Consider the following 72,089-nt stretch of genomic DNA (forward strand, 5'->3'; position numbering starts at 1 on the left):
TTAATCAATAATGAATAACTTTGACCAATTAATAACGAATAACTTTTGACCAATCAGTAACGAATAACTTTTGACCAATCAGTAACGAATAACATTGACCAATTATTAACAAATAACATTTGATCACTGAGAAGCACCGATCCTTGAATCAGCGAGACAAGCCATCGTAGCAAGCTCCGTCATGATATCGAGTTCGTCGATAGATTGGATGAGTACCAATGAACGGATGGCTCGATTTGTAAAGCGAAATTTCTTTTCTTGGTGATTCTTGTAGCGGACTGAAGCACGTCTTGCTTTCCCATCTTTTCCAATTTGAACATCGTCAACGATTCCATACTGATAATCTTTGCAAAGGACGGATTCCTGCTTAGTAAATAGGACAACATCTCCTTTCGATAACGGCTTATCGTCGCGAAACCATTTGCTTTGAGACATGAAATTGGGAATATGTAACAACCAGACTTCGAACCAGGCGTTGAAAATTTCTATATTCTCTTCCACAACCTTTAATGGATTGAATGTGGTAAGCATCTCACCGTGAGGGCATCTTTCGTTATTCCTTCCCAAACGAAGGCGGTTTGGCGTTAGAAGATCGATGGCTTCATAATCAGAAACTTCATTCCTGATTGCAATAGGTAGGTTGTTAATGGAATTGGCAATCATTGAACCCAACGTTTCCCATTGTAGCAAAGATAAACGACAGTTTAAAGTAGCTTTCTCGATCGACAAATTGATTTCTTTGATCTTTCTTTCAACCTTCCCATGAAAGTTGTGACCACCGACAGGGCAAGTGTTGTACTCAACACCAACATCTCTGTGAAGTTGATTCATCGTGTCTCTGAAGTTCAGTTTCATCTCGGAACAGCCTTTGATTAGCTGACTTCCTTCATCACACAACAAGGTTTTTGGAAAGCCGGAATCGCTTGCAAATCTGATAAATGCTTGGATGAATCCAGGGGTTGAATAATCATCCATTATTTTGATGGAAATGGAAGAAGTGGTACAACAACAGAAGACTACGAGCCATATCTTCAGGGTTGTTCGCTTGTTGTGCTTTGAATATGCCTTGTAAGGACCAGATAAGTCTACCTGGCTGACGTAGAAAGCAGGAGCGATTGTTAAGTTGAATGAAGGTAAGGGACCCATCGAAACTTCGATCGTCTTTTTCATCAAGTAACGACACCGTTGACATGACTTTTTGACCCTCTTAACAATTGATCGTAGCTCAAAGATGTAAGCTTCTTTCAAAAATATTTCTGATAGTGGTTTCGATTCCACGATGAGAACAGGACTCGTTGTACCAGTGAGCCTCATTGATGATAGCATATGCCACAGGAGAGTGCTTGTCAATGATCGGTACACAAAATGTTGTGGATGTCAAATCCTTCATGACTCTGGTAAACTTTCCTGTGATTGTGAAGTCGTCACAAGATAGGATTCGTCCGGTGTAATACAGGATATCGTCATTCGTCTTGGAGATCTTCTTGTATTTGCTCTCCGGAAGAAAATGTTTGACTTCTGCTGTACACTTCCTGAAATAGTAAGCTTTTGCTGCATCGATGTCTTGTGATCGAGTTGCCTTTTGACTTTCGATTGGTGAATAATCAAACTTCAATCTAATGAATTTGTAGATGTAGCTTAATATTCTGACGACTTTGCTGAATCGATAACGATTTGGATCGATCAGGTAATTTGAAAATTGATGACGTTCCTTGACTTCATCAGGAACAATTGATAACGGTTGATCTGGATTTGATAAAAAGTGTGTTTGATGAGGCAAGGTTTCCTCATTGATCTTTGATAATTCTGTTTGGCTCAAGGTGATATCAGAAATACGAGTGATTGGAAATTCGGATCGATCTTTAGACATCCATGGAAGGCCATTGATCCAATTGGAATTTTGAGAAATTTCTTCAATCTGCACACCTTTCCTTGTGCCAACATCTGCTATCATGTTTTGTGAGCTGACATAAAACCAGTTATCTGGTGACGACAGTCTTCTGATTTCGATCATCACTCGACTCCTCACCCATTTTTTGAGTGGTTTCTCCTCATTATTAATCCAATGAAGGACGACTTGACTATCAGATAGCTTTATTGACGACTTGTGAAGTGCACCGAACGATCTGCTAACAATTTCTGAAGTGTGAACATTCATGATAGCAGCAATCATCTCACCACGTGGCTGAGATATTCCGTCTGGAAGGAGTTTTGATCTCGAAAAGATAAGTTGACAATGGTAGGATCCATCACGTCGCTTGATGCGAGCGTAGATTGCAGAGCAAGCAACGACTTCACTTGCATCAGCTGCATCTATTGTTTCGATCTGTAACGATAATGCATCTTCAGGTATGATACATCGTTTGAAATGAATCGATTTAAGATCCTGCATTAATTGGAAATTGTTGAGCCAAGTATCACGAAGCTCAGATGGAATGGGGTCATCCCAGTCTAGCTTTCTCAAAACTAGATCATGTAAGTCGATTTTAAATGTAGCTGTTATTGGTGTGGTCTTGCCAAGAAGATCATAGATTTCTCCAACCTTTGATGCACAATGGCGTTTTGTCAGTACATTTGGAATAACGTTTGATTTAGCTTCAGGTTTCTTTCCTCTTTGTCGTTTTGCAAAATTGAGGTCGCCGACGTTGAGCGAGAGTAAGTCATGCTTTGGTAGCCACTTCAGTCCAGCGACAATAAGACACTCTCCATCTTCTGATAGGTTTTCCAGTGGGTTTTCTCCTGAGAATGAGACTCCTTTCAACTGAAAGCCTCCTCGATTAACAACAGTTTCAAGCTCATCAGCTCTCTCACGTGCCCTTGTAATGGAAGATTCACCTGATATACAATCATCAACGTACGTATCCTTTCGAACAATACGACTAGCTTCTGGGAATTCATCTGATGACATCTCAGCAACTTTCCTCAGACCATACTCTGCCTGGTTTCCGCTAGGCTTGACACCGTATATCAACGTTCTAATGACCTTTTCCTCAGGTGGTTTGGAAGGATCAAGGCTGTCGTGCCACAAATATCTTTGAAGACACCAATCTCTCTCATCCAGACAGATTGTGTTATACATTTTAGATATGTCAGTATGTAGTCCGACAGAATGGGTGGACCATCGAATAACGATTTCTTGAAGCTTGTTCAATCCGTTTTTTCCCTTCGCGAGAATGTCGTTCAAACTTGAACCGGATGGTGTGGGCATGGATGCGTCAAATACAATACGACAAGGGGTTGAAAGTGAAGACGGTTTCCAAACAGCCCTCCACGGGATATAATTTTGAACTGGATTGCCTTTGAGGTCGGATTGAATGTGCTGGGGTAAATCTTTGATGTAAGCTACGTAACCGAGCTTTTGCAGCTTTGCTTCCGATTCTAAAACATCGGATTTATCTTTGGTGTTTTCGGGTTTGTTCAGCTTTCGGATTTGCTGTTCATAGACTTTTAACGCAACCGGTTTGTTGGGTGCTAGCCGTTTGGCGGGGTTGTATAGCACGGGTAAGCGGGCGGTAGTGATATGGGATTCAATATCGATTGAAACGGAAGATTCGATAAGGGCTTGTTCGGCCTCTTCCTTTAGACTGATTGATTCAATGGAATCATGAGTTTTGCAATCTTTGCATTCACGGCAAGATACACAACGATAACTGATTTGGGAACCTGCATTCTCAGCATTTTCGAACGATTTGAGTGGATTTGCTTTGAATGAGGAATGAACAAAATCAGACTCTGACAGAGCAGAAACCATCATGATATTGGACATACCACTGACGAATGATGGTGAAGAAAAGTGAGATTGGAAGCGAATCTTGGAAAACGATTCGTGTGGACCACCAATGATGCCAGTGGTTCCGTCGGCACCCCGAAAGATGGATTTAAAAATGGTTAAACCCGTTGGTATTTGGAAGATTGGTTTCGGATGGTACTTTAGGTATTTCATACCAATCATAAAATCAACATTTCCACCGATATGACTTGGCACTTTTGGAAATGTTTTGGCTAGAGGTCCGGCAGCAAAGCAGAGATCCTTCTCGGCTTCTTTTAGTGGAAATTGCGGAAACTCCCCGGTTATATCGGTAAGACAGGTTCCTCTTAGAATAGCGGTTTCCCCGGAAACAAGCGGAAGTTGAACGCGGTAAATTCCATGCTCCGCAGAGGTGCTTTTCTTTCCCACTCCGGTAATCGAAACAGGGATGTTTGAGATCAAAGTAACGTGTGACCCAAGACGCTCAACTGCACTTTTTCTGACGATAAAGTCACTACACACCCAGAATCAAAGAATATATTGAATACTTCACCATTGACTTTGATTGACTGGAACATGTAGATTCCTCGGTCTGGGATGTCTCCACCTTGATCCTCAAAATCTGTTTGAACATTGTTGACTTCGATTTCTCCACTTGAGATTTCTGAGTAGAAGGATAATTTGATGTCTCTGGAAAATGAAGGTAAGCTTGAATTTCTGGTAATGAATCTGGACTTGTACTTGTCCAATAGATCCTGATTTTCGTCAAAATGCTTATGCTCTTCACATATAAGGATGTGTTTCTTTTTGGGGTACTTTGAATGTGATCCATGTGGGCAAACAAAATCTTGCTGGCATTTCCCTTCCTCGTGTCTGCCAACGTTCCACTTAGCCCCTGGCGAAAGACATTGAAAGCAAAGACCCTTTTTGCGCAACATTTGAAGTCTTTGGGCAGGTGTCTTCTCGACAAACTTTCGGCACGAAAAGTATTGAATGACTTTGACTCCTCCCGGCCCTGTGGTAGCAACATGGTCATCTTCCCCAGCAGCACTCCCACAAAGAACGCAGATTTCATTATCAAATTTGTCTGAATGATAGCCTGATAAGCCTGGGCCTTTTCGTTTTGGGGGTGCAGATTGTGGATCCTCCCTTCCTGAGAGTCTAAGCTTTTGTTGTTGGATCTTTAACTCCTTCTCTAAGAAGTCAATGACGTTTTCCCACAACACCTTCCCACTCTGGTTGATCCCAATAGACTGTTCAAGCCACTTGGTAACCCGGTAATCACCCATCAATTTGTAGACTGTATCCAAGGCATCCCCGTAGTAAAGGTACTTTTCGATTCTATGCCTGGACGCAAGGATCATCAAATCCCTCATAAGATTGATCAGCTGGCTTAACCCTGCAAGTACTTTTCCTGGGTCCCTGGATCCCTTGAAAGATTGGATGTCACTCAACGAAGAAATTTTCTTTGTAAGTAGAAACTTCGTATCCCCATAAACTTCCTTGAGGCGAACCCAGATTTCGTCAATGTTGTCTAAGTGTTTGACAAGGGACAATGCAGGCTCTGACAAATGATTGTTAATCAGCAAATCAGGCAAGAGACGTTTAGTGGTGGTTCGGAGATGCAATTTTTCGAATTCGGATTGAAAAGTATAAATGTCAAGATCTGAATTGTAGCCAGAGAAATGGGACAATTTGATATTGAGCTTCGTCTCTTTGATCAGATCCCTCTTATTCAATTCTCTTTGATCAATTTCACTTGTCAGATCTTCATTGAATTTGGACTTCAGAGTAACAACTAAGGTATATCTCTTACCAAGCTGCTGTTTTGCCTTGACAAGCATCTGACCTGATGGATTGAACTTCAAAGATTCTTGGTACTTCTGGGTTGCATGTTTGAAGCTCTTCAGGTAATTCTCCTGATTCTCCTTCCACCTTAGCAGTTGTTCATCAGTTGCAAGTTGCACATTCTTCTCCCAAGACATTTGCAACTCTTTCAAACAATGATCGGTTGATTCCACTTGAAATAGCATGGCCTCCTCCTCGAGGTCATTGGTCGTCTTTTGCTGAATCGCTTGTAGTTTGGATGACTCGTCTTTGGCGATCTTCATCTCGTCCTTGGCAGCTTTGATAGCGTCTGTGATTTTGTCCACAAGTGTCTGGTAATCCACGGCATGATTATCGTTGTAAGTCGCACCAAGATAGTGTCGAAGTTTGTAATGTTTGGCACGAAATGTCGTTCGATGCTTTTCCAATTGAGACAGCACGTCACTAGCAGGTTGCAATTCGTACTGTATTTCATCTATGAAGTCGGAAATGTCGTCTTTCAAGATGGCTACTTCAATTGACAATTCCTCAATAATAAGCTCACGAGGCGTGGCATCACCATCGTCTGCCATTGTTGTCGATTTCGGGATTCGTCTTGGAATACGACTGCCTGTCAGAATATTCAACGGCCTGTAGTCGACACGGTCTTGTTCTCGACGACGCATGAAACGATCAGCAGGATAAGTGTTTCTGCTGTTGAAATGTGGCGGGACTTATAATTGGAGCCGTAAATTGAGTTTGGTGTTGATAACGAATGTTTCAACTAAAAATTGAAAGCAAAATTTAGTTTGACAAAGTTTAAAAAATAAAAGTTGAAGGCTAGAATATTTCAAGAAATGTCTAGAAATAAACAAAATGTGCCTGAAAAATGTCTCTAGAAAGGCAAGAATATCGGAAAAAAACTATGTCCAAAACGGCTAGAAAAGTCTAGAAAAATGTCTCTAGAAAACCTAGAAATTACCATAAAAATAGGTGTCAAAATGCCTGGGACAAAATGTGTCCAAAAAGTAGCAGAAAAATAAGATAAAAAATACTATCTTACCAGCATGCGAAACTCTGAATGATGTAATAAATATGCTCCATAAATCCACATAAAAATGTAAGTAATGTGAATGCTAAGTCAATCAAACCAAGCCACATAAATAAAATTTCAATTCATTTTGATTCCATGAGAAAAATTCAAAGTCAAAACTTCAAGTCGAAAATCTCAATACTTGAAAAACGGATGTAAACATGCATCCTTTCTCTACAAAAGCTCTCATAAGAATGAATCTTGTTTCAAAAAATCAAAATTTGAAACGCCTAAAAAATTGCGTCATAAAAGTAACGCGTGAAAGTAATTAACTTGAGGCCAATTATCTCAAGACCAATTATATACGATATTGATTGCGTTTATAAGCACAATCACATCCAGATCACATCACATACATCGCTTGACATTATCTGTGGGGGGTTCAGAGGATAACGTCAATTTGACATTATGCGCTGTCAAATGAATATGGACGGGTCCCCTAACATGAAAACTACAATATTCTCAACTTCAGTTGAGTTAGAATCTGAGAATGTGTGTCTGTGTGTATGTCCCAAGACTTTGGGGCAGCCTGGAGACTTCAAAAATTGTTCGATTTGGCTGAAATTTGGCACACTTGTTCCTTGGGGGAATATCTGGGGTTTTTTTCATTTTTCAAAAATTTTGATTTTTGGGGCCTGGGACGAGTTTTTCGCCAAAACGAGGCTAAAACTTTGGGGCAGCCTGGAGACTTCAAAAATTGTTAGATTTGGCTGAAATTTTTCCACACTTGTTCCTTGGGTGAATATCTGGGGGTGTTTTTTTCATTTTTTGAAAATTTTGATTTTTGGGGCCTGGGGTCGAGTTTTTCGCCAAAACGAGGCTAAAACCTTAGGGCAGCCTGGAGACTTCAAAAATTGTTCGATTTGGCTGAAATTTTGCACAATTGTTCCTTGGGTGAATATCTGGGGTTTTTTTTTTTCATTTTTTGAAAATTTTTATTTTTGGGGCCTGGGGACGAGTTTTTCGCCAAAACGAGGCTAAAACTTTGGGGCAGCCTGGAGACTTCAAAAATTGTTCGATTTGGCTGAAATTTTGCACACTTGTTCCTTGGGTGAATATTTGGGTGTGGTTTTTGCATTTTTCAAAAATTTTGATTTTTGGGTCATGGGGGGGGGACGAGTTTTTTGCCAAAACGAGGCTAAAGCTTTGGAGCAGTCTACAGGCCTCTAAAATGGTCGGATTTGGTTGAAATTTGGCACACTTGTTCATTGGGTGAATATCTGGGGTCTACAATTGGGCCTATGAATAATTTGAAGCCACTGAAGTTGAGCCCAGTGCGTTGCAAAAACTATAAAGTGCACTTACAAACATCAATGTATCAGATCCAACAAAATTAATAACGGCACTGGCATCATTGACAATAAAACAAAAGGTTTTCTGCCAAGAGTCTTGTAAACATTCCAACAACTTACATCGAAATGATCTATCACAGCTCAGTCTACCAATTTTTACACGGTCCGAGGATTGAGCCAAGAACGCTTGCAGAGAAAAATTGAATGAAAATTGGGTGAAAAATTGGGTGAAAAATTTAATCTGTCAATCATTTTCTCAAGCGAAGAGTATGCGAAGCGATTCTAGCTTTACAATGGTGCCGCGGATCATCAGTGGATAGTATTCAAATTATCATTATCCTTTTATTTTCACGGCAATATACCGTCCCATTCTCCCAAACAACTATTGTTCATCGATTGTGTTAGCCAAATGATCTGACTGGATAACACAATTATTAACCTTTTTGTTGAAAAAATGATTGTCTTTTCATATCTGAAGCATTCTTTGTGTGATTGAATTCTCTTAAGTTATATCACATAAAATAATTGCTATATCAAGACTTGAAGAAAATTTGAAGCTGTTGCTGAAGCCATCGCTATCATAAAAATTTAAAAGATCAGGTAATTTTTGCAAGGTTTCTGGGAAACAATTACCTTTCTCTTGTGTGCTTATTGTAAGGGGTAATTGTTTGGAAAAAAATCACCCAAATAGCATTTATAGTGTTAAAACCTTAATTTTTCAAGGGTCATTTGGGAAAATCACCCCAAAATCACTTAATATTTTACCCCCTCTATTTTATGGATTTTACCAACCCTCAAGTACTAACCCCTCCTAATTATTCCAGCCCCCCCCCCTACAATTAAGCACAAAAGAGTATCCATAAACGATCAACCATGGAGGTATAAAGAAACAGGAGATGTATGCTATTGTAACCAAGCTCGCCCTACGATTGAAAAAGTTACGATGTATGCATGCTCATAATCTCATATATCATGCATTTTTTATGAGCTCTTTTATCCATAGGTGAAATCTTATTGGCTCATTTAAGCTTTAGAAATCAGATGAGAAACAATCTTGTTCATTGTTTCTGACATCAGTGTAAGAAAATATTTGGACTAAAAAAAGCCTGTAAACTTGGCAATTTATCAAATGATAAGATTTTTGGACCTACCTGGAGGTCCTATAAATTAACCTCTGTCCGTCCGTTCGTCCGTCCGTCCGTCTGTTACCAGCTTTTCTCAGGATTGGCTCATTAGTTTTTTCTGATTTTTGGCACAATGATGCAAAATGGCAATGCCCAAAATGTGACGGAGCCCGATTTTCGAAAAAAAATCATTTCCGGCCGAAAATGCCGGAAATATGCCGGAAATTGCCGTTTTTGCTGATTTTCATCGGACTTTCTCCTTATATTTCGTTGTTTTTTCATTCAAAAACATTATTAATAGCAATGTCCACGATCAAGCATGATTCAATTGTCAAAAAAACTGATTTTTGAAGCCGGAACTTTCTAAAAATTGCCGGAACAGCCGATTTTCGCCGGAAAAACGGTATTTCTTTTCGTATTAGCAATGCCCAAAACTTGGCCGAGTCAGATTTTTGAGAAAAAATTTTTTCCGGTCGAAAATGCCGGAAATAATGCCGGAAAATCGCCGTTTTTGCTGATTTTCATCGGACTTTCTCCTTATATTTCGTTGTTTTTTCATTCAAAAACATTATTAATCATTCTGAGTCTGGATACCCTAACCTGATAACAGCTGTTCATAATTTTCTGACGCGCACGGTAAACCTCTAAAGGCGCTTGAAAATTATACATCTGAGGAAAATAGTCCTCCCGCGGAAAATTCTGCAACAAGAATCTTGTTGTGCGCTGGAAAGTTAAAAACTGATACGGCGCCCTATTCATGAACACAATCACGCAACTTTGTTGTCGTTCTTAGTCCTTTTAGACGAACGCGGTCCTTACGATTTCAAGATTGCATATTCGTCAGATTGTATGTTTTCACCCATCCCTTTAGAGCTTCAGCGTGGTGGGCAGAAAACAATAAAAATCTGATCTCAGGTTAGGATACCCAGACTGAAAATTACACACCTGTATATCTTTACTTTGACAAACAAGTAGCCAGCAAAATTTGGAGGTATATGGAGGTTCTGCTAAGGAGTATGGAAGGAATCTTTTTGTTAAATTTCATTTTGCCATCAAAAGTGAAAGTGTCTCGGCTTTGCCGTCCGCAAAAGTAAGGTCAGGGCGGAGGGCGTTAAAACGCTAAAACCCTAAAACTTACCGTCGTCGTTTAATAGCAATGTCCACGATCAAGCATGATTCAATTGTCAATAAAACTGATTTTTGAAGCCGGAACTTTCTAAAAATTGCCGGAACAGCCGATTTTCGCCGGAAAAACGGTATTTCTTGAATTTCTTGAGCTGTACTTTATATTTTTTCATGAAATTTTGCACACTGATGCAAAATGTCAATACCTAAATTGTGATTATACCCGATTTTCGAAAAAAATTCATTTCCGGCCGAAAAAGCCGGAACTATTTTAAAAGTCGCCGGAACAACCTATTTTCGCCGGAAAGACAGTATTTCTTGAATTTCTCGAGCTGTACTTTATATTTTTTTATGAAATTTTGCACACTGACGCAATATGACAATACCTAAAATGTGACGGAGCCCGATTTTAAAAAAGATTTTTTTCCGGCGGAAAATGCCGGAAATATGCCGGAACAACCGGTTTTTTGACATTTTCTTGAATTTTTATTTTTAGTTTTTTCTGATTTTTTGCAGAAGGATGCGTATTCGCAATGCTCAAAACATGGCCGAGTTCGATTTTTGAGAAAAAATTTTTTCCGGTTGAAAATTCCGGAAATCGCCGTTTTTGTAGATTTTCATTGGATTTTTTCCTTATATTTCTATGTTTTTCACACAAAAACATTATTGATAATAACAATGCTCACCATCAAGCATGATTCAATTGTCAATAAAACTGATTTTTGCGACCAGAACTTTCTATTTATTTTTTCCCTACTACCCTTCCCTCTCCCCCCACCATCAATCAATGATGACTTTCTTGCGTTATGCATTTTCGCTAAACGTTATGTTTTCTGACTGATTTTTTTCATTTTTCTCCCTGCATGCTATCTAACTTTCATCATCAGGTAGGTCCATTCAGCATCTAGCTTTTTCTATCAATGTTTTCTTTGAGGTGGACTCTATTGCTTGATACTTTCCTCCAAAATTCTCCAGCGACTTTATGTCTACAAGTTTGAGTCTGAAATCGTGTTTGCCTATAAAGAACTTTACATTTTCTGGCCTGAGAAAATATCTTTTCAAAACAAAATTTAACCGATAACGAAATTGAACATAAACTTGTTTCGTGGACGAAGTTTTATTTAATTTTCGTATATTAGAAGGCTAGATCTTCAATACTGATTGTTTTCAATTTTGAGTTCTATTAAAAAGTCGTATTTTGTCGGGCGTGCCTAGTATTTTCTTTTAATATATTTCATAAAAGAAATCAAAAGACTTTAACGACCAATTACCAACAAATTCAACTCCTGATTTCCTTTATACCTCCATTGATCAACATTCGCTTGCCAATCAATCAACAATCGATGAAAAGTACCAATCGATCATTGATGACCAGTCAATACTTCAGATTCAGGGGGTATTATCAAAAAGCATATTCTTGTGTACAGGAGGGAGGGGACACTCATATTTTATCAGACCCCCCCCCCCCCCCCCCCCCCCCCCCCCCCCCCCCCCCCCCCCCCCCCCCCTGATTTGCACTTTAGTTTTCTAGGTTGGGTTTATGGAAAAAGTTATATATTTACCTTATTTTGAGGTTTTCAGCAGCACAATTTTAGGTGCCCCCCCCCCTTTATTAAAATTCGAAAAATTTCCCAACCCCCCCCCACCCCCCCGTTTATTCGGAACCTAAGAGTATAAGTTTTCTTGAGATGACATAGTTTCAAAGATTTCTTTTTTAAAAATGATTGTTACAATAATGATTGTTTTTTTTATTTTACAGAGAAATAAAAGAGATTAAATTATCAAAATGTTATCAAAGTTCATGTTCCAAAGTGTTGTCAATAAACCTTCTTCAATTATCGTTAGAGCGTTACGCGGACGTCATGGTATATTATGTTCATCAGAAAGGCGACACGCACAACAAGCATTTTTATTTTCCTCGTCTATCACAAGAAAACAAGACAAACCACAATACGAATACGATCCTTCCACCGACACCTTCCGTCCAAAGGATCAGAAAGGATTCACAATCAAGACACAGCAACCAAACTATCAAAACCAAAACAATAATAACAAACAACAACCTCAATGGAAACAATTTTTACGTAATTGGGCGCGAACTGTTTTTATGGTGACGGGCGGGATTGTGTGGGGTGGTTTGATTTTTGTGGCGTTATTTGTTGACGTTAAGGAAAGCACTGAGGTGAATTTCCCGCCCAACGATCAGTTAGAGGAGGAAGTTCGCTCCCTTGTATTTTACAATTTAGCGCATGGAAAAGAAGATCTGGCACGACTAGTGTCTATTCAAGATAAAAAGAACAGATCAGAACATATTGAGAATCTGCATGAATCAATGCATAATAAACACGATGTGTTTATGGAGAGTATCGAGAAAATACAGAACCATCGAACAGTGATTGAATTAGTTGGCGAGCCTGTACAATTATGTGGTTTTCGGGTAGCTGATAAAATCGGTGGCTTACTGCAAGACTTTCAGAACTTAGCTGTTGATTTACATACTGGAAAAAGTGAGAATATAGAAGCGTTTATGACAGTAGATACTCAAAATGATGATGTCATTTTAAACACATGGACGGCTGAATGTGTTATTGAGGGACAGAACGGGTTAGCTCTGTTAAAAATGCAATTCAAAAGACATGCAAGTGAAAACTCGAAATGGTATTTGGAAGATTGTTATTTGAAAAAGATGGAAGTTAGTGATGAGAAGAAACTTTATGGAATCTGATAGAATCTGATTTTTAACTTTTTATCTAAATTGTTTTAATTTTAAGTCCATAAGGGGACAACACATAAATCTATTTCCAGGGGGTACTCGGTTTGTGAGTTGATTGGTATGAAAATTGACCCTTAACATTTTTGGGAGACCCTTTTCGAGAAATCTTTCAACAAAATTTTGATAAGATTTTAGTTTCTTAGTATGTTATCCCTTATTCTAAAATAGTGATATTTTGTCCAATTTGTTCTTTTCCACGTGCTACTTTTTGACCTCAAAGATTCTCGAAATAAAATAAAAAACTCTTCTTGCAGGGTGAATTTTTTCTGTTATAGACCTATTACTTTTTTTATCTCGACCAGTCAAAAATTACCACTTCACTTTTAACATACTGTAACATACGTCACTCTTTCGTCTTTTTTATTTGTCACAGGAAATTTAAAAATGCATTTTATAACATATCATAAAGTTTAAACAATATCGTGAAATATTATTCAGTTGAAACTGGACAGACTATACTTTCAGCATAACCACTGGTCCGATTTCGTTGAAATTTTGACTGTAGGCTTCTATCGTCAATACCTAACCCTGGTCGAAATTTCAAGTTAATTGCATTTTTCAATCCTTAAATACCTAGGTCTTGTTTAGACAAAAAGGACGATTTTGGGACGGTTTGTAAAAGGTGGTGAAAAATTGTCATGCTCAAAATCAACTTTCCAATGAGGTATTATATCTTTTATACCTTCAAGAGCAATACTCGTAACATTGTACAGTATATGGCCCCCAAAACGGAGACGGCCCCCAAAACGGAGGTTTTCATTGAAATGAAGATTCTGACTTGTAGATTTATCAGAATTAAACGATTTTTGTTTATTTTGAAAGAATGATGGTTATACTTAAAAATGAGCATGTTTTTGCTGGTTTGAGACAGATTCAAAATAACATATTTGCGTCTAAAGGAAATATTTTAGCACCAAAATTAGATAAAAATTGCATATAACTCACTCTAGCTCCTTGGATATTGAAAATAAGTTATGAAAACGGGGTATAGGAAACTTGCTACACCTAATGCCGTTCAGAAAATGCAAATACATCTGTGACTTTAGAGGCTGGGTAAAAGATATAGCATCTTGAAGGTCAACCAGTATTTTGGAGCCCTAGAATCAGCATTGACAAAACCGAAAATTCTAAATTTATGAGAAAAAGCAAAAAATCTTGGAATTCTACTCCTACCACCTTGAGTTAATAGTTTATAACAAAAAATTAACATTATATATAAAATTTTTCGCTGAATCAGCAAAACAAACGGCAAATTCTGCATTTTTTGCAAAATATAGGAGAAAATATCTTTAAAGCTTAATATTTTCAGTTTCATTAAGCTTTTTTCTAAATTTTCACAGCTTATTCCCATACATAAATGGAACTTTTTTCAAAAGAGATTTGTTTTCAAAAACTTGATTAAGACGTTGTTAAATCAAAATTGTCATTTTGAAAATTTCTAAATTTTCAGTTTGGACTTTGCAATATCGAAAATCTTGAAATATTTCATAAAAATCATAAATTTTACATCCATCGGGTCGTAAATTTAAGGGAAAACACAAATATGTTCATAGTTTTTCCCCCTATTACCACTGGGCTTAATAATTTGATTTTAACTACACCTCCGTTTTGGGGGCCCAAAACCTGCATTTTGACAACCAGGGATATACTGTAAAAATTTTATCAAATAAATTTATGCCCAAAACCCTCTAAATCATATTTCAAAACTATGGTCAAAATTTTGTATTCATATCTTAAAGATATCTCGAGAAATCGCTAAAATTTCAAACCTCCGTTTTGGGGGCCATTAGAAAAAGCTACCTATCTTTAAGCCATCACTTGAGTATGCCTCGAATTAATAACCAATAAAATAATTAGCTTTTGATAATTTTACAAACAAAATCCATATCAAGACAATCAGTGTTTCAGGCCAGGCTGAGTGCAAAATCCCGTGCAAAATACTAGTAGTAGTTATTTTTTTCGTGAAATATTTAGAATTTTCTGAAAAACTTTAAATTACTGAGTTTAGTATGCTGGTATATGTTTACACTTCCAGATATACCTAGTTTTTAGGGGTTAATTTTAAATCTTGCTTGACTTTTGACCGTTTTAGTCCAAAAAAGGGATTTATAAAACTGATTTTTGAAAAATAAGCCAAAACGCTGATTGGACCTACCGAGGGGTAAATCACTCGAAAAATTATCGTACTTCTCTTCAAAAAGTCAAAAAAGTCAACAAAAAAAAAGTCAAAAAGTCTTGAAAAAGTCAAAAAGTTTCTTGAATTGAATGGGCGGATGGGTGGAGCAAAATTTATGGGCGGTTGGCGTTTTTGGACAGATTTGGGCGGAAAATGTTTATGGAGATAATCGAGTTGAGGAGGTTCGAGTTATGGAAAGTCGACTGTAGTTTAAAGCGATAATGGAAAAGATCGTGAAAAAAAACGGATGAGCGAACAGCTTCCTAGTTATCTTCGGATCTTCCGGCCATTTCTCATGAATCCCGGATACTAGAATAATTAGTTCAATTGAAAATCAAAAACGCTAAATATCTTCGGGCATTATCATTGTTAACACAATTATGAACTTGGGCTCAACTTCACAAAATTTTGCACAACGTTCCAGCGCTCCATTATAAAAATATAACATACAGATCGAGAAATTCAAGAGAAACCGTTCTCCCGGCGATTCTCGGCTGTTCCGGGCGAGTTTTAGAAAGTTCCGGCTTCAAAAATCAGTTTTATTGACAATTGAATCATGCTTGATGGTGTATATTGTTATCAATAATGTTTTTGAGTGAAAAACAAAGAAACATTAGGAAAAAGTCCAATGAAAATCTGCAAAAACGGTGATTTCCGGCATTTTCGACCGGAAAAAAATTATTTTCAAAAATTATCGACTCGGCCACATTTTGGGCATTGCTAATACGCTTTATGTAGAAAAACGGGAAAAACTTGTGATGAAATCTCGAGAAAATGCCAAAAACGAGTTTTCCCGCATTATCCTATCGGCCAAAATTCGAAAATCGGGCTCCGTCATATTTTGAGCATTACTATTTTCCATGTTTGTGCCAAAATGAAATTTGTGTATTTTTCTTTTTTCGGACTCAAGAGAAATGTGTTAGGATTGAATCTGAAGCTTTCCCAAGTTTGTACCAATTAGCCACATTCTGTATAAAAGCAAAACCTCAGTTTTGGAGGCCGTCTCCGCTTCGGGGGCCATATACTTTATAGAACTTTTATCTATATTAATACAATAATAACTGGGTTTGGAGGTCAATACGGTAAAATATTGACCGCAGCCGAAGTACAGACCGAGCTTGTGAGGTCTGTGCGCAGGATAAGGTCGATATTTTGCTTATCCTGCGCACAGACCTCGCAAGCTCGGTCTGTACTTCGGCTGCGGTCAATATTTTACCGTATTGACCGAGAAAACAGTTATATTATTATGGATTATTAACCGAAAAGCCGGTCTCTCTGGCAAAATATTGACCGGCTTTTACTTCAACCAATTAATAATGTTTTAAATATGAAATTCAAAAAAACAACAATTATTTATCACTTTTTTCAAAAACTTTATTTTTATGTCATTTTTGTGTTTAAGTATAAAGTCAATATATAAATTGACAAATTTTTAAATATTATTTAATTAAAAAGAAGCTAGTCGCCTAAAAAAAAAACCTAAAAATTTTCGTATTGTATCCAAAATAAATATAAATTGGGCATAATAGAAGAAGATCGAATTGATCCTTTGTTTTAAATGAAACCTTTTAAAGGATTGCTAAAGAAAAAAGTCAATCAAGTAAAGAAAAGTAACCACAAAGGGGAAAAAGTCTGCTTAGACTCTCTGATATAAGTTATACACATATAAAAAATAACGCTTCAATGGGATTGGACTCGAGCTTACCAGGGACAAATGAGGTTTGTATCTGAAAGTGAACGGCATCCTGTTTAACCCTAACAAATACAATCGACTCTCATATAGATTTCGAGGGCTAGGGTTTATAGATGAGGGGTGGATATATTATTGTCCCGGGGGAGGGGGTACTAGGGTTGGCGAATGAGGGGTATGTGCGGACGGGACCTCCCAAAACCGACCCTTAAAGAGACTGATTTTTGTTGATAAGGTGATATGACCCTTAGAGAGACTTTATTACAATTTTTTTCTTGATTTTTGAAAAAAGTCATACCCTTAGAGAGTTTTTATTACAATTTTTTCTCTGGAAATAAAAAAATTTCCTAAAAATCCTGAATTATCCGACCCGTAGAGAGACTAATTTAAAACTTTCTGATTTTTCCGACCCTTAGAGAGACTTTGACAGGTGAAAAAAACCGACCCTTACCGTCCGCACATACCCATCATCCATTTTTGCCTAAGTACCCCCCGCCCCCGGGATTATTGTGAAACTCAAATCTTTGAAATGAAAGAATCGAATTGAAAACGGTGACGTGTGTTACGCATTGTGTTGACGCATTGTGATATACTAACTAATGGTGGTAGATAATGTTTAGTGTTTTGTTTTTGAGCTTTCCAAAAAAATTGACTTTATAGAAATCTGATAATGAAAGAAATAAAAAGACTAAAATCCAAGCCCGGGAATTAAGATTGGAATTGACCGGTCGGGTATTGGTCCGGATATTTTTGAATATGTTCCAAAAGTTCGTCGTATTGTTTTTGCAATCGTTCCGGCTTTTCGTCGTAAACATCTGTAAACATATCAGAAATGGGCGGCTTCTTAGCTTTCTCCGCGCGACCAAACGCGGCCATAATATCTTTCATGATCGATTTCTTGGCTGCTGTTTCAGCTTCTTCGTTCCACAGTCCTTTGTTCTCTAAAAACGCTCTATGAAAAGATAGCAAGTTTAAAACATTGTTGTATCTGTAAAGGTAAAATAAATTAGTACACTTTTAGTGAATGTAAAATAGCTGTCGGTTCCTCTTTGAATAAGAGACTCACGAGTGTATCCTTACAAAAATGTTTCTTCAGAAATTTGTCAAATGCAATATAACATTATATTTCCAACACTTTACGATGTGTTACGAATGTAATGCAAACCAGAAAAAAGCTAGTCAACTTTAGGCCTCAAGGGTAATCAAAGACGTTAAATTTTAAATATATCTATCCTTCTTACCTTAAGCGGTTGATAGGAGAGTCGACTTCCTTCCAATATTTCAACTCATGAGCTGATCTGTAAGCCGATGAATCATCACTTGTACTGTGGTGTCCAACTCTACAGAGACGAGAAAAAAATCTCGTATTAAAACGAGCTCTAAACTCAAAAATACTTCGAAATATCAGGCTTTCACACCAACGTAGAAAATGCTTAAATTTGGAAGAAACAAATTACCTTGAACGAACTGAAATAAATTTTTGTGGTACATCTGTGCAAACTTATTAAAATTTTCTACGCTTTTTAACCGTTGCCAATAATTGTGAAATCGAAAAAACGAAAGTCTTGACTTGTAGACGTGGCTCTCGAAGTAATTAGGTTTAAAATTGTACTGTTTTCGACGAATCAAATGGCTAGAAATAGATCACGTGGTGTCAAAAGGCATCCATTCTATCTAAATACAGTTTACTTTGATGGGATAAATTTCGGGGTTATTAGATTTTGCGATTGAGCTCATCCGCGAAATTTTAAGATTTCGCGGGGACTTAATCTCGCACATGGCACTGTTGGGAGACAATATTGTCATAATTTTAAGCCTTTTACTGTCAAATCATGCATGTTGGTTGTTGAAGTACGCATCATTAGCACCTCATTGATGCCAGTAAACATCAAGAAATAGTTTATTTGACATTTTTTAGTTCTGTTTGAAAATATTTCGCGGATAAGGCCTTTCCAAATTCCCATTGGAATTTAATTTCACGGATGACACCCAAATCCGCGAAATCCACGAAATTTAATCCTATGAAAGTAACCCGTGTTCAACTATTTCAAACCCAAAGCTAAAAAAGGGTCCGAACCGTCTATTGTTAAGGAGGGTGTTGACAAAACCTACGAACTCACCTGTAGGTCATAGCTTCAACGATCACGGGTCGATTTTTAGTGATGGCGATTTCTCTAGCCTTTTTAGTTGCATTGTGAACAGCAAGGATGTCATTTCCGTCCACCCGTAATGCAGCCATACCGTATGATGGTGCGCGTGATACTACAGATTAATAGAGCAATAATATGGCTTATAACAAACACAGAGACTATCCAATTAAAATATACAATTTTAATCAGGAATTTTACCCTTTAAAATCAGGTGAATAAAATCAGATTTTTCATTTCACTGTCTCTTGCTAGTAAATCTACAAGAATCTATTTTCAGCTCTATTGAGTGACAATTGAGTTTTTGATGTTACACATGGACCCGTAGCTCAATGGTAGAACAAATCCCCGCCAATCGCATGATTATTAGTTCGAGTCTCAACGGATCCGTTGGTTTTCCAACGGTTTTGGTGGCGGGTAAAAAGACAACTACAAAGTGACTGAATCAACTTCATTGCAGAGACAATTTCATAAGAACATGACGCTGGAATTTGGCCTAAAGTTAAGAACAATCAGAGGCTCAATATTTACCAAGAGAATACTTATACTTGAAGCCTTTAGGAAGTTTATTTATTTGCGTGCTAAGGATAATCAAGGACTAAATACTGTGTGATAGCACAAAATGTTTCTGCGTAGCCGTGATAAAAACTAGTTGTCGAGATTCAACATCAGAATTATCGGCCCTTTTTACGCCGGCCCTTATTACGCCACAGCCTAATTTTGGGCTTACGCGAATTAGGGCCGTAAATAACGCCAAAATTTGTTAGAATGGCTTATGCTTCAATTTATATTAAAATATCATTTTTCAGTAGTAAACTGTTGAAAATTCTATTTAAAATCACTTATTTTTGCGAAGTTTTAGATATGGAGTAAAACAATGGATAATTTTTTATCTTCGAATTATATACCCAAAATCCTTTAAATAGAGAAAAATGGTCAAAAATTAACGCCATTTTTAAGTAAAATTTGCAAACTTTTGGCCATTTTTACACCAGCCCTTTTAGCGCCGGCCCTTATTACGCCAAGAGCCTAAAATAACGCCAATAAGAGCCGGCGTAAAAAGGGCCGATAAGGTAGTAAATATCTATAGAAAGCATGGACACCCTTGATGTAAAATGACATCATTTAACGTTTCTCCTATCATTTGTTTACACAGCATTTTCGAATAAAATAAAGAAAAACTGCCCCCCCCCCCAGAAATAAAATTTTGAGAAGTTTCATAGATAATTCTGCTTTGTCACCATGAGATGAGCCTTCTTTCTTTATCACAAAAAATATCTTTAACATGTAACTGAACTCACCTAAGCCGTCGCCTCGGTATTGTTCGTTAGCAGGGGTCGAAATGGCGTATCCGTTGTTTCGGCTGAAATGTAAAGACAATATTGTGTGAAAGGAGAAAGATTCAGATCTATTTTGAAGAGAGCTCAGCAAAACATTAGCTGGTTATTCTTACTGGATCTTTATACACGATGAAAGCAAACTACCTTAAGGAACTAATTTTAACGGGAACTAATTTTCCAGCTTTTGGTGTCTACCAAGATTTAGTTCCACGAAAATACAACTTAACTTAAAATTCGTAAAAATTTCAGGAAAACGAGAGAATTTCGACAAAAAGTTAGTGTCAAATGCAAATATAAGTGATGCAAAAAACACCTACTTAATAGATTATGTTTGCACCAGGACATTGCGCAAGATCAAAAAAAAGTTGATACAACAGACACAGAAAAAGTTCAATTACCAGAAGAAAATAACGGGACAGTCAAGAGTGGCGGCGAAATTGAAGGCGGCATGGGCGTCTCCTTCACTTGCAGCGCCCTCACCAAAATAACATATCACGCAGTTGTTGGCTCCCTTCATTTTCATGGCGTAAGCTGCACCCGAAGCTGAAACAAGAAACAGAAACGTGAGTTACGTTACTAACACACGAATGAGTGAGATAGAGCTTTGTCCAATCCTCTTAAACTACCAGCTATCGGCCCTGGACTTTTGGCTATGGCTCCTGACCATTTTAAACCAAACGCTTTCAGAAAGAGTACCGGGTGACCCACGAAAAAGTTCAGACGTTTCCCGACGTCTTGAGGCCGAACAAATATCCCAAAGTGCTTGGAGTTTTGATATTTAGAAAGTAGATATCCTAACTTAAAATTTGAGCTATCACTTTTTAAATTTGACCAACTTGTTCTCTGCTTATGAGCTTTTAAAGTCAAAATTCACATTACGGAAAGTGTAAAAAACACGTAAAAAAGGGATATCAAATTTGGTATTTTTAGACGTTTTTGATATACAGTTTTTGAAAAAAATCTATGAAAGCACCCATTTTTATAAAAAATAGTCTTGTTTTAAACAAAAACTACTTTCAAAGGTGGTTTTATTAATTATTAATGTCATAAAACTCGTTAAATAAGTCAATTTGTTAGTGATTTTCTAATTGATTGCACGAATTTAATACCTCTTTTTTACGTGTTTTTTACACTTTTCGAAAAGTGAATTTTGACTTTAAAAGCTCATAAGTAGAGAACAAGTTGGTCAAATTTAAAAAGTGATGGCTCAAATTTTAAGTTAGGATATCTACTTTCTAAATATCAAAACTCCAAGCACTTTGGGACATTTGTTCGGCCTCAAGACGTCGGGGAACGTCCAAACTTTTTCGTGGGTCACCCGGTATAAAAATAGCTTATTTCAAATTTTCCAAGTCTAAAATTGCAAGCCAGGTTGAAGTTTTATAATTTGGATGAAATGAAACATGACTTTCTAATGGAATTACCCGATATGGGGAGACATTATTCGCTAAAATGGTTCGCTTGAAAACGAAAGCAACTTAATGAACGGGTTAACAGAATTTAGAAATGCCATAAAATTTAAGCTTTCTGAAACAACTTTATTAATTGAAGATATTTTGCAGAGATCTTTGTAACCCTTCCAAGCTCGATTGACGACGTTTTTCGTCATCATGAAAAGTTTTTTTAAAAGTTTCAAATACTGCTTTTCATAACCTTTACCATAATATAGAATTCTAGCAGCTTGATTTAGCAGGAAGCCTACCGATTTTTGAAATAGTATTAGTATACATGCATGAGAAAGGATTTTTGGTAGCAAAAAGAATCGGTTGTCGAGGCAAGTCCAGTTTGAGGTTGAAAGTTGAAAGGAAAACCTTGAAAACGACAGGTTGCTGAGTTTTTTTTGAAATATGCAAAGTTTTTTACCAACCAAATATTCGTGCTACTAAAAAGGGTTTCATAAGGTCCGAAATCGTGTTCTAGCCTATCCAGCTCAGGGGCCACGTTCGATGGCCCCTTCAGTGACCAATCTTTGAAGTCTTATGACCCCGGAAATGCAACGGTTCTCGTAGCTACCGACGTTGGAAAGACTACAGAAGTTTATAAAAGGAAGTCTACCGTAAAGATATGTTTGTTTTGAAATATCTAAATAAACAATTGTGTTCATAAAGCTGACTGTTCGTGGTTAGTTAGGGAATTCTTTTACTGCGTGCAACATGAGAACTTTCGAGTAAGGGAGCCTTCCCTTTGCAGGCGTGCTTTTTACAAAAAATAGTGATAAGATAAAGACTAGTCAAGACTACAGAACATTGACATGAATAGAATATTGTACACTTCCTGATAAAGCAGGGAACAATTTGATCTAAAACACATAGCATTATGACTAATCTTTTTCGATCAGGGACAAAAAAGCTTTTCTGTAAAATTGATTCAAAAGAACATAATTAGCTGTAATTAGTGTCATTAATTAACGAGGTATCAGTCAATCAATGAATTACTAATCAAGTAAGATATAGTCACATAATCTTAGTTATATTATATCTCGTGACAAGAGAGCGATTCATAAATCATATACTCAAGAGCCGGTGTGCTTGTCATGAAAACGATTTAGGAAACAGCAATTCAATCTCGTCGCCCTGACAACAGGAATTTCCTTGTGGAAGTTTGGTTTTCTGTAACGAACAAATCCGATAACAAATGCTGGGAATTTCTCAAACAAAGGGATCTGATATCCCATACCAGTGTCTTTTCAAAAAACTTTCTCAAATTTCAACAACTAAGAATGATAGATAGAAGACCTTTTACGACGGAATTATGATTTGCCTAATGCAATTTACCTTATTAGGTATAACAAAAACGACATTCTTGAAAGAATGGTTATAATGATTCATTAGACCAAAAGTGTCGGATTCGTGAGACTAAGAATAGTAAATAGTACACAAGAAGTAGTTTTGTGTTAACGAAGTTGCGAGCTTTGATAAAACTCGCGTTTCAAGTATTTAAACCGTAATCAGGCGGTAATTTCTTTTTCAGTGATATCTTTGTACAAACAGCCCAGGAAATAGTCCGATAATCACTCTCCTCGATGCATTTTTCTTTGTTTAGAGAAGGAGAATCTTGGCCAAATGTAATGAGAATAATTGTATCGATCTTATCGCTCTTGGACACTTTCACTTGCTAGAACGAGACAAGCTCAAATGAGCCAGAGAAGGTCCTGGTAAATCCTCTTATTCTCTGAATTTGTCTCAAATCACTTAAAGGGACATAACAGTACTTGCAAAATTTGTAAACAAACTGTATGCAGCGGATACAAAATCAAAACAAATGTCACATATCAAAATAAAAAATCAAACCAAATATGGCTAATTTTGACTGTTCAATTGTTTTACAAGTTTGTTTTGGACACGTGATTTTAATTGTTCTCTTTAATGACACGTGGTTCGCGCAATGTTTACATTTTACTACTGTAATGTCCCTTTAAATAGTATTTGTGCAAAAATCTTCAAATGTGTATAAAATCCACCCGGTGTGATGCTAATAAGACAAAAAGATAATTGTTGTTAGATTACTCATTTTGCTTTATAAGCATACCGGGTGCGGCAGAAAAAACTTTGGACGTTTGGCGAGCCACTGAGGCCGAACAAAGTCTTGTTTAGACTCAAAACCATTTTTATTAGAAAGAGGATAGTCTAACTTAAATTTTGCGGTATAACTTTTTAAGTTTGGTCAAGTAGTTGTCAAGTTATAAGCTTTTGAAGTTAAAACTCACTTTTCGAAAAGTGTGAAAAACACGTAATAAAAGGGTATTAAATTAAGCATTTTTAAGCGTTTTCGATAAGAATTTTTTCAAATATTTCTAAAAACTGACTATTTACTAAAAACTGACTATGTTGTAAACGAAAACTGCTTTTAAAAGTATTTTAACAATTAATTATGTCGTAAAAGTCGTTAAATAAGTCAAATACTGAGCTATTTTTTCATTATTTGCATAAATTTAATACACCTTTTTTTACGTGTTTTTTACACTTTTCGAAAAGTGAATTTTGACTTCAAAAGCTTATAACTTGACAACTACTTGACCAAACTTAAAAAGTTATACCGCAAAATTTAAGTTAGACTATCCTCTTTCTAATAAAAATGGTTTTGAGTCTAAACAAGACTTTGTTCGGCCTCGGTGGCTCGCCAAACGTCCAAAGTTTTTTCTGCCGCACCCGGTACGGTAAATTTCGGCTGAAGCTCACTATGCTTAAGTAAAGCTCAATTTTGAGCCTCGACTGTGCTTAACCCTATGCTTGGTAAAAAAAATATGTAGGGGGGGGGGGGTAAGTTTTTCGCGCATTTTCGCCTCTCTTTAATCTTGAGAGAAATGAAGACATTCTATTGTTTTCGAATGTTTACCATATATGATATGATATATGATTCTTTCTTCTGTTATTTTCTAAAGTTTTGGAAATTATGATTCTAAAAATTTCTTTGGTATGCTTAGCATATGCTAAATTTTTCTGGAAATTTGAGCTTCAGTATGCTTATAAACGTTATGCTTATAAAACAAAATGAGTGTAGTGCTTGCATTCTAGAGAAATCGTAACTTTTAGAACAGTTCTAAGAATGAACAAGGAAAATAATAAAGCACTAGTTTCGGTTAAAAGTGAAAGTGAAAGTCGATTAAGAAGTAAGTTTTCGATTCCGTGTTTGAAGACTAACATGATGCATTAATGAGAGTAGTTGTTTTTATCAACATATCAGTTTCTACTATAATGATGATAACTTTGTACCTTTTAAGGGAATGTTAAGCAAAAGCTTACATGTGGTTAACCGATTAAAAAGAAAACTCTTCAATAAGAAATAGACAGAACTTTTTATAAGAACATTCAATCAAAAATAATAAACACATTATTACATTATTCAGAATTTTTAAATTCGTGTCAGAGAATCTCGAAAATTCACAATCATCGGTTCTACTATCTGTTCTGCGGTACGAAATGAGTCATTTTCAAAGACTGGAATAAAAAAGTGATCCTGTTCTGTTAGTATAGGATTTCTGAGCAAGTTCTAATAACAAAATATAAAAAGTTTATTGACTTGTAGAGACATGTAAGTTGTCAAGGAAATTTAATCTTAGCGTCTTTCTGTGTGAACAATTCATTGGAGCAAGGTATTCCCCTTACATGCACACGCTACTCTCATAAATGCGTTTTAAAGCCAACAAGCTATTATGAAATTAAGTGATTTTTCACTATGTTACGTCATTTTGACGAGAAAAAAAAAGTAATCTTTTTAATACCATCAATACTGTCAATGATAATTTGTCCCTTGACAGCATGGTATTCTTACCGCTCGGTGTAAACCCACTGAAATGTTTGTTCGGGAAAAAAAACTTGGAAGGTGAGCTTGTACTCTTCACTCTCCTTTCGTCACGTCATAAAAATTTCAAGTTTTCAAGAGAAACAAGCAAGCATTATCAATGATATCAAGCTTATTATTTGAAACAAACCTTGCCCTATCATCTAAGACCACCGATTTTCTTTGGCAGAAATTAAAAACAGAACCAATTGACCTTGACAAGGAGCTCTAACAAAACCTTTTATTAACTTTTCTTGCCCTTGAACATTCAAAGCATAGCAAAGCATAGGTAACACGACAAAACCTGAATTCACATTTGTAATACAAACTATGCCAAATCGGGCTCTTTCAGAAAAAAGGAATATGCAGAGGGGTTAAGGATATTATTTTAACGATATACCACTGGCACTGCACATTGCAATTGTTTATGTCCTGTACAATAGATTTCACATTTAAACAATCATCAAAGGGGTCTATAGATAAAAACATTTATCCCTGGAAACCATGAACTTTCCCAAGGATATTGCAAATTATCATATACTCCTGGAGTTTATATCTCCTCGAACATTTAAGAACTTGTCAAGTAAAAAGATCACCTTGAGGCATTTGTGTGCCCAGTGGTGAGGAGATAGTGACGAAATTGAGTCTATTGGAGCCATAATGGACAGGCATTTGTCGGCCTTTTCCTTCATCGTATTCGTTACCATAACATTGGTTCATGAAATTGTCCAGTGTAAAACCTCTCCACATCAACACTCCTAAAGGTGAAGATGAGATGGAAAATCATAGATCTATAAAAAGTACCTTTCACCATAGATTTACAATACAGCCTTTAGCTTTAGATACTTGGGTTGATTAAAATTACCTCAGTTATAGGTGCAAATACCACCTAGTGTACCCAAATATGAAAAAACATCATCACAATGACAAAGGATAAAAACTTACCGGCTTCTCTGTATTGAGCAAAAACCAAATCATTGAAGTCAAGAGCTGTTGCTGTTCCAAAATGTGTGGCTTCTTCACCATAACATGTCATGTAGAATGAAATTCGACCCTGGAAAGAATTAACAGTATTTTCTTCAAACAATCACTGATTGAGCTAACGTAATTAATCCGTAAGGCTAAGGCCAAATCTGTTTGTGAAATCTGACACTTCTTGAGTTGAACCTTTAACGTTCAGAAATTTAAATCATTTGAACCCTTTGAATCAGTATGGATTCTGACAGTTTAACAACAACAATGATTTTCAAAGAAGATTTTTTCACATACCTGTCTTTGTGACTCATACAGAATCTTGTCCATTTGATTCAAGGTCAACATTTTTTCGTAGATTTTCAATAGCGTTTCTTCAGAAAGCTGAAACCAAATTTTAAAGATTTAAGAGAGGAAGATTGAACTAGTACCCCAATATAAATCACACTGAATAAAGGTTTGAGCTAAAAAGTTAACAAGAAAAAAGATTTACCTGGACTTCACTTGGGTCACCAATCAGATTTCCATTTGTGTCAAGGATTTGATATACAGGTATTTGTTTAAATAAAGTTGGATCAATGATATCCAAATTGGTGGTGAATTCTAGTCTGCCATGACCAGGGTAATGTCCGACCAATTCTGCCTCAGCTTGATTCTAAAAAAACATAATTCAAAATACATTTCAGAATCTATCAGAATGGTGTCGATAAAAATGAAAAATAGTTCAAACTAAATAAAACAGAATTTGCCTGTACACAGGTCAACTCATACCATGTGAGGGCAATGTCAGTACCATACTCAACATAAGAATCATGTGTCAAGCAATTTGTCAAGTAACTTTAACTACAGAGCATGGGTCTGTTCTACTTCAAATTTTGGTTTTGTAGCAGCCACTAAATCATATCCTGGAAAAGTGTTTACTTAACCCCAGCATTTCTATTGGCCATTATCATCTCACATAGCCAAATATCTACCGGGTACACTAAGAAAAACATGCTTGTCAAGATATTGCGATAGCTTGCAGTTAAAGATTTTTTGTTGATTCTTTTTCTATCTTAAAAGAAGTGATGTTCACCATAGAAGTATTTTCCCAGGAATGACAGAGCAGAAAATCCTTTGTATTTTGAACAATAAAAAGGGGGTAACTCGAAGTTGGGGGCTACTTTAGAATTTTGAAAATTTTTGGGGTACCAAAATTTTTTTGGGGATATCTGGACCGTGGAGGACCCTATGTCAAAATTTTCAGTTTTTAAACTTAGGTGAGGTCAAATTAATTTGTTGTTTTACGGGCCAAGCTACCCAATAAAAAGAGGGTCGGTCGGTCGGCGAAAAAAGAAAACTAAAAGTAGAATTTCACCCATAAATTTCCTAAAAAGGCAGCAAAAACTACCACATCTTGACAAAAATACGAAATAGAAACTAAAAAGACACAAAAAGTTGAATTCACAGATAAAATGAAAAATTGAACATAAAATTCTCAAAACCTTGGAAAAACTACCAAAATTTTGAAAAATTGACAGTCATCTTGAAGCAGACTCACATCTGCAGCGCAAGATATTGCCTTCATAAGTCTTGTGTCGTCAGCAAAAGATGAGAGGATGGAATGTTTAATCTTTTCGTTGATGTCACTAATCATTACCAGAAACAAGAGGGGGCCCAGAGCTGAGCCTTGTGGAACTCCGCTTGTAACTTTCGCTTCATCTAACACAAACGTGTTTATGGAAACTTTTTGGTATCTCTCAGTAAGGAAGGATTGTATCCAGTTCAATAGTTGTCCTTTGATTCCATTGATTTTTAGCTTGTGTAGCAAGATTTGATGGTCCACCTTGTCAAAGGCCTTGCTGAAGTCAAGGTAGATTACATCAACATTTTCATTGTTTTGTAGGTGAGATATCAGTCTTTCTACATGAGCCAATAGTTGACTCAAGCAAGATCGCCCTGTTCTGAAACCATGTTGTGTTGGATTGTATAGGTTGTTTTCTTCAAGGTGGGTTTGCAATTTCTCTCTGACTATTTTCTCAAATATTTCAGTGGTAATTGATGTCAGGGCAACAGGTCGATAATTCTCTGGTTAACCTTGATCTCCTTTCTTGAAGATTGGTGTAATGTGGCTTGTTTTGAGAATTTCAGGTGTGATTTCTTTGTCAAAGTTATTTTGCCATATCATCTTAAGTGGCTTAGAAAGTGATTTCTTGCACATTTTGATCCGGCAGGTCCGGCTGACGAGTTGGCTGGAATAGTGTCAATTTGTTGGATGAAATCATCTTCTGTGAAAGTAATATGCTCAAGGGTTGAGGAGTCTTTTGTCTCATTTGAATTCAGAAAACTGTAGTCTATTTTGGGAGTGGTAAACACTGAACAGTATTGCTTTAAGATGTTTGCCATCTCTTGCGAGTCAGATGTTAATTTGTTGGTGGTTGGATTTTTCAGTGGGCCAACTTTAGGTTTAGTTTTTGTGAATCTTTTTGCATAGAAGTAGAAGTATTTAGGATTGCTTTTGATTTTCAGTGAGGCATCCAGCTCTGCTTTATCGCGTTCATTTTTGTGGGATTGCTGTAGCATCAGTTCAATGTCAATTAGTTTCTCATTTGTTTTATTGGTTTTGAAATTCTTTTTGGAGAGTCTTTTACGTTTTCTCATAAGAACACAACAATCTCTTGGAATCTTTGAAAATTTTTTTGGAGATTTTCTCTTTGGCAAATGCTTTTTCGCAATCAGAAGACATTTTTCAAGGAAGTTGGCATATTGACGATTTGGGTCATAAACACATGAAATGCGACACTCCAACACAGATAGTCCGTTCTTCTTCCGCAGAAAATCGTGAGATCTGTATATTTCAATCGCGCACGCTCTGGAATCTCAACTCAAGTCTCAAGAGACACGCAAAAAGATGGCGTCAAGATGAGCAACCTTTATAAGGCATCGAATTGCTAATCACCTCATTAAATTTATGTACTTATAAAATGCCTTTGAAAGGATTTTGCATGATTGTGTGGATGGGGCATGGATGAATGAATGGATGGATGAAATGGTGAATAATATGACACAAGTGTTACGCGTAAGCCAAATCGCGTATTACGAACAACCTCTAAATTGCCGAGTACAGGAGAAAAAAAATCGAAATTCAAAATGGCGGCCAAGCCCACGCTGATAACTATCAAAAATCTTCGTTTTTCAATCAGCTATTGCAGCTCAATAAATCAATGAAATAATTTGAAATAAAAAGTAAACAAACCTTGAACCTTTCATGAATCCAAATAAATAACAAGTGATACTTTTATGGACCTACCTGGTTACCAAAACTAACCAATGAACATTGAAACAATGAAACACATAAGACATAACTGGACAAAATACAAAAATATATAAAATGAAAGCATATCTATTGGTAGAAATTATCAATACTATTGAAAAAGACTTATGAAAAAAAAGTAAAAAAGTTATTAAACGCTTTTCTTTATAAAAACTACACTATCAGAAAAACGCACAGCTTAATAAAGAAGGTTTCTAGAAAACAAAAACGGCGATTTCCGGCATTTTCGGCTGGAAAAGAAATTTTCTCAAAAAATCGAACTCTGTCATGTTTTGAGTATTGCGCATACGAATCTTTCTGCAAAAAATCAGAAAAAACTAAGGATGAAAATTGGAGAAAATGTCAAAAAACCGGTTTTTCCGGCATATTCCTGGCATTTTCAGCCGGAAAAAAAATGTTTTTCGAAAATCGGGCTCCGTCACATTTTGGGTATTGTCATATTGCATCAGTGTGCAAAATTTCATTAAAAAATATAAAGTACAGCTCGAGAAATTCAAGAAATAGCGTTTTTCCGGCGAAAATAGGTTGTTCAGGCGACTTTTAAAATAGTTCCGGCTTCAAAAATCAATTCTATTGAAAATTGAAACATGCTTGATGGTGGGCATTGCTATTAATAATGTTTTTGAATGAAAAAAACAACCAATTATATGGAGAAATTCCAATGGAAATCCAGAAAAACGGCGATTTACGGCATATTCGGCCGGAAAAATTTTTTTCTCAAGAATCAGACTAGGTCATGTTTTGGGCATTGTTAATACGCATCTTTGAGCAAAAAATCATAAAAAACTAATGATGAAATCTCGAGAAAATGCCGAAAAAACAGTTTTTCCGGCATACTTCCGCCATTTTCGGCCGGAAAATTTTTATTCGAAAATTGGGCTCCGTCACATTTTGGGCATTGCCATTTTGCATCATTGTGCAAAAAATTAGAAAAAACTAATGAGCCAATCTCGAGAAAAGCTGGTAACTAACGGACGGACGGACGGACAGACGGACGGACGGACAGACGGAGAAAGGTTAATTTATAGGACCTCCACCCCACCGGGGTAGGTCCAAAAACGCGGGAAACCTATTCATTCATTCAATTATGTAATATTACCAACCTAAAAGAAAAAATACATCTACTAAGTAAAAAGCGCGCGAAAATGGTTCTGTCTGTAGTAATTTTTTGGATGGAGAAGCAATCAAAAATCTATTCATGAACCTTTTGATAAGCTAGGCTAAAAAACGCATAGCCTGGAAATCTGGCTCTGACAATCTGTTAACGCTGAAACTTAATTGTGCAAAAAATCGTGAAATCCGTCAATTATATAGCTTGAGAAAATGACGAAAACCTGTTTTATGCCGGTTTTCGGCTATTCCGGTGAATTTTAACGAGATCCGCATGCAAAAAATATTTTTTTGGGAATCAGACCATGCTATAATTTGAGCATTACTATTAAGAACCTTTTTCTGTAAATAAACAATTGAATAAGTTGGAAAGATGTCACAAAAATCCATGAAAACGGCGATTTCCGGAACATTTCCGGTTCTCTAGACTGAAAAAAAAATTTCTCCACAAACGGTTTTCGGCGCATTTTCGACAGCACTAATACGCATCTATGTGCAAAAAATCAGAAAAAACTAATGATACAATTTCCAGAAAATACCAAAAAACCGGTTTTTCCGGCATATTTCCGACATTTTCGGCCGAAAAAAAATGTTTTTCGAAGATCGGGCTCCGTCACATTTTAGGTATTGTCATTTTGCATCAGTTGGCAAAATTTCATAAAAAAATATAAAGTACAGCTCGAGAAATTCAAGAAATACTGTCTTTCCGGCGAAAATAGGTTGTTGTTCCGGCGATTTTAAAATAGTTCCGGCTTCAGAAATCAATTTTATTGAAAATTGAAACATGCTTGATGGTGGGCATTGCTATTAATAATGTTTTTGAATGAAAAAACAACCAATTATAAGGAAAAAGTCCAATGAAAATCCAGAAAAACGGCGATTTCCGGCATATTTCCGGCATTTTCGGCCAAAAAAAATTTTTTCTCAAAAATCGGACTCGGCCATGTTTTGAGCATTATTAATACGCATCTTTGAGCAAAAAATCAGAAAAAACTAATGATAAAATCTCGAGAAAATGACAAAAAACAAGTTTTCCGGCATATTTCCGGCATTTTCAGCCGGAAAAAATTTTTATTCGAAAATCGGGCTCCGTCACATTTTGGGCATTGCCATTTTGCATCATTGTGCCAAAAATCAGAAAAAACTAATGAGCCAATCCTGAGAAAAGCTGGTAACAGACGGACAGACGAACGGACGAACGGACGGACGGACGAACGGACATCGGTTAATTTATAGGACCTCCGAGGTAGGTCCAAAAATTTTCATCTAAAGTGAAGATTACATTTCAAAATAAAACGATTTCCAAACCAACCTAAAGTCAGTGTCTGCCAACTAAAAATTTCTCTGCGGGGTCACTGTCAAGGACTTCTGACTTTAGACTTTAGATTCCAATTCTTGTATAGGCTGCAACTACACTGTCAAATGATCTGTATTACAAATACTTCCAAATGCTGCCAAATGGGTCAATAAGTTAAGAAAATGAAATTATCATCTAGCACGGGGGTTTTGTTTTTAAAAACAAACTTCAAAATAAAATTGTTAATGAACTTGTTACTTAAAATATCATTTACTTACATAATTTATTTAATATAACATCCCTTTCTTAAATGAATGGATTCTTAAAGTCTTTTATGTTTGCCGCAAGAAGGGAGAAATATTTAATTTGACCCCCGGTTTTTTCTCTATTTTTCTAGCTAATTCCCACGTGTTAGTGTAGATACAACTTTAATCCGGGGAAATTAAGCGTTTTCATTGGTCTAAAATCACGGATGGTCAACCCCGTTGACGATACCATATCATCTAGCAAAAATGACAGTCTGGGAAATCCTCTCAATTGCACGCTTATGTTCCGAGGGCGTAAGCGCGCAATTGCATGGTTATAATTTACGCCCGCTCCCGCCCCGGTTGAAATTGCTTAGGGATTTCAAGGAGTTCAGAATTCTCTAATTCGGGCGAAGGCATGGTTTAACGGGCAATCCATTTTTACGGAATCTTCTTCTACAATAAATTTTGAGTAAATAAAACTGCCCTAGGCCAGTCTGGAAATTGCGGCTTGTGCGCCGGATATCTCCGGCGTAGATTTGAGGTTTGAGATCTGCTACCTTCAACGTTTTCCAGTTAAGTTGGCGCAGCTCTGGCGTAACATTTCCCTCCTTTCCAGACTGGGCCCTAGGCTTTTGAAATTCAACAGAGCTTTCGGAAGGAATTGCGTGTCAAAAATATAGGAAATTTTAAAGCGTGCAATTGCACGCTTACCGCAAAAGCCGTCACCCGTCAACCAGTATGGATTCCACGAAATCTTGCGCCGAAGATATTTTTCCGTGCAGCAAGCCTCACGCCAAGCAAAATTTCTTTTGTACCAACATTCAATTTTTCAATAGCAAATTTAGCCAAATGGAAGCTAAAAATCGATGGATTATGGAGTCATTCACCCCGAGCTGGAATTATTACTTTACGCCAACTGAAAATCAAACAATCTTTGTAAGTACCCTTACGCCAATGCGCCAAAAACGTTTCAGTTGTACGCCGAAGAACTTCGGCGTTAGTTACATTACACGAAATCCATACCGGCCCGTCAATCTTGCTTAACGCTTTTACCGCCCGTTTCAGAACAATTCGATAAAAATTCTGCCATTTTGATAACTTTGCAATTGCGCGCTTACGGCCTCAGAACATAAGCGTGCAATTGAGAGGATTTCCCAGACTGAATGATAAAAAATGTTTAAAAAAACTGTATAAACTGTGTTGTAATTGCTTTTAGTAAAAGGTTTTACCTGTTTGAGACTAGCAGAAGCACTGAAATATCTGTGACATCCCCCATTTACTTTGGTTAACCTTGAGGGTGCAATTAATCTTGAATAACAACGATATAAATTTGATCCAAATCTAAATTTTGAAGCCATTTCAGGAGGAATTTTGGAAATTTGGCGTGTGGCTGTGCATTCACAGCTTCCTCTACCATTATAGGTAACCTAAAAGCGCAACCTTCTTATTGGTCTTCCGCGGAGGTACTGAGCGAACGTTTCAGTGAAAAGCAACATCCAAAAGAATCCGTTCTTTCAATTTTTCATTCATCTTACTCAAGATTATTTCATATTACTGACAAAATCACACTTACCTATTCTTCATTTACCACTTCATCTAAAAAATTTCCAAGAAACTAAAGCAGGAAAAATCAAAAAAAATGTTCTTGTAATTTCTTCTCGGGAGCTCCAAAGGGGAATGGCGCGAGGACATCGAGAGGTCTGGACCCGAGCTGGGAAATTCCCCGAAAAATTCGATAAGTTTTAAAAGGAGAGGGTTGGCAAGGAAAGAAGCTTCACAAGTCACAAGTTTACATCTTTCACTACTACTCAACACTCAACATAACATTGAGATTCAACGAATAAACTCTATCAAGACCTAAAGATGTCTAACCCAAAGGATGAATTACCAAACCAACCTATTGACTCCGGAATTGGAGACAGTTTTGGACCTGATTTTGTTCCTGATGATGAAAGAACACTGACAGAAGAACTTGAAAATCTGAATATTCAACCATCAAATCAAATCAATACTAAAACGTTGCTGGATCAAGCATTTACTCCAGATGAAGAAAATGATACGTAAGTTTATTACTTAATTCAACCAATATTGTAATCTTTGTCTGAAGTTGTCTGATTCTTTGGTGTGTTGTTGTCTACTTTCAGTTTCAAAGAAACAGCCTGCCTCCCAATATGGCCCAATTATTTTTATTGGCTGTGCTATAATTTTTCCTTTTTTTGTTTTAGGTATCTCCATGTTTATATTGCAAAAAACTCCCCAGACGAAGCTATGCAATTGATAGAAATGTGCCCAGATAAAAACTTACTGAATATTCAAAATTATCTTGGACAAACTCCTCTACATGTTGCATCTTACGTAAACTTAGATAAAGTAGCTATGTCTCTTGTACATCATGATGCAAACTTAGAAATTCAAGATAGAGATGGAAAGAATGTATTTCATATCTGTGCAGAACGTGGACATATTGAGACTTTGGAAAATGTGATAAAAATGGCATGTCAAACAAACAAAACAAATTCAGCTTGGAATTTGTTGCACTCTACAGATTTCGAAGGTAACTACAATAATTAACAAAAAATCTCTAAATTTTAAACAAGTTTGCGCTTGATTTTAAAAAGTCTTTATAAATTAGGGTTACGTTTAGTTTACAAGCAAGAGGGATAACCGTCAAAGCCTCCAAGCAGTTGACTCTTTTCTTGTCTGAAATTCGTTGATTATGATTGTCTAAAATACAATGCAAAGGCCATTGCAAATTTCTGACTTATATATTGTTTTGATAAAAGTTTTTTTATCTCTCTTCTTTTCAGGTCAGGCACCATTCTTTTTGGCAGCATTGAATAAGAAAAAACAAATGTGTGTAACTTTGGCGAAACTGAATATTGATGTGAATCAAATTGATATCAAAAATGGGAATACACCAATTCATGAGGCAATTCTTGAACAAAATATAGATTATGATTTTCTGGAGTTTCTTGTCAAAACATGTAATTTGAACATTAACGCACAAAATTACGCTGGCATTACTGCACTACACTTAGCTGCAGGCCGAAATGATTCTAACACTTATTCAAAATTACTTGAGCTTGGAGCTAATGACAGTTTTGTGGACATCAGAGATTTTACACCCGAAATGTGTGGACCCAGTGATTCTATACAGCTTTTAAATGGGGTTTGATAAGAACACGCAAATTGAAATCACAGAGAACGTCCATCTGCTTGGGCGATGAGTGATTATGTCTTTAATTGGTGGCAGTATTTGAATCAAAAAAATTGATTGATCAAAAGCCAAGGAAAACACGAGTTTAAAAATTGAATTTTAAAAACAAAAGTAAATAGTAGAAGGATATTATATCTTTGGACATCAGAGAAGAGGATCTTGCACAGAGTAGATTCCTGAATCAGAAGGTTTTCAAAGCTTATTCAATTGATTTTGGAAATTGGAAGAGTTGGAAAATTCAAATTGGCTAAAAACATCTTTGTGTTGTATACTTGGAAAGTTTTTTATAGTATTATTTGTAAATAAGTTTTTATTAATACGATTTTGTAAATGCACAACAGTGACATTCAGGTTATTGACCTGTTGAAATTAAAAAGAAAATTCAAAGGAAAATTATCTGCTTTGAAACAGTCCCACAAATCCAAAGCCTCTAACAAACTTGAAACAAAATAGTCCAATCAAAAGTAAAAGATTGTTCTTTGAAATTTTGAGTTTTAGTCCTAAATAATTGTCCTAAAAATATGATAGTCCGAACTCTTGTCAATTTTTGGGGACACAGTTTTTTATATAGAACAAGTCCAGAACAAGCGCAATTCTGTAGTGGCTGCCCAATCTGTTCTTTTTTTTGAAATTTAATAGGAAAAACTTCTCAAAAGTCTCAAATAAAAAAAAATAAGAAAAAACTTTAAAAACGTTTATTTTTGTATTTGAAAATTAAACAAGTTGAAAATAAATTCCCCTGGGGTATTTCCGTATCACGTGTCATTCATGAAAGGGGAATCCCCTCATTAATCAATTATAGGAAATGTAAAACTTTGCCAATTTTTTTGCGAAGCGAATATACATGAGCGAAGCAGTTTTGCTATCGTGTATATGTACCTTTAAATCTCACCTACGCTGGGGAGCGCAAATGAAAAAATACTATATATATTCAATCTTTCAACCGCAGAAATGATTGAGAAAGCCGTCCGCCCTTCCTTAGATCAAACCTAGAATCGCGGCGGAGAGACCTGGAATTACGGATGGTTAAATTCGTTTTTTTCAAAAAGTGTCGCCTCGTGCGTTTAGATATACCAATTCTTGAAAGCTACGGAGATAATACACGTGGTTACCGGTACTATATAAGCCTTGTTTTTATCTCCTTAAGGTTTAAATTAGGAAATCTAAAGAAGAGATCGGAAAATCAGCGCGGGCTGGAAGCGTTCAAGGAGCGTTCAAATGGCGCTCATTTTTCAAGAAGTCATTGCATTGACTCGAGCAAAGACTTTCGAAGGGCTTTCGAACTTTTCCAAATTCGAATGTTGACTAAAAACAACAAACAAACATTTATTGTTGCTGATTGTTGTTTTGAAAAAGAGAAATTGGTGTTTTGAAAAGAGATGGTGCTTGATGAAAAGAAACGAAGAAAGCAGGTGAACTTGCGGAATGAGAAGAAAGAAGATGGAATTTTTATTCTTTCATCGACAGGCAAGGCTTAACAGAGTTGTTTCTTCATTGCAAGAAGAGGATCTAAGCTGAAGAAATGAGCTGTATACGTATGGTGGGAAAGCCATTCCTTTTGGTTTAGATTGAATCTTGGTAGTATGTTGAAGTGAGCATCACTGGACTTTTTGTATGTTTTGAATTGATGGGAACAAAAATATTTTGCGCTTTTGGATATGGCTAACCTGGAAGAATTTATTCCTCCTCTTATTCAGTGGAAGGAGAAATGTTTATTTGTCGTTGTTTATGAAATTCTGGCTTGACCGACCCTCGATGATGTGGGATCTTTGGTTGTTTGTTTTTTATGAATACGCATCGATGCACGATGGTCAGAGATATAGAACATTGACATGTGACTGTATTATAAAGGATTTTATTGTTGGTAATGGTAATTAATGGTAATGACTTGTAAAATGTCGAAATAAAACGACAAAACATGACATTATGTTTATGGATGCATTTAACTGTTTTAAATTCCTGTGCTACAGCCGAAAAAAAATCACAGATTTTTTACTTTTTATGTGAAGAGTTTGCTCCTGTTTGTCAACAACTCGAGTAAGAGGGTAAAAGACTGCCAAGTACTTGCCTCCAGCAAACTTAAGATAGAGTTTCCCAACTTTGAAAAAAATCACAGGCCAGTAAAATATTTAAAGATTTTGCTTAGTAGAATCGTTGAAGAATACTTTCTATATCTCAGTTTTTTTTATCTGGTTTTTCTTTATTTTTATCTCAGGATTTTACAGCGCTAATAGTTTAGATATAATTTTAGAACTTTGTTAAATTTTTCAGAATTTACGATGCAATGATACAATATTCCTAATTAATAGGGTTATTGAATTTTGAAACTACATAAGTCAACTTATTTCTATTAAATTCTAGTCTTGAAATCCTCTGTATTTCACATCCCTGTCTCCATAAACCGAGTGATGTTTAAAGTTTCTTTAACTTTTTTTGATTCTCTGGGCTCTTTGCAAGGAAGACCTTTTGAAGAGGCTAGAGAGGTATTTTCCCTCCCGGGACGAAATTTTTGCCAAGTTTTCCAGCGGGTCAATGACACAGGGGTGTTTATGTTAGGAAAAAAGTTGTCGAATGTTATTTTTATTCGAACGTCCGAAATTTAAAATTAGAAAGATTCGAAAGTTCGATTTTGAACGCAAGGAGTTTGAAACCGGAAGTAAAACGAGTCTAAAACAAAAACTAAGAAATAAAAATATTCCGCTCAGGGCGGACAAATGATTATTGAACTTTTCACAACGATTCATGAAAGAAATCATATAATTTTCCTCAAATCCGTAGAAGTAAACGTCGTAAGTTTGTACACCTGAAGTGTTTGAGTGTAAAGAGGCTCGGTCTTCCTGAACCTGAGAACCTGAGCAGTTGTCGGGGTTTCGCGGGGTTTACATTTACGAATTGATTATGAATCTATTTTAACTTGCAATTTCTAGTGTGTGACCCTATAAATATTTTGCTTGCAACTTGCGAATGGAGTGACTTGCCTGGATCGCTTCGCAATTCTTATACATATACACTAGTATGAGATAACGTAAAAAACTTCCTTCGTCATTGCTGTGTCATTGCAAGGGACTTTCTTATACACAGGAGAAGCTAGAATGAATCTTTATTCTACAAAAGTGCGAATCTTAGTTAAGTCATCATGTGGCTAAAGTAGATGACGACATGTGAAGTATTACTGCCGGCCAAATTCAATTCAGAGTTTACACCATTGAGATTCCGAGGCGAAACTCTAACCCTTCTCAGGCAAGAGAAATTGAAGCTACTTATTTCCCATCCAAAACGCGTCGTAATCGTGACGACGGATTGTATCTAACGGTTCCTTTGTTTTGGTGGACTACATTTTTTAAAATCTAGCGATAGATTTTAGTTTCGATCCGGCGTTTGTGTAAAAACTACGCGCGGGCGTTCTAGATGGGAAATAAGTGGCTTCATTTCCCATCCAGGAGTCTCGCCTCTATCCCTTCGGGCTTGAAACTCAATGGTTTATACCATTGAGTTTCAAGCCCGAAGGGCTAGAGGTCAATCTCTAACCTTTCTAAGAAAAACTGAAGCCTTAAAATATGCGCCGTATTTTTTATGACGGATTGAATCTAGCAATTCTTTTGTTTTCGAGTGATATATTTTTCAAAATGAAGCGGTAAATTTTAGTTTCAATCTGTCATTTGTGTAAAAACTAGGCGGGTCGCTCAAGAGGCCGCGCAACTTTGGTAGGATTTGTTGGCTTCAAATCCTACCAAGGAGATTGACCTCTAGCCCTACGGGCTTGAAACTCAATGATTTATACCACCTCCTTGGTTATGTTCAGCGTAGACTAGAGTCTTTGCTTTTCGGTAATCTTTGATGACGCTGAGTCCATTGAAGTAGACTAGTAGTACTTGACGAGGCTGCCATTTTGAAAGAAAAACACCCAAATTCCGAATAACAATGAGTTGAAAATGTACCTTACATCAGGGAAGACATTTTAGCAGAATAAAAATTTGGCGGACTTTGCCTAATCCGTCAAATTAAGTTCGGGCAAACATTAATTTTTCCACCATCCGTAAAATTAAAATCTTCTCATATTTCGTTTGATTTATCACTCTCTTGGCCCTAAACAGATAAACAGTCCACCAAATTAAATTCCCTCTGAAAATCTTATTGCACCATCCGCCACGTTAAATTCCTGCAAAAATTTCTTCCCTTAAGGTAATTAAGAATGAGAAACAAACATCAATAACAGATTTGCAATACTCTAATTGCAAATAAAAAATTGCTTCATCCTGTTGTTTAACCTCCAAAAACAACTAAAATCATATCAAAAGCATATTACCATGTACTACCGTGGCACGGAATCGCGTAAGTCACGTTATCCAATGAGTTTAGATAAAATGTCGGTAGTTATTCTACTGCAAAATAATTAATCTTACCAAAACTTATATTGGCTACAAGTAATTTTGGGGAATTCGCCAATTTTGGTGCTGTTTGGCGGATTTATTTTGGCGAACGATCCATTTTTGTTCAATATTTTAGCTGCAAAAAGAGGGAAAAAGGGTTTTTAGGAGAAATAGAAGAAAAAAATTGAATTTGACGAATGACCTATAAATTTAAATTTGGCGAAAAGAAACTTTGGCGAATTTGGCGAAATGGAGTACAATCACGTGGTACAATATAGAATTTTTTTCCGAGATCTAAATATATGCCGTTTCCATGACAACAAGTGGAAAAAGACCGTCATATCATAAAATGACGCCCAGTCGTTCCAGTCACTTGTGACGATTTTTTTCTCGCTGGATCGTCTTGTCCATTAAAATCGCTATTTAAAAATCCCTGGGCCAAAAATGTTGTGCAGGTTTTTCGCAGTCAAATTCAAGCTGGAAAAAGACCGTCCGGGGGTAGCGAAAAATCAATAAAATTTGCCTTGTCCGGGGGGTAAATTTGCTCTGTCTGGGGGTAATTTGGGTTGTATTTTTAAATAGCGATTTTAATGGACAAGACGATTCAGCGAAAAAAAATCGTCACAAGTGACTGGAACGACTGGGCGTCATTTTATGATATGATGGTCTTTTTCCAGCTTGAATTTGACTGCGAAAAACCTGCATTCACGTGGATTTTATTAAATGAGCTAATTTTAGAAAGGAAATAAAGACGACTAGTGGGTTTATGATTGTTTAAAAGTCAAAAAGTTTCAGGGGGCTAAAAATATATTCATTGAGCTATCAGGAAAAAACGCCAAGGACGTCAACACCCCATGATAAAATAGGATTAATTAATTTTGGCGAGCAGTAAAAATTCCTAAGAAATTTTTAATCACTTGGCGAATGATATTTCTATATATACATTACAGCAGCTGACCCCGAGAATGTAGGTTTCTCATTTTTAAGCACTGTAGCCTTAACGATAGTTCAACTTAATGAAAAGTTGTTTCAGATACTGTTACATATTACTATATTGATATATTGTCCGGGGGTTAGCAAAAAATCAATAAAATTTGCCTTGTCCGGGGGGTAAATTTGCTCTGTCTGGGGGTAATTTGGGACTGATGCTTGTCCCCCCGGAAAAAAAACCCGTTGTCCGGGGGGGGGGGGGCAAAAGTCACTTTGTCCGGGGGGTAAATCATTGAAAATTGTTATAACCTCCACCCCCCATAATCCATTTTTTTCTGGGAAAGCCCATTCTGGGGGTTATAACGAAAATGGGAGTCAACTTCAAGGACCAAAACAATTAGCCTATCTATCAAAAGTAATGAAACTAACCCCTGAGAAAGGATTTTGGGAGTTCAAAATTTCGTTGAAAACATTCAATGTTTTCTAAAATGCAAATCTACATCTTTCAGGTCTGATTCAAAATTCACCTACATTCTCGGGGTCAGGTGCTGTAGTAAATATGGAAATATGACTTTTCTATATTTCCAAAGTTTAGGAAAAATCAAATTTCATGATATTTCAGAATCTGAAATTCATTGAAATATCATATTTTCAAAATATTTCGAACTTTTGGAAATATTTTGAAAATATGATGTTTCAATCCTGGAAATATCATGAAATTTGATTTTTCCCAAACAGGAAAATATAGAAAAGTCATATTTTCACATTTTCAAGGATTGGAAATCTCTTATTTCGCCCAGTGTTTGGTGAGGAACTTAATTTGGCAAGTCAGCGCAATTATCCATAATTTTTATCTTCAAACAATCCATAGGCAAAATTGTAGCATTAGTTGAGAAACTCACCCCAAGCCTTAAAAATTAAGGTTATTGACGATATGAAACGTGTGTCAAATTTCAGTCTAATCCGACCATTTTTCATCTCCTCCTGGAGATGCCCAAAAGATTAACCTTGTTTCGTCTTATGGCACAAAGATCAAATCTTTCAATAAAATTCAAGGTCATGTCAAGTTCAAGTCAAAGGCCACAACGATCATTTTTTATTTGTCTCCAGGATGCCTACATTCTAACGTGTCAAAATTGGGCTTTCAGAGAACAGGGTTGAACTGAATCTAAATCGAAAATATTGTTTTATCGAGCAATAGTTTTCTTGTTTTCTTAAATATTTCAGGTGGTGACTACCTCATGGTGTAAATTCTATTTACATTCGAAAATAAATAAAAATGGCATATTTACAAAAAATTAAACTTTCTAGTTAAATGAATATATCAACGATTCTTAACGCAATTAAGAAGGTTTCTGGGATAAATCGAAGTGTTATTGAGTAACAAAATTTTAATATAAAAAATGGCTTTTATTCATTGTAAATTCTATTCCGCATTTGTTCGGATACACTACAATATAATTTATAAAATTATGGATGAAATTTTATTAAAAGTTGAAAATGGGAAAATCAGACATAATTTATCATGGTGCGTAGAGAGAGATTTCAGACAAGTGACGATAGCCTCTGTGAAAGGTCTTTCAACCGTATAGTAAAGTATAGTATGTGATTGCGGAAAAAGAACAACGTGTTACAAAATATCATGATAACCAACAACAATACTTCAACACTTCGATCGCATACAAAATCACGATATAAAGAATGATATTGACTAGTTTGCTATTTCGTATGACAATGATGAAGAGATAGAAAGAATAACAGCCCGTTTTGAGTGGAATTGAGGCTACCACCAACCACAAACCACTATTAACACCAGTAATGGCGAGATCGGTTATTCTATCACATTTAAAGGTTTTCTACGGGAATAAAAGAAGCTTATTTTAGATAGTGTCTTCATGCTGAGTCAGATAAATTAAAGCTACTTTTTTACGCAACAATATCCTGCAAACAAGTGAAAGATCAAAAGTTGTTTCGAGATGTGAACTCATATTCTATTGCTTTTGTAAACAAAAAAAAAGCAGAATTGATTTCGAGCAAATTTACAGTCGAATGTTTTGATTTTAATAGAAGACGTTCTATTTATTATAAACATAAAAACATTCGAAAGAGTACCAGTAAAAGTCCTTTTGTTTGAGGAATGTATTTTCATTCAGTATTTCCATTTTTTCAAAACCTTTTTCTAACCTTGTCGCACTTGTTTTTACTACATCAGCATCATCAGACCTTTCAATCAAAACAAAACCTTTAACCATCTCATGTAGCGTGGAAACCTGTTAACGTTTTTCTTGCTTCGAATACTCCAAATGATTGCACCGGCGATGAGCCGTGGTGAGAGAAACAATGTCCGAACACATCAAGAACCAACAAGAAGATGCGAAAGGAGAAAAGGTTTATGAAGGAACGAACACACCTTCCACTCTCGCGTAACTTGGGCCCTTGCATAGAGATAAGTGAGTAGTGAGTGAATTGAGCAGCTGCGCTGAAAATCCAACAAAATGGCGAATTCTAATGAAAAATCCAACAAAAAATGGACCCGGTACCGACGAAAATGGCTTCATAAATGAAATAATACGGGACAACGTAGAAAATGCCAAGATTCGTCCATTATGCATGCACCAAGCTTCCTGCTCACCAAATACAGATTTGCCTAAGTACAAGCCTAAGTACAACGCAAGGAGATTATAATGTGTCAAATGCGTTACAGTAACACCGATTTTATTGGAGAAGCTAGAGAAGATCGAAACAAGGAAGCAAAGAGTAACAAACAACAAAGCAAAAAATACTGAAGATAAAGATATACAAGGATTCCAATCTGTTACCACAAGATAAGATAGTTTGGAGGAGAAGATCGAGAAATTAATTAACAAAGAAGACGTTGCTAAAGGAACAAAACAAGTGTCGTACGCAGACGTTGATAGAGATGCATTGACTAAACAAGAGGTGACCATCAAGAACTTTCTTAAAGAAGAAAAGGAAGAAGAACGCTGGATTAACGCAAGAAGGTGCGGCAACATTGTGCATAACTCGGGTGAAAATAAACATGAACACAAAGAACAAACAACGAAAGGGAGACAAAGATTACGTCAAATGAATTGTGAGAAATCAAATGGGATTGAATATAAACATCGTCTCTGCAGAATGAATAGGTGTACGAAAAGATGAAAAAATGTTCATAACAAAAATATGGCGACCATTAAAAGTCATTTTTGAAGAGTGAAGAAGAAAAATAACATCATGACATCGGATTTCTCGAATAAGAAGCGTGAAACCATGAAAGAATGGCACCGAAAAGTAAAAGAGAAAGCAAAATCCGTTTTTCATGCAGCAATTGCGGCTCTTAAATTAGAGTCTGCTGCTACCCACTATAAAACCTTGATATCTTTGTTGAATTCTTGTGGAGCAAGAGTAGGAAACATAGGACATTATAGAAAGCGTGATCTCTACAGAATCGAAAATCCTCCACTTGCTAGTAAAGATGCAACTTTCTAAAAACTCATCGTGAGGGTTGTCAGAATCTCGTTGACTTTTGTGATATTTGCAAAATATTGCAGACTACTGAAAAAAGCATTCGTCCAATGATTAGGAACATTTGGACAATTTTACGGATCGTTCTTACAAGTGTGGCTACGTCTGTCACACCAAACCGAACTTTCTCTTCACAAAGAAGGATCAAAACATGTTTGAGTCCAAGTATATGTATGTCAATGACGCTACAACTTTTTGTTGAATCAATTTGCTTCCTCATATTATCGGTAGAAGTGGCTCGATGTTTCACTGAATGTCAGGAGAAACGCCAAAGTGAGTTTGGAACATTCAGGGAAAGGGATTTGTAGAAAACTCAAAATTTGCCCATAAGGAAATAAGGATCTGGGATTTATTTTATGTATTATATTTAGAACATTTATCCGAACCGAAAAAGAAAATCATTGTATAATTATTGTACTAATAATACCGGGTGACCCATGAAAAAGTAAAAGAGTTCGGAGGGTAACTGTGTCCGAAAAAAAATGAATTTTAACTAAATTCTCTTTTTGTGGTAAAGAGGAAAGACAAACTTAAATTTTGATGTATCATTTTTTAATTTTGGAAAAGTATTTATCGAGATATGGGAGTATAAAGTCATCAGTTATTATAAAAAAGAAAAGTCAAAAAACGTCAAAAAAGACAGTATCAAATTTGTATCAGAACAAACATATCTTTCCTTTGATAATTTGCTATTTCTTTGTCTTAAAGGGACATTTAAAAGAAGTAAAATGTAAACATTGCGCGAACCACGTGTCATTAAAGAGAACAATTAAAATCACGTGTCCAAAACAAACTTGTAAAACAATTGAACAATCAAAATTTGATTTTTTATTTTGACATGTGACATTTGTTTTGATTTTGTGCCCGCTGCATACAGTTTGTTTACAAATTTTGCAAGTACTGTTATGTCCCCAGATGTCCCTTTAAAAGTTTCGTTAAGAAAAAATTAGTAATATCGAATTTTGGACAATTCCTGAATCGTCCTTTTGGGAATAAATAAAAAGTACCAAAAGTAGCAAAAAGAATTTTCAAAATGCCTTGTTTGATGTTAATTTTATTTTGTGGATGGCAATTGAGTCGATCGCTAAAGGGTTGTTCACGGTGATGTGTAAAAAGTGATGTGTAAGTGATCGCATTATTGGCTTATCATCGTCATCATTCGATCTAAGTCGGGTCGTGAACTGTGGAGAGAGGGTTTTTGTTTGTTTTCCACAAAATAAATATTTGTAAGAGCGTTGAAAGAAAACTTTCAGAGATGGCTCAGCTAAGCAAAAATCAACGTGTATGGATTTGTCTGGAATACGCCAGAACAAATAACAATTCCGAGGTAATTAGGCGATGGCGTCGTCATTGGCCTAATATTCTACCTCCAACAATTCGAACTATCATGAAGGCTTACAATAAACTTTTAACAGAGGGCACCTGTTTGAACCTAAATAAAGGAAGAAGTAGTCCTAGACATACAGTAACTACACCAGCAAACATTCAACTTGGTAGAAACTCGCTAATTGCAAATGGTCGAAGATCCTTAAGGAGGAATGGTCTTCGTTTGACTCGTTCTACATTTTTACGAATCGCAAAAACCATTGCAACCGACTTATCAACACCATTGCTGCAAATCCTGGCTTCCTTGACAATGTCATTTTTTCAGACGAAGCCATCCATCTTTAGTCTAAATTCACAGGTCGACACCAAGAACGTCATTAAATACAGTCAACATGGAAATGGGCATCCCGAAGACCATTTCGTTGAGTTCAAGTCAAGTGATGGTTTTGTTGGGTTTGACTTGTAATGGCACTATTTTTGGACCACATTTTGTTCGCGGCAAGCTGAATACACAGGAGTATTATGCGGATCGTAAGGTACAACGCCATTCAGCGAGAATTCAGAAGAAATGGCATTAATCGTCAACAGATGTGGTGACAGCAGGATGGAGCCTCCGCTCATACTAGCAACGCGTCTATAAGATATCTCCATGGACAGTTCCCACGAAAGCTCATGAGCAAAAATGGAGACTGGAATTGGCCACCAAGATCCCCAGACTTGACGATCTGTGATTTTATCAAAATATGATCAAATTTTTAGTCAAGGTTTAGTGTACACCATCACGTGCTTGTTCTTACCTCGACCCGGAGCAAAGGTCCTGTGATCTGTTGTTAGAAACATTTGAACCGAACATCAAAGCTAACAGTTATAAAATGAGGGAACTTTTTAACAAGACCTATTTTTCATAAGCTGCTAGCTGACTTAGCCTCAAAGATATATTCAATCTTCTATGTACACCATCAACTGTCTGCTCGATCCTTGACCCAGATCAAGTGTTCTGAGATCTGTTACTGCGGTTTAATTTCAGTCAGTTGATTTCAATATAATCTGTTTTTTAATTTAAATGTAAAATATATTAAAATCTCGATATATCATGACTTGGTAGATTGGAATTATCAATAGCAACGATGAGAAAATGCTACTGACACCAACATTATTTGAAATATCTTAAAATTTTGACAATGTATTACTCAGACAGACTAAGCTCAGACAACAAACTTAAATTGTGAGGGTTATTGCATCATGACATATGAATAAATTTTGAAATATTTCCCAACCGTAAAATTGTGATACGTTATTTGCAGAAAGTGGACTAAAATATATAGTGTATGTTATGTTATGCCTGGGTTATTGACTAAATAAATGCCATCTGTCATCTCATGGACAGAATCTCAGATTTACAAAAATTATGTACATTCAATTTGCTTAAAATTTTGATAAGATAAGACAAAACCAAATTTATATACAGTTGAGGCAAGAACTGATATAAACGACAAAGAAAAGGAGAAGATGTTCATATCATATCAGACCTTTGATATTTATGTATAAATGTGAAATGTGAAATCCCTCGTAGAATCAGCGAAATATCTTTTGAAAATTTGTTCTGACTGAAAGGTTTTGTTAAGATGTTTTATAGAGGAGTATTTCGGCAGACAGCGAAGCATCTCTGGTTTCAACAAGTCGCCAAATCTTTTTCAGTTCAGGTACAATGCAAATGCTCTTCGTGTGCATAACGTCATATTGTTCCTACTAAAACAGGCAAGACTAGAGGGGCCCACATGAAAACAAAAAGAATTCATTCATGGACATTCATTTGTAAAAAATTGTTCATAAACTGACAATGAAAGTCAAGGGTAGGGGTAGGGTGTTGACAAAGTAGGACTCCCTCAAGTGTTATGTTTATTTGAACTCATAAAATTCTTTATCTTTATTAATTTTTTTTTGATGTACTAATCTGTTACTTTCTTTAAGTGAAAAATGCTTGAAATGTCGTACAAAGACGACGCATTTGAGACAGAATCGGCTGGAAATGATGCCAAGCATATATTGGATGAAAAGCAGTAAGCAAATAGGGAAAGAAAGCGTAATCGCAGACATAGACAGAATGCAAAAAATAGGGAACGCAAATTAAAAATGGACAAACTATTAATAGAAAATGCAATGCAAAAAGAGAAAGTCAAAGACAACTCCCAAGGACAAGCAACGCTTCTTCCTTGAAAACCTCAAGTTGAAACATCCCGACATTGATAAACTATATTATTTTTGTGATGGGTGTGGTGGTCAGTATAAGAACTACAAAAAACTTCATGAACTTATGCATGCATGAGCATGATTTTAACATTCAGGCTGAAGAATGGGTATTTTTTGCCACAACCTATGGCAAATCACCATGTGATGGCATAGGAGGCGCTGTCAAAAGACACGTTGCCAGGAGAAGCCTTCAAAGTCCTATAATAACAGATTCTTGATTATAAATCGATGCTGGAGCTTTGTGTGAAAGAAATGAATTCAATTAAATTTTTCGACATTAATAAGGAAGAAATGATTAAAGTGAGATCAGGCCTTGAACTGAGGTACAGGAATGGAGACACTGTCCCCGGGACGAGGGCAAGTCATCATTCTATACCTTTATCCTCAACAAAAATTGCTCATAAGCTGACCAGTGAAGATGAAGCATACCTTGATGTTCACACTTTCAATATGCCAACCATTTTCAGGATAACTGATTTGACTACATCTACATAATAGGTCACATGTAAATGCATATCTTTTTGGTGGATTGGATTACGAAAGTCAACCCAAAAGAAGGTGACGTACAAGTTGATTTTATGCACCCTCATGGGCCAAGAAAATCTTTTAATTGGCCTGAACATTTTGTTCCCATAAAAACATTATTCTTAAAATTGCAGCACCAACAACTACGACTGGTAGAACATATACAATAGCACAGAATAGCAAACGATGAATACAAGCAGACTGTAACCAAATTTCCTAGCATTTGATTACCTTTATAATCTTTTGTTGTACAATTATTCTTTAAATGTCTAGACATACTTTTAACATTTGCACTTTTAAATATCTTGTTTTAAAAGTTTCTGACTTCCTTGTGAAACAAATTTATTTTTGGGGGCCTAAACAACTTTAGTACAACCTGGGACTACTTCGATATACTCAAAAAATAGGTATACTTTAAATTATGATTATTATCATCTTATGAAAATTAAATTATGATCAACCAAGAGAGAACTAAATCCAATTTTTTGACCAGTTCCAGATTATTATATGTGCAACTCATGAAAAAAAAAATTCAAAATAATAATCGTAAACATAAAGCCAAGCAAACAGACCACCATTACAAGAAAAATCTTTCAACTTTCAACCTCGATTTATTCAACCTGGTTTCTTCAATGTTCAACCATAAGTGTATCCTGTTATGTTACGACATTTAGCGAGGGGACTTCTTGAAAGAGAAGAAGCAGAACGGTTGAATGGCTTCAGTAAAGATTCTTACATTTTACTTATTTTGCGTCCTTTTTGAGCGCATATAGTTTCACATTATATCAATATATCAAAATGATGACCAGATGACCAAAAATAACCAAGTTTCTCAGGATCAAATCTCAAATCAAAGCAAATAGAAATAGAAACAACGTCATAGCCAAATATATGAAAAATACTGATTCAGAAATAACTGCAAAGAATAGCATTTTGAATTTAATAGAGAAAGAATATTGATGAGTGACAGAGGCTTTCCTGTTCAAGAACTCTGTTTTGTGAAAGGGATTTTTTTGGAATCGTCCAAATCAAAAAGACGAAGATCAATTTTCACAACACGAAGTCCATAGAAATTTTGATTTCACTTCAACCTGAATACACGTCGAACGTTTTATCGGACGTGAATATGATAGGAAAATTATGCATAAAGTCTCTAAATTTAGACCCTCGAAAGCTACCGTGTGTCGGCACATGAAGTTACCAATTATCAACGTAACAGAACATGCGTTAACAAGGGTAGTCCTTGAAACTTTCAAGAACGAGACGAGAGAAAAGTTTTTCGTGTTGCTGAACAGCTACGTAATAAGTACGGGCACATCACAATAAAGCAAGTCAAATTTGCCACCGAGGTTGAGCATGTCCCTGACCAGACAGTACGTGGGTAATTCTTTCCAGGCGTATGGAAATACGATCTAGAACGACGATTACAATTTGCAAAACGCTTAAAGAAAATCATGACTGTCGAAAAGCTGAAAAATCTTGAACTGGCATTTGTTTTTATCTTCACTCAGTTAGTTTTACGCAAAATAAAACCTTTTTGACGGAAGCGGCGCGGATGCGCTGGAGTTTTTACAACGTCGGCTGAAGTTTTCTTTCTGTGTATTTTACCGAACCAGTTCGCGCGCACTCTTGCACATGGGTCTCCTGCGAACTTACTTGAGCGAGAAGACAGAAATAACCACATGATGAAAATCCAGAAATTAAAGACCCAATAATACTGAATTAAAAATTAATTTTGATCACTTAAATAATTTTCTTTCATAAGGCAAAAACTTTTTTATTTATTGGTTTACGAGCCCGCCGATGTTATTTTTGCTTAAATCAAATAAAAATAAAATAGAGATTTCAAAAACCTTTATTTATTTTTTTTCCTCCGACATGCAAAAAAGAGGAAAGAAATAAAAAAACTTTACTTTAAACAGAAAAGAAGACTTTTCTTTAAACAGAAAAGAAGAGAATGAGAGAGAGGGTTTAGATATCGAAATGATATAACACAGCTGTGAAGATACTTTTGATCCTTCCCCCAATGCCAGGGAACTTCCCCATTATTTTAATGGAATTTCCCCAATGGATTTTCTTCCCATTTCCTTTTTTTTCATTTCTTTCTTTTTTTATAATCTCTTTTATTTAAAATCCTTTCTCTGATTTTACTGTTGAAATTTGAGAGTAAGTATAAAAAGATGAAAGATGAAAGATGAAAGGCTAATTAAATTGTTTAACTGAAAACCATTGTTAAAATGGAAGTAGAGAACAAATAATAAACCATTTCTGCGAGGCACATAATCTTCGAGTTATATGATGGAGTTATATGGCTTCGAGTTATGAAATCTTCGAGTTAAGGCCCGTAACTCGAAATAAAAATGAAGCATTTTCTTTTCGAGTTATTTTTTTAACTCGATTTTTTTATTGACCATTTTCGTCTCGAGTTAAATCAAGGAAAATAACTCGAAACCATTTTTACGGTATTTTGATATCGAGTTATATAACTCGAAATGAAAATGCTGTAAAAATGATTTCGAGTTATATAACTCGAAATTAAAATGCCATCAAAATGATTTCGAGTTATTTAACTCGAACGCAAAATGCTACAATATTGGTTTCGAGTTACGTAAACAGGGTTAGTTGAGTCTGTTAGCTACAGTATATAATGTCGGATGGACAAATTGACTTTTCAAACAGTAATATCAGAGGGTTTCAGACGTTTGGGAGCAAATGGATCTTTCCTGAAATCAAGAAATCAAGATAAAAAATGTGGCGGATTTGGGCGGGCATTTTGGGAACCTAAAAATAACGAAAATGATACCGTTTTCATAATCTACTTTTCATTATCTCTCAAACGGAATAGTCAAAATTGCCTTTCGAGAACTTTTTGAAAATCTTGTTTACAGGGATTTGTACGGAAAATGACGTCATCAAAAGGCGGCCGAAAATATTTCCAAAACCTTTCCTGCCTATTATTTCTGGTGGTTCTTGGACCCCCTGAGGGACCTCTGTGTAAATTTCAGCCACACAATAATTTTTATCACATATGGGTTAAAGTAATGAATGAGTGAATTCCTGTTTATATTCCAATCCAAGCATTGTTAAAACTACATTATCCAAAAGATAGTCTATAAGACTATGGAAACGAAATAAATGGAATAAATTTTATCATTCAGCACTTCTAAATCGAATCTACTAATGCTGGATGTGCAAAGTTTGGTAGATTACCGTATTACTTCATGAACTAGCAATAACTATCGCTATAAATGCCCCCATAGCCCTGAATTTATGATAATTTAATAATGAATGCTACTTTTAGCCTAAGTAATCACTGTACCTTTACACTCTTATTTATTTATAAGCATAACGCTTATAAGCACAATTTAGCTAAAATTTGGAAAATAATATGGCATAATCAATGAAGTATGAACTCGCACGAAAATAACACACTGAGAATTCAATCAAGTGTTTTTGATAAATATGATAAATGATAAAGAAATAAAATCACTTCTCTCTCATAGAGAATGCTTAAAAATTTGGATTAGAAATCAGAAAAAATGAAATGGATTTATGAACCTCTCAAATACCCGAAAGACTTCATAATGACGTAATCTATTTATAATGAAATGAGTAATTAACTAGAGTATAAATTTTTTACTGCACGATTTTATATGACAATTAAATAAAACAATTAAAACGAAATAACTTTTTCATTGATTAGAATAATCGCGCTACAAAAGCCTCGCTATATTCGCGCGCGGACGACACTACTGGGAAATATTTTTATCATTCAGGTAAGGCTGAACCGCCGTTGTTGTCTTTTTCTGAATAATTTTTTGCAGAACATTCAGCCTTTCACGAAGCTAAGAGGCCCCCTTGTGCCGGGGGCAATAAACGCCTCCCTTATTAGCCTTTTAAACGCCCCCTCGAATAAACGCCCCTCTTTAGATGAAATTTATTTAATAAACGCTCCCCCTCAATTAAAGCCCCCCTTCAAACTTGTGACTTTTATGGACGTATTGATAAAGGATTGAAGGAAGTTATCAGGAGCATATTACCATCAGAGCAGTTTTGATACATTGTCTGTAACCAGAGAAATCTTCATTAAAACCATGATAAAGAGGTATAACAAAAATGTAAAAATGTTACGTTGGACTAGAATAATTTAATAGACACCCCTTTCTTTTAAACGCCCCCTCGAAAAATGAAAACAATTAAATTCGGTCCTCATTGACTCGCCTGACCTCGTAAAGAGCAAGTATTATTCATACATTGAAACTGACAAGAGCATTAACTCGATGGAAAAATTTGTCATTTTTCTTTCAAGTTAAAATACGTAATATAACTCGATGAAAAAATTTGTCATTTTAATTTCGAGTTAAAAACAACATTTTAACTCGATGAAAAAAAAATGATATTTTTCTTTCGAGTTAAAATACGCATAGGGTCCTCCCCCCCCAGAGATTTGGGGGTACCTAAAAAAATGAAAATCTAAATCTTAAGGGGTACCTGGAAATATTCCCAAATTAAGGGGGTACCTGAAATATTTGGGGGTACCTATAATTTCGTAAGTTTCCTTGATTTAACCAATTTTCCAATTTTCAATCGTACCTTTTCATTGAAAAGCCTCTTTTAAGTTGTTTGACCTTTCTCACACCAAAAAAATTTTGCCTGCGGTGCCAAAGTTTCAAAGAACCCGTTTTTTGGTTATCGTCCCTCTTATTCCAGGCCTCTTAGCCATTGATCTTTAATGGAGAGTAAAGTAAGACCAGCGGCACAAAAACTTCAATTTAATTTCAATTTTAATTTCCAAACTTAATACAAATAAACTTCAATTTCAAGTATCAACAACTCGTGTATTTTATTTGAGGTGCTTTATTTTTGGTGCGAAATCCATATATGCGGCGTTTTTAGCTGATTAAAAGTGATTAAAATTTTCCGTCGGCACAAACCAAAAAACTAATCAAACACAAATCAAAAAACTTTAACATTTCAAATTACAAGGACATGGATATCAAGTTATCATTACCACCATCTTCGTATAAATAAAAATTCCAAGTTTCCTAACTCAAAGATTCCGGGCGTTACTTTCAACCAAATTGCTCTTGCAGTTTTATATTTTCCCTCAATGAGGTAGGGCGCAAATAAGGACAAAAAATACCAGGGGCGCCAATTTCAGAGTTTGCACCCCCCCAGAAAATTAAGCCAGGTCGCTACTGGTAACTAGTGTCTTTCCTTTTTTCATCCAATTTTCTTCTTGTAATGATGAAAGGGCAGAAAATCCCTTATATTGCATTTCACAATAAAAAAGGGGGGCAACTCAAAGTCGGGGGCTACTTTAAAATTCTTAAAATTTTGGGGGTACCTAAATTTTTTGGGGGTACCTGGACCCTGGAGGACCCTATGATACGTAATATAACTCGATGAAAAAATTTTGACATTTTAATTTCGAGTTATATAACTCGAGAGGAAAATGGTCAATAAAAAAATCGAGTTAAAAAGTTAACTCGAAATGAAAATGCTTCATTTTTATTTCGAGTTACGGGCCTTAACTCGAAGATTTCATAACTCGAATCCATATAACTCGAAGATTATGTGCCTCGATTTCTCTTTGACTTTCTGACTAAAATTTGACTATGATATTTTTCTCTAATCAACTTTAATTTTGAGCTTACAATTTGAATTTTGTTGATTTCTCTTAGGCGTAAAGACAACAACGTATGGGTAATAGAGCGCTACTTCGAAGCAATTGGTCGCCCTTATCACTTCAAGAAACCATGGAAACTTATACTGCCTGATATAAGAGAGTCTGACAGTGGAACGTATCATTGTTTACCTACGACCTATAGAGAAGATTCACATGATACGCATATACATATAGCACCAAAAGCAGGTAAATTATTATTATTTTTATGCTATTACTTTGAGTGGATATAACTATATAACTATAAGCTTAATACAAGGTAGCCCAGAAATCTGGCAATGAAAACCTGTTGCTGATCCTATCTTTTTATAAATTTGTTTGACAATGACTTCGGCAAAAAGATTTGATCACCAGGGCTAACATAGCGCAGATTTCTGTGCTTGTATTTTGATTGGATTAGAAATCTTGAGAACAGGGATAAAACATATTTGAGATAATTTACGAACCAGAAAACTTAGAATTGACTTGGTCTGTAAAATAACCGCTTTTGGGTTATTTTTTTGTTTGAAATACTTAAAAGACAGTTATGCACGAGAGCTATATCCAGTCCAAATTTCAATGAAAAATATCAATTTTTCGAGCAGATATTGGAAAATAAGTGATTTTTGATTTTTAGGGCGTTTTCATTCTGGTCTGTAAAATAACCAAAATAAAACTCTATTAAAATGACTACCTAATCTTTTTGGTTATTCAAAGCAAATGTCACTGATCAGTCAAATAAATGCCTCAGCAACCTACTAGAGCCATTCCTGGGTCAATTTAAGATCCGGGGGGGCACTCATGTGCCGCGCTTAAGGGTGGGGTTTTTCAGCATCCCAAAATGCACTGTAAAGGGTGTGTTTCTGTGAGATTGCACTAAAAGGGTCGAATTTTAAAACAAATTCAAAATAATTGATGAAAGAAAAGGTTTTTACTTCTCATTTGTCTGATAATTACAGCTAACAAAAATAATTCTCTCAGTTTTCTTTGAAATAGAAAATTTTCCAAGCTATAGTGCACTATAAGGGCTGGGGAAATCAAGAGAAAATGCTGCACTGAAAGGGTACCTTTCCAGCCATATTGAACTGCACTGAAAGGGTGCGATTTTGAAAGGCAGATTTTGCGCGGCACATACCGTCGTTTCGAAATCGAGTGCCCCCCGGGTTTAAGATGGATAGACTAAACAAGATCTGAGAACAATCAAATTCTCAAATTTCTGGTCTGTAAATTACAAAAAACAGGATAAATCCAATTGCCCGACGGACTTCAAATTCTACCAGTAAATAGACTTTAGTAAGTAAAAGCTATATCCAAAAAATTGAGTCCGAATAATTATTCTGAGACATTTTACAGACTAGAAACCTTAAAATAGACTTTGGTCTGTAAAATACACACTTATCAAGGAAAAAAGTTTTTGGTGGATGGGAAAGATACCTATTACCCTGGTCTATGTTCAGTCAAAATTTCAGTGAAAAAAATCAATTTTTCGAGTAGATATTGACAAATGAGCTATTTTTAGGGCGTTTTCATTCTGGTCTGTAAAATACCCAAGATGACATTTAAAAAATTGCAACCCTATTAAGGCCAAATATCACAAATCCTTCGAGAAAGTGCTTTTATCAGAAAAATCGAACGGAAATGTATTCTACCCCCCACTATGTCCTGGAATTTAATTCTTAGTCATTTTTCTTTATAAGTGATCAAGCATAAAGGAATTTGTATTTTGATCAGGTTTGATATTAGCTCTCTATTCTAATTTCTGTGTTTGCAAAAGTCGTGAATATCGTCGAAATCCCCAAACATACTGGCATACTCTTGGGTACTTATTACTATTAGACCGAGGGTTTGAAATAAGTCGGGGTTCGGATTAGAAAAAATCTAATAAGCGTAGGGGTTGGAATTAAAATATCCTGGGTGGAAAACTTAGGAAAAGCAGGCTAGGGCAAAACAAGACCAGTTGCGTTCTGGTATGGGGCTTTTTGAAGGGGATAAAGAGTAAGGGATCTTCTCAAAAATATAACCAAATTTCGGCTAATACATTCGGTAAGCATTCGGCTCACTAAGCGAATTAATTCGGCTAAATTCGGCTAATCAATTTGTGAATTCGGCTATTCGATTAAGCAAATTCGGCTAACTGATCTACTACCTAATTCGGCTAAATAACCGATTTTAACCGAATTAAATTCGGCTCAGTTCGGCTTGGTGAGTTCGTCTTTAGACCATTTAGAATGATTTTTTACAAAGAAAAGAAAATTTACTTACCAACCTTCTTTGGCAGAATTGAAATAAAAAATACTAATAAAAATTACTTCATTTGGGGCATTTCTTTTTTTTTACCTTGTAGCTCAATGAAATAACTTGTTGTATATAATTGTGTCTAAAAAATATCTTCAAGTGTATGGTGACGGTGACGAAACACGAAAGTTGCACGAAGGAAAAATCTCCACTCTGGACTGGCATACTGGAGAAGTGGGACGTGGGACGGTGGGACGCTCAGGTGGGACGCTCGAGTGGGACGCTCAGTTGGGACGCTCAAGTGGGACGGTAGTGGGACGCTAAGGTGGGACGGTAGTGGGACGCTAAGGTGGGACGCTAAAGTGGGACGGTAGTGGGACGCTAAGGTGGGACGGTAGTGGGACGCTAAGGTGGGACGCTAAAGTGGGACGGTAGTGGGACGCTAAGGTGGGACGGTAATGGGACGCTAAGGTGGGACGGTAGTGGGACGCTCAAGTGGGACGGTAGTGGGACGCTCAAGTGGGACGGTAGTGGGACGCTAAGGTGGGACGGTAGTGGGACGCTAAAGTGGGACGGTAGTGGGACGCTCAAGTGGGACGGTAGTGGGACGCTAAGGTGGGACGGTAGTGGGACGGTAGTGGGACGCTAAGGTGGGACGGTAGTGGGACGCTAAAGTGGGACGGTAGTGGGACGCTCTTTTATATGTATTTTGTCTTTTTCTTTTTATAATACAGTGAAGAGGGACAGGTCAAGTACTTATAAACAATACACAGATCGATCGAAATGTTTTTGACTTTTTTCATAGTGAATGGATTATAAAATAATAACATAATCAATTTGAAGCTACAAAGACCTAGCCCATGAGGTCCAAGGTCAGTTCACCCGTATATGCAGTAGTGTTTTTTATAAGGATTTTTGAATTGCGTAGTGTCGTATCGGCTCGATAGTACATTGCTAGCGTGCCGGACTCAGAATCATTGATAAGAGACTTTGGTAGTTCGAGCCAGGGTCAAATTTTCAGTTTTGAAAAAAAATTCTAAGTCGCAAGGCGTTCTAATCATTTAGCTACATTTCACTCTTGGTGTTTTCAAGTTAGTCTTTAATTATTGGAAATATGAATTAAAAAGGAAAATACTTTCATTTGTCTTTTTTTCTACGTTCAATGTCAATTTTCAGGATAGGACTCGAGGTTTGTTTACATCAGAGGAAACCCCGTTCTATTTAATTGTTAAAAAAATTCCATGACACAGCATTCGAAAAAGTAGAATAATTGGGCTTTCCACAAGTATATTACTTTTTGATAAATATAACGAGATTGCTCACGGAAATATCTAACCCGGGCCTGTCAATCATTTTCTAGACCTGTCAATCACTTTTTTGGCAGCATATTCAGTCAGTTTTGCTTTTCTTTTCATCGTGGTTCTGAAAAAAGTGTTTATAAGATATAATAAAAAAAGACGAAAGCCAATTTTTTAGCATTTTTTTAGTTGAAAGTTTTGGAACATTAGATTTTCAAGACAAGGGAAAGTCATAACTCTTGACTCTTGACTCTCCACCCGCTAATCAACCTTATCCATTTTGAAATACTGTACTTGAATCAAACTGCATTGAGCTGAGGGGACACTCCGGGGGGGGGGGGGGTTACCAATTGACAGTATGCTTTAGCGTGGGCGGCCGCCAATACGCCATCGGAATATCAGATAGCCTAAACCGCTGCAGATACCCGTCGCGGCGTCGGTCAATTTGCCTGACTACTGCCCCCCCAATTTTTGTTTCTTAAAATTTTAACGGAAATTTTCAAAAATATCAATAAGAGCTCATAAAACCAGAAAAAGTTTGATCAATGTTGACAAAACAGACAAAATAACACAATTTTCGTCGCACCCGTATAGGATTCAAACTCTCTGTAATCATTACCCTTAAGTTGCCGTTTCATCGACTTATCCACTCGGCCACGCAGCTGATGTGCAAGAGAAGTGAACAATGATTATCATGAGACCTTTATTTTGCCATGACTTGTATAATTTTACCCTGTCAAGGTATTGACTTCTTAAAGAAATGATTTTAGATTATTTCCAACATGCAAGAGCCGATTGCACTAAATATATATAACACTCGAAAACTATCATGTTATATTTTTTTGTAATTAAATCTTGCATCAGCAGTTTCGAAACAAAAGCATGCTATATTTTTATGTAAAATTATTTTTATAAAGAGAAACGCTTCCTAGGATTAAAGTAAATAAACCAGCTGTGCTGGAAGGTCAGCCCGAAAGGATAAGAAAGATTAGAAGATAAGAAGATTAAAATAATTAATTCAAGGAAAACTAGTTGTCCCTTATTTTCCAAGGAAAATTAGTTATCGCGTATTTTCCAAGGAAATTTAGTTATTGCGTATTTTCCAAGGAAATTTAGTTATTGCGTATTTTCCAAGGAAGATCACTAGACCGTATTTTCCAAGGAAAATCACTGGTCCGTATTTTCTGAGGAAAATAGTTGTTGCGTATTTTCCAAGGAAAATTAGTTTGTTGCGTATTTTCCAAAGAAATTTAGTTATTGCGTATTTTCCAAGGAAATTTAGTTATTGCGTATTTTCCAAGGAAGATCACTAGACCGTATTTTCCAAGGAAAATCACTGGTCCGTATTTTTTCTGAGGAAAATAGTTGTTGCGTATTTTCCAAGGAAAATTAGTTGTTGCGTATTTTCCAAAGAAATTTAGTTATTGCGTATTTTCCGAGGAAGATCACTAGACCGTATTTTCCAAGGAAAATCACTGGTCCGTATTTTCTGAGGAAAATAGTTGTTGCGTATTTTCCAAGGAAAATTAGTTGTTGCGTATTTTCCAAGGAAAATTAGTTGTTGCGTATTTTCCAAGGAAAATCACTGGTCCGTATTTTCTGAGGAAAATTAGTTGTTGCGTATTTTCCAAGGAAAATCCTTTGTTCCGTTCTTTCCCAGGAAAATCAATTTTCACGTATTCTCCAAGGAAAATCACAGCACTTTATTGATTTTCTTTTGAAAGAAAAGGTATTTCCCTTGCAAAAAATACAAAATAACTGAAATTCCTTGAGCAATCATTAGTTGAATTTTTCTTTTTGAAAAAGAAGATTATTATTCCCTTGAGAAACCACAGAAAATCAATTTCCTATGCGAAAATTCATAGCCTGTCTTATTTAATTGGAAATACAGATTTTATTTATTTTTCTCTTGGAAAACTGCTCAGAATGATGATTTCACAAACTGGGGGGAGGAGTCTTCAAAAGTCATGCATCCGACATCATCTAGTCCAACAGCTAAAAAGTCCGATAAGGCAATCGAAGGTTGCTCCAGTTTTTCCGAACCGATTTTGTCCGGCAAAAAGGGGTCAGTGGAAAACATGGATCCCATCCATTGACTACTCCATTGGTGTACCTGTTGGAGTACCCTAGTTTTTATGCCCTAGAGCTTGAAAATAATAGAATTACTGATTTCTTTAGTTGTGTAGGTGACTTCTATTTGAAATTCAAGTGATTCTATAACATAATAATAATGAGAATCTAGAAATTAGAAGTTTTTGATTTTGTCAGCAAGATCGCCGCAGTAATATTGTCTAGCGCTCTCGATGCATTAAAAATCGATTTGAGTAGAGATCTTGCAGACCAGAGGAAAGAGAGATGAAAGAAAGACAGACTAATTTCCCGATTTTCCGTTTTGGATTAGTATCAAGCCTGTTGTTTTCTATTTTCATAAGATAACACAGGCTAGTATGGCGATAATTGATTGGTTAGTTGAAAGATTACGTCATTTTCAGCCAATGACATTTGTTCTATTAGGAAAGTAAAATAATTTTTTTTTTAATACACCTTTCCCGAATTGTTATTTGGGCTTTTTGACTTTTTTGTTTTAATGTTTGGATGTTTCTATTTAGTTTCTTAAAATTGTATGTCGCAAAACTAAACAAATAAAAAAAGAAATATGAGAAAAGCACTTCCGGTTCTTGAGTTATTTTGATTTGAAATTTATTTATAAACAATAGAATTACATGGAAACGAGGCCGGGCTGTATGCTTTAATTTTTATAAGGGATTTCACCGTGAACAAAAACAGTCATAAAAATTGATAGAGAAAAGCTTTTTGAGCTCAAATTTTCAGCATGCACTTGTCTTTATACGAGCAATACAAATATATAGTTTTCAATATGGTTTGAAGACCTTCGAAAAATACCAAACAATTCGAGAAAGGTGTATTCGCGAAAATAATTTCCGCCAAAAATATCTTCCAGCGAAAATTTCTTCCCTTAAGATTTATCTAACTTTTATTTTGGAGCTCGTTTTTTCGTTGGTCTGTAATTCAAGAAACGAGTTTTCCCATTCTGGTCTGTGAATTATATCGGGGTACTCCAAGGTACACCAATGGAGTAGTCCATGGATGGGATCCATGTTTTCCACCGACCCGGCAAAAAGTGTCAAAAGAATATTTGTTTCAGAAAAAACGTTATTAGCCTGTCTGACTAGCCAACCAATTTTTAACACTTCAAAGTAGGCGGAGGACCGTGTCCGTCTAGTAGAGACTTTTAAACTAAATTTAGGGAAAAAATCTCTCAAAGGGTCCCAAAATCATCAAAATTTTGTCTCTCAAAGGGGCGATTTTCGATTTTTGCCTCGGACATACCTGTCACCTCGCAAACCTAGTACCCCCCCCCCCCCCGGAGCATCCGTACCCCTTTTTGCCAATATCCCCCCATGTATATCTCGAGGAAAGTGTATTGGAACTTTGTATGATTCAAAGACAGATTTTGGATGAAAATTGTATCAAAAGTATCAAAAGATTAAAGGACAACAACAAGATCTGCTATTTAAAAAGATAAATTTCTCGTCCTCGTGCTTGAAAAATCAATATTTTTGATTAGGTCTGAAATATTTTTGATCAGGTCTGAAATATTTTTGATCCCTGTGGATAGATTAGTTTAGAAAAGAAAAAAAAATACGTGTGGGGGAATCGAACCCTGGACCACCTGACCTTGAATCTGATGCTCTACCGACTTAGCTAGTCAGTCATGATTTTTCGGTGAGAGCAAATGATTTTATATTACCATAAAAAGTAATAAAAAATGACGTAATGTAATTGCGTAAAACATTTTCATTCGCGCATACAAACAATAGGCAGGATTTTCATTGTTATTTTGTCGATACTGGCGTAATCATTTGAGAGTATTCCGATCAGAATAACAACTAATACTGAAAGTATTCATTTACTCATATTGAGTTCTTTTTTACTCGTACATAATTATCAGAGAAGCAAAAATACAAAAGCCTTACGAGAGAGCGTCCCACTACCGTCCCACCTTAGCGTCCCACTACAGTCCCACCTGAGCGTCCCACTACCGTCCCACCTTAGCGTCCCACTACCGTCCCACCTTAGCGTCCCACTACCGTCCCACTCTAGCGTCCCACTACCGTCCCACCTTAGCGTCCCACTACCGTCCCACCTTAGCGTCCCACTACCGTCCCACCTTAGCGTCCCACTACCGTCCCACCTTAGCGTCCCACTACCGTCCCACTTTAGCGTCCCACTACCGTCCCACCTTAGCGTCCCACTACCGTCCCACCTTAGCGTCCACTACCGTCCCACTTTAGCGTCCCACTACCGTCCCACCTTAGCGTCCCACTACCGTCCCACCTTAGCGTCCCACTACCGTCCCACCTGAGCGTCCCACTCGAGCGTCCCACCTGAGCGTCCCACCGTCCCACGTCCCACTTCTCCAGTATGCCCTCTGGACTGTCCTTTCGTTTGTTTATTTTTTTTGCAAAAAATTCCAATGACGTTTCAAAATGTCAACATTCGAAATTGATTGTTCGAAATATTTAGACCCCATTTAGACTTAAGAAAAGTACAAGATATTTTTTCTTCTTCTCAGTATTTCTATGAGAACACAGATGAACTCTTAAAGCATCATATCAGTAAACATGGACCCATTTTCTCTCAGAACAAAGAGTAATTTTTAAAGGCTCAAAATAATGTGGAAATTTTTGATGAATCAAAATACTTACTAGATGTAGACTTGGCTTAAAACATTCGAATGTGAAATTATTCATAAAACAAAAATTTGAGTTCAGAGTTGTAAACAAACAAAATGTTTGTGTCTGCAAGATGGCTAGAGTAGGAAGTTTACAGTGAATGAACCAGCTAAAGAATGTTGACAAGATCAGTGAATCAAAAGTTTTCTGTTCTTTTTTAACCTAAGTTTTCGGTTTGATTATTTCTGTTTCAAATTACATCTTTATTGCTTACAAGGTTTCCTCCACAAAGAAGGTAAGTCTTGTGGACAATCAAGAACTTTTGAGTTGCTATCGTAAGTTTTGAATCTCTCTTTATACTCCATTCTCTTTTTAAAGACAAATGGAATTGAATTTGCTTAAATTCGATCCACGAGCCGAATATTCGCTCCATTAGCCGAATTTCGCTCCCATTTAGCCAAAGAAATTCGCTCCATTTAGCCGAATAAATTCGCTCCATTTAGCCGAAATTCGCTCCATTAGCCGAATAAATTCGCTCCTTTAGCCCAATTCATTTTATTGTCCAGACGATGTCAATCGAACGAATCGAACGCCGAATCAATTGAACGCAATCGAACGCAATCGAATGATTGAAATTCGATTGCCGAACGCAATCGAATGCCAATCGAATATTACCGCGATTTTCTCGATTGATTCGATTGCGTTCGATTAGTGCCTGGATTCGATTGATTCGATTGATTCAACTACGTTCGGTTGGCTTATGCATTCGACTGGTTCGACTAATCGATTCTGTTGATTAACATTGATTCTCGTTCAACATTTGAAGAGTTAAACGAGATGATAATATGAATCATTTAAGCCTGGATTCTAGAAAATGCAGATCATGCAGGCCCACATGTTTACTGCAGGTTGTGTGTCAAAGCCCGTTCGTTGCGTTGATTTATCTATCGTATCGCGATACTTAACCTCCCTAATAAGAGGCGCTCGAAATTGAAAGGAATTGAGGTAAATTGGAATCTAATTTAATCGACCACCCGTCGAATGCAGTCGAACGTAATCGAACATCAATCGAACATCAATCGAACGTAATCGAATATCAATCGAACGTAATCGAATATCAATCGAATCAATCGAATTTTACCCAGAATTTTACGTTCGATTGATATTCGATTGCGTTCGGCAATCGAATCGCAATCATTCGATTGCGTTCGATTGGAATTTTCGTTCGATTCCGTTCGATTGACATCGTCTGGTATTGTTGGACCGAATTTTTAGGTTGATAAAGCCGAATATTTCGGTTAAATTCGGCTAATGGAGCGAATTTATTTTTGAGAAGATCCCTAAGGGGCACCAAAAATTTGCTGTTAAATCTTTGAAATTGGACTTCGTGCTTCTTAAACTGCGCACTGATATCAATTTTGGTGAAATGTTCAAATTTTTTTTGCTCGCTTTGCTCGCAATAACATTATGTTTTTTTTTATCTAGTTTTGCGCCTTATGAGCAATACACAATTCTCGCGATGCATAAAAGCATTGCAAGCCTCGTTCTCAAATATTATTGCCAGGGTAACTCAACATTTGCACTTTTGTTTTAAGATTAATAGCTACCTTGGGAATACATTTTTGTAGATTTAATGTTAATATATTTGGTTTGAAAACGAGGCCTGCAATGCTTTTTATACATCTCGAGAAGAGTGTATTAGCTGACTGCAATTTAAAACATAAAAACCAAAAATGTTTGTTCAAAAAGTAATTCAAAATCCGTATTGGCTGCTTTAATAACCAGAATATACAAGAGTGAGTAACTACAGTAACTATCACTTGAAAAAGCAGGGGGGGGTCCATGTACAAAAAAGCGGCATGTATCATGGGGTGGGTGGGTGTTTTCAAAAAAAATTGCTGTTTAGTACTTGTGTACTATACATGGGGGTGTCAGGGTCAAATTTTTGATTTGCTGTTTAGTATACGTGTACTATACAGGGGGTGTCAAGGTCAAATTTCGGATTTTCTGCTTAGTATTAGTGTACTAAAAAGCCAAAATGAAATCAAATTGTGATTTATTTTAGATTTTTGTCGAAAATTTTTTTAAATTCTCAATTGTTTTTGTCAATTTTAAAGAAAATTTTTCGAAAACTTTTTTATGGGAAGAATAAAAAACTTACCCCAAAGTTTCAAGTTTTTTGGCTTAAAATTTTTATTTTATGAAGGGGTGTAGGGGTATATTTGGTAGTTTTCTGGATAGTATATTGTACTATGTAAGGGGGGTGTTGGGGTATATTTGGCAGTTTGCTTGATAGTATATTGTATTATACAGGGGGTGTCAGGGTGTATTTGGGAGTTTGCTGGATAGTATATTGTAAAATATAGGGGGTGTTGGGGTGTTTTTGGGAGTTTGCTGAATAGCATTTTGTACATTTTGTACTATAGGGGTGGGTGGGTGTTTAAAATCGAAATTTGCTACAAAGTACTGATACATGCCGCTGTTTTGTACATGGACCCCCCCCCTGGAAAAAGCTTTGTCGCCTGAGAATACCATTAACAAGTGATTTATTCTTATGTGATCGTCTATGCAAATCCTTCTGGTTAACATCAACTTGGCTCGTTCTCTGTACCAAAGCAACGAAAGCTTTGGACCTTATTTTTACGTCAATTTTTTTTACATAACTAGCTCAGGTCCGAGAGAAATGCTATTTCCTTTTTTATAAAAAGTCCTGGAAAAGTTGAAAAAAATCCTGGAAAAGTCCTTGAAAAGTCCTGGAATTTGACTTGATTTTCGGAGCGGCCACCCTGTAACTTGTGAGTCTATTGAAAACATGAGGAAAAAGAAAACATTTACAGTATGAACACAAAATTGTACAAGATCTTATCTCTCCAATCTTCTGTGAAATATATTGAGACTTCCGGTTGTTTTGACGTTTTTCAAGATTTAAAGTTCGAGCGAAAAAGGCGATTTTAGGCTATCTCTTTAATTTAATCGAATATTTCAATTTGAGAGGGGTTGACAGACTTCCAGGCTATATTCTGAGCCTTACTGGACCATTTTTGAACTTTTGGATCCTTGGATCCTCAGATCCTAAGGTCCTAAGTCCTAAGTCTAGCGTTAAAACTCAGAGTTAAAACTCTAAACTTCAAACCTACTTTAGAGCACTTATAAATCGATTGTGGTTTTAAAACTTCCTGGGGAATTTCCCATTTGTCTCATATATTTCGAGAAAGATTGTCGCTTACCAGACCTCTTATATTGAACGCGGTCTCGTATTTTACGTGTAAAATATGAAATAAGGGATTTATCGCTTCTCTCTTAGCTAATCAGATTGCTTATATTTTTCAAGTTGACGATAACACGCGAAAGTACAAAAGATTTTTGTCATACCTCTTGTGACATGAATACAATAATTAGGTATGATCTGGCTGTTCTCACACTATAAAAAAGTGAGTCACAGCCATCCTGGCTAATTATAAGGTTACCCAAAGGTATGTGCACTTTGCACTTTCTTTTTGCAACCTTTCTTAGCACCCATCTATGCTATATTAAAAAGTTATGCACTGTTTGAAAGATAATTTTTAGCAAAATAAAATTTTACTTGCTTAAATTATTTTGAAAAATTGAAAAATGAAGAGGAAAAAAATATTTCTATTTCTATTGAGCCAAAAATATCGTACAGTTCATACTATATATCATGAGGCACATAATCTTCGAGTTATATGATCGAGTTATATGGCTTCGAGTTATGAAATCTTCGAGTTAAGGCCCGTAACTCGAAATAAAAATGAAGCATTTTTATTTCGAGTTAATTTTTTAACTCGGTTTATTTATTGACCATTTTCCTCTCGAGTTATATAACTCGGATTTTTTATTCCAAATAATTTCATCGAGTTATATTCCCCGTTTTAACTCGAGAGAAAAATTATGATTTTTTCCATCGAGTTAAAATGTTGTTTTTAACTCGAAATTAAAATGGCAAATTTTTTCATCGAGTTATATAACGTATTTTAACTCGAAAGAAAAAAGGCAAATTTTTCCATCGAGTTAATAATGACAGGCTCTTTTGTCGTCGATTTCCACACATTGTGGATGGGCTATAGCTTTCTTATAATAGTAGAGTCAAATAAATATATAGAATAATCACACCAAGCATGTCTATTTTTTATTTGTCAATCACCTCATGGACAAAAACTAGACTACACTGTAAGGTTATTCGACGAAAAATGCACTGTAAGGGTGTATTTTTCGGGAAAACCACTGCGATTTTTAGCCCGCACATACCGTCAGTCCAAAATTCGACTACACCCCCTGGGCTCTTAGAGAGACTGCCTTTCGAAGATTCTGCCCATTTTTGGACTTTTTCTCACCCTAAGAGAAGAGAGACTATTTCCTCCCTCAAAATTTCAGCCAGAATTTTCATAAATTTTGGTCTAAGATTCAAGAATTTATGACCCTTTGAGGGAGTCGGTTTTTTTATTTCGGTAAATTTGGAACCCTTACAGAGACTCAATTGTTTGTTAATGGTTTTTGTACTCCTTTGAGGAACTTTCGAGGGCGTCTGAAAAGAACCCTTATTATGGCTCGCACATACCCGGCATCCATTTTGCCTAAGTGGGGGTACTTAGGCTTTAACGGTTCTAGAACCACCAGAATGCAGAAAGCATAGTCGATTGATAAGGTTTTGGGCATTTTTTGATGACGCCACTTTTTAATACAAATTCCTGTAATAGTAGGGGGAATTTTGTTCGATTTTTTGAAATCGCTCGATTGTTTTGTTAGAATCACTTGTTATACATTTTTGGAAACTTCAACCTTAGAGAAATCGAAATTACGATGTTTCCAATTTTTTTTCGGACACTTTGGTGTGATTTTCGGACAAATATGACGGTCTCAGGCAAACATCATAGGGTTAAAAATTAATGAAAATTTTAGCTTGAGAAAACGGAGACCTGTTGTATATTTTTGGAAAGCTCTCAAAAAATTAGGATTAGAAATATATTGCAAGTATAGGTGATTTCAGTACCTAACTCGAGATATTGAGCTTCAAAAAGCGCAAAAACTGGACAAAACAACTGTTTCTGGCTGAAAAACACGGTTTTCAAGGGTATGTATAACAAGTGTTTTGACCAAAACAATCGAGCGATTTTACAAAATGCCCTCTACTATAAATAAGATTTTCAAAAAGTTCTCGAAAGGCAATTCTGACTATTTTATGACGAAAAGTAAATGACGAAACTGGGGTCAATTGTAAAACTTCGTCGTTTAGAACCCCTAAAATGGCTGAAAAAATGGCCAAAAATCTGCAACATTGCTTGATTACTCAGCAAAAATTCATTTGCTTCCATGGTTTTAAACGGCTGAAATTGTTATTTGAAAAGTCAATTTTGCCATCCGACATGTACCTGACTGACAGACACAACTAACCCTATTTACGTAACTCGAAACCAATATTGTAATATTTTGAGTTCGAGTTATATAACTCGAGATCATTTTGATGGCATTTTAATTTCGAGTTATATAACTCGAAATCATTTTGACGAAATTTTCATTTCGAGTTATTTAACTTGAGATCAAAATGCTGTATAAATGATTTCGAGTTATTTTCCTTGATTTAACTCGAGACGAAAATGGTCAATAAAAAAACCGAGTTAAAAAATTAACTCGAAATAAAAATGCTTCATTTTTATTTCGAGTTACGGGCCTTAACTCGAAGATTTCTTAACTCGAAGCCATATAACTCGATCATATAACTCGAAGATTATGTGCCTCCATTTCTGCTATTCTTTTTTAAAAGTCTCTTTCTTTTTGAGGCACATAATCTTCGAGTTATATGATCGAGTTATATGGCTTCGAGTTATGAAATCTTCGAGTTAAGGCCCGTAACTCGAAATAAAAATTAAGCATTTTTTTTTTCGAGTTATTTTTTAACTCGGTTTTTTTATTGACCATTTTCCTCTCGAGTTAAATCAAGGAAAATAACTCGAAATCATTTATACAGCATTTTGATTTCAAGTTAAATAACTCGAAATGAAAATTTCATCAAAATGATTTCGAGTTATATAACTCGAAATTAAAATGCTGTATAAATGATCTCGAGTTATATAACTCGAACTCAAAATGTTACAATATTGGTTTCGAGTAACGTAAATAGGGTTAGTTGTGTCTGTCAGTTAGGTACATGTCCGATGGAAAAATTGACTTTTCAAATAACAATTTCAGCCGTTTAAAACCATGGAAGCAAATGAATTTTTGCTGAGTAATCAAGCATGTTGCAGATTTTTGGCCAATTTTTCAGCCATTTTAGGGGTTCTAAATGACGAAGTTTTACAATTGACTCCAGTTTCGTCATCTACTCTTCGTCATAAAATGAGGCACATAATCTTCGAGTTATATGATCGAGTTATATGGCTTCGAGTTATGAAATCTTCGAGTTAAGGCCCGTAACTCGAAATAAAAATGAAGCATTTTTATTTCGAGTTAATTTTTTAACTCGGTTTTTTTATTGACCATTTTCCTCTCGAGTTATATAACTCGGATTTTTTATTCCAAATAATTTCATCGAGTTATATTCCTCATTTTAACTCGAGAGAAAAATAATGATTTTTTCCATCGAGTTAAAATGCTTTCTGCATTCTGGTGGTTCTAGAACCGTTAAAGACAATCTGTGGAAATCGACGACAAAAGAGCCTGTCATCATTAACTCGATGGAAAAATTTGTCTTTTTCCTTTCGAGTTAAAATACGTTATATAACTCGATGAAAAAATTTGCCATTTTAATTTCGAGTTAAAAACAACATTTTAACTCGATGTGAAAAATCATTATTTTTCTCTCGAGTTAAAACGAGAAATATAACTCGAAGAAATTATTTGGAATAAAAAATCCGAGTTATATAACTCGAGAGGAAAATGGTCAATAAAAAAACCGAGTTAAAAAATTAACTCGAAATAAAAATGCTTCATTTTTATTTCGAGTTACGGGCCTTAACTCGAAGATTTCATAACTCGAATCCATATAACTCGATAATATAACTCGAAGATTATGTGCCTCTTTCTTTTTCCTATAAAATTGCTATTATAACGATTGTTCTTTGTACTGTTTTGAACAGATCAGATTTTTTTTTCAAGAGAAATTTTTTTCTGCACGTGTGAGAGTTGTTGCAGAGAAACTTGTATATTTTTGAGCTCTGACTGCTCACTTGGCAGCTTGAGATAGCATGGCAAACTCATGGTTCAATCTGAAATTTGTTGTAAAAGGAAAGACTAAGATTGATGAATTTGGGATTGTAAGACCCATTTTCCAAAAATGTTTAAAAGATGGAAAAGAGATTTCCGTTAGAAATGCAAAGAAAATGAAGAAAAAGTAACTCTTATTACTTATTACAGTAGAACATTTGAACATTCTTAATAACAGGTTTTTGGAAAACGAAACTCTTTCACATGAGAAAATCCTTCACATGTCAGTCTTATACATTTATATTTTAGTCATATTTTATCGATAGACTTTATTAATCACTATACTTCTTTTGTCTTCATTTACATTTATATTTTACAGTCTTATATACATTTATATTTTAGTTTATTTTTAGTCATATTTTATCGATAGACTTTATTAATCACTTTACTTCTTTTGTCTTCATTTAAAATCGATAGGAAATTTCATAAAATTTTATTTTTTTATTTCCTCCGATTTTAGATTCTAAAAAAAAAAATAATAAAAAATAAAAAGGTCAATTTTATTTTTATTTTTTTTCCATCCTCCTCTCCAAAATTTTACCTCAAAAAGCCCGTAAACCAGAAAATAAAAAAGTAGTTGCCTAAAATAGAGAAGTCAACAATATTTAAATGCAAATTTATGTCATTTCAAAGTCCTTTTTTTATTATTTCCTGAAGATCAAAGAAAAACAAAAGATATAAGTCGGTCAGTATTTTGTTCATTAATATTGCGATGGAAAACGTGTTGCTATCAACAATAAAATTTTTAATTTGATAAACTTTCTGCAAGTATCTTCCTAAGTATCTGAGTATCAAGTGTTGTATTTGTGAATCTTTAACATTTTTAAATATTTTCAAATATAATCTGAGTTATTTTTTGTTACCGTTGCTGTTTATTTATTGATATTTGCTTTTTGACGCTGCTGACCACTGTACCGGATTTATAGGACTGACACTTCTACCATATATACTATGTCAACATCATCAAACATTGTTGTACCGACAACATTATCTGGAAATAGAGGAAGCAAGAGGGGTCTGGGAGCTTGCAATGGATGTGATAAGGAAGTATGCCAGTAGAAAAAAGCCAAAGTTTTGTGTTTGATATGAGATTGGTGGCTCCTTTGTCGCTAAGGTGACCATACCCACCGAGTGTGGAAATTTGGTCAACAGAGGAAGAATCAACACCAAAGGACATTAGGGATTGTTGAGACGCTGTTTATGTTCCACAGCTACGCCCATCATTTTTGTTGTGGTTTTCTTCCCACGGTGCGCCGTTCCGCCACTATTGCATTGTGTGATCCTCATCGTTACATTTTAGCGTTCCGGGCGCCCCGTCCTCCCGTATATTCTTCTTTCGTTTTGACTGTCTCCTTCGTTCGATAGTACTACATAGCTCAGCTCATTAAAAAATTATCTATATCTTCGCATATCTTCGCTGTTTTTCGTTATTTTTACTTTATCATGGGTTTCCCGAGTGGTCGTACTACCTACATATTCACTGTTGTGGTTATTTTGTTTCGGTTCGGCACTCCTGTCAAGCGTAAGGCTGCTTCTAACCCAGCAGTCCCGACTACAGACCATGAACAATCCTCTCGACAAACGCATTACGACCCGGCTGCTGTCGCCGCTCTCCCACCGCAATAACGCTCCCTAGAGCAGTGGTCAACTCTCCCTCTGGAGGCTCTTCGCAAGTATCACAAGTATCCACATCACTTCTTACCACCACGATGTCGACCTGGTCCTCTAACCCTGTCTCGTCCACGCCGCCCCCTTCTTCGTCGTCCATCCGTAACGAGATGCTAGCCGTTTTGTCAACCATGTTTCCACTCCAGCAACCACCCACGACGCCTCAACCCTTTGCTCCCTGACGTCGACACCTCATCCACGGCTCCCTTACCCTTTCTACTTACCAACCAAACCTGCAAACACCGACTAACGTTAACCAGCTTCCTGCCATTCCAGCGACGGTTTTAGAGAAAATTAGCAAGGGTGAGTTTGTCAATTTTGATCTTCTCCTGCCTAACAATGTTCCATCAGAAACCCGCAACGCTTACTCTATTTCCCTTGATGATTCAGACCCTTCGGCTGCCCCTAGGATCCTCCTTCACAATGGCAACCAAGAATTAAGGTCACCGATATCCACTCCTGGTTCTTGGCATGGTCACTGTTTTCCAGGCTTTCATCATATTTTATCCTCATCTTGCTGGCCAATTGGCCAAGTATCAAATCTACATCGCTAAAATTGCCAAACATTTCAATTTTCGTTCTTGGTATGCCTATGACCAGGCTTTTAGACTATTCATTGCTAATAATCCAT

General features: G+C 36.1%; 2 protein-coding genes across 2 annotated transcripts; one reads left to right on the top strand and one right to left on the bottom strand.

The window, feature by feature from the left end:
- Positions 1–17,415: 17,415 nt before the first annotated feature.
- LOC136799554 (2-oxoisovalerate dehydrogenase subunit alpha, mitochondrial-like) lies at positions 17,416–34,004 on the bottom strand. Its single transcript, XM_067056272.1, has 10 exons — positions 33,764–34,004; positions 27,060–27,221; positions 26,864–26,950; positions 26,540–26,648; positions 26,191–26,352; positions 20,713–20,857; positions 20,276–20,337; positions 18,948–19,089; positions 18,069–18,167; positions 17,416–17,779 (listed from the first exon to the last, which is right to left on the bottom strand). Exons 1-10 carry the CDS (start codon positions 33,890–33,892, stop codon positions 17,536–17,538), a joined length of 1,341 nt encoding a protein of 446 aa, XP_066912373.1. The 5' UTR covers positions 33,893–34,004; the 3' UTR covers positions 17,416–17,535.
- Positions 34,005–34,278: 274 nt separating this feature from the next.
- On the top strand, positions 34,279–36,145 carry LOC136799555 (nuclear factor NF-kappa-B p100 subunit-like). The gene is made up of 3 exons (XM_067056273.1): positions 34,279–34,594; positions 34,760–35,088; positions 35,342–36,145. The coding sequence occupies exons 1-3, from the start codon at positions 34,398–34,400 to the stop codon at positions 35,707–35,709; spliced, it is 894 nt and encodes a 297-aa protein (XP_066912374.1). The 5' UTR covers positions 34,279–34,397; the 3' UTR covers positions 35,710–36,145.
- Positions 36,146–72,089: the final 35,944 nt, after the last annotated feature.

The sequence above is a fragment of the Clytia hemisphaerica genome, unplaced genomic scaffold (assembly GCF_902728285.1).
Source record: "Clytia hemisphaerica strain Z4C2 unplaced genomic scaffold, Clytia hemisphaerica genome assembly, whole genome shotgun sequence".
Lineage (NCBI taxonomy): Eukaryota > Metazoa > Cnidaria > Hydrozoa > Leptothecata > Clytiidae > Clytia > Clytia hemisphaerica.

Coding starts and splice junctions, on each gene's coding strand:
- LOC136799555 (XM_067056273.1), top strand. CDS start 34,398: ATGTCTAACCCAAAGGATGAATTACCAAACCAACCTATTGACTCCGGA. Junction 34,595..34,759: donor CCAGATGAAGAAAATGATAC/GTAAGTTTATTA, acceptor TTTTTGTTTTAG/GTATCTCCATGTTTATATTG. Junction 35,089..35,341: donor GCACTCTACAGATTTCGAAG/GTAACTACAATA, acceptor TCTTCTTTTCAG/GTCAGGCACCATTCTTTTTG.
- LOC136799554 (XM_067056272.1), bottom strand. CDS start 33,892: ATGGCTTCAAAATTTAGATTTGGATCAAATTTATATCGTTGTTATTCA. Junction 26,951..27,059: donor GTGACCCAAGTGAAGTCCAG/GTAAATCTTTTT, acceptor ATTTGGTTTCAG/CTTTCTGAAGAAACGCTATT. Junction 26,353..26,539: donor TGCTCAATACAGAGAAGCCG/GTAAGTTTTTAT, acceptor CTTCACCTTTAG/GAGTGTTGATGTGGAGAGGT.